The following is a 72,089-nucleotide window of genomic DNA, read 5'->3' on the forward strand; positions in this document are numbered from 1 at the left end:
ACAAATACAAAAATAACTAAAACAGACTGATTACAAATTTTGTAGTGAAATATATACACCCCAAACTTATGGATTAAGAAATAAACCACAAAGAAGTAATAACTATGTAAAGTATAAGTAACCAAAAGAAATATTATTTAAGAAAATCTAATAGAAAGAAACCATATTTAGATGAAAAAAGACATGTTAGAGAATTCAAACCAGAAAGAAATTATAAAAACAAACTTAGTTGTTTTGTTTGTAATAGTACCGAACATCTAGCTAGAACTTGTCCAAAAAGACAAAATAATCATGAGAAAAATAGTATACTAATAGAATGTGTAAATGAAGATTTGATACATGTAGATGAAAGTATTAGTGATAATGAATCAATTTATAGTATAGTCTCAATAGATGAAACCATTCCGATACAAAAGAAGAATACAAGATGTAATACCATTAAAGAATTAAAAAAAAAAATATATAGAATATGAAGATTCAACCAGTGAAGAAGGATATGAATTAATGAATATAGAAGAATGCAATCATAATTGGCAAAAGAGTTTAGGATCAGATAATATCTCATGTGTTTATTTGTAAATTTTATTCTCATAAAAATCTAAGAGCCCGATGTGAAACATGTTTTTTAGAAGCAAGTATAAACTATTTAGAAACAAAAATTTTTATTAAGACATAAGAGAAAATTGAAAAACCAATTTTTATAGAATTTGAAAAACAAGAAATAAAACTTTTAAGAAAAAGAATAGAAGTTATAGAAGATACTTTAAATGTGTTTGAAAACGATATTAAAGGAAAAAATATTTTTCAAGAAAACATACTTGTAGAACAAAACTATACAATACCTTTTTATACACAAGCTATATGTAATACTGATAATTAAACTTCTTTAAAAGTAAAATGTAAAATAAGAATTAATACACATATAATAGAATGTTTAGCTTTTGTAGATACAGGATGTACTAATTGCATTATAGATGAAGCTTTAGTACCAAAAAGTTATGTTACACAAATTAATGATCCTATTTTAGCCCAACAAATAGATGGAGGAATACATATTTATCAAAATATATTAAAACCTATATCTAAAATATGTTTTGATACAAATTGTGGTTATGGTAAAGAATATACTTTACCACCAAAGACATGGGTTATAAACTAAACCTAAGAAACATTGATTTTAGTATTGGTTTAAGATTTGTTTTGAAAGACCATGGTGCTCTAACAATTTCAAAAGATTATCTTCTTTTTCAAAAACATTCTCTTCTTGCCCCTGTTACAACTACATATTTTCCTCCACGAATTGAATATGGAGAGACTAGTAAAATAGAATCAACCTGTAAATGTAAAGAAGAAAATGAATGTCAGTAATTGAAGAAAGCAAAGATGTAATAGATATAGAAGAAGCATACAGTGAAATAGATAAGTTTATAGAAAATGATTATAATTTCATAAATACAGAACAAGTTTATAGAACTTTAGTAACTGAACAAGAAATAGATCAATTGATTTCAAAAGTAGAAAAAATGTAAATAATAGGAGAAAATGTTTTAAAATATTGGGAGAATGATAAAATAGTATGTTATTTAAAAATAAAAAACCCAGAATACATAATCAGAACTAAAAATATAGAACCAACTAACGAAGATATAGATGATTTCAAATTACATATTTCAGAATTATTAAAATTAAGAGTCATAAGAAAATCTCATAGTCCTCATAGATCTGCAACACTCATAGTAAGAAAACATTCAGAAATAGTAAAAGGAAAAAATAGAATGGTAATTAACTATAAAAGACTAAATGATAATACAATAGATGATTCTTATAACATACCAGACAAAAATGTTTTAATCAATATAATTCAAAATTGTAAAGTATTTAGCAAATTTGATTTAAAATCTGGTTTTTGGCTAGTCATGCCTTTTGGATTAAAAAAATACTCCTAGTATATTTCAAAAAAAAAATGGAAGATATATTTAATAAACATAAAATTTTTGCTATTGTATATATGGATGATATTTTAGTATTTAATAAAAATAGACAAGAACATAGAGGACACTTGCAAATCATATTCTCAGAATTTATTAAACATGGTCTAATCATAAGTAAAAAGAAGATGCAACTTTTTAAAAACTATATTGATTTTTTAGGAGTTAACATAGGAGAAGGAAAGATAAAATTACAACCTAATATAGACTAAAAGGCTTTAAATTTTCCTGATAAGTTAGAAGATTTAAAAATCGTTACAAAAGTTTTTGGGTTAATAAATTATGCTAGACCATTTATTAAAGATTTAGGAAAAATAGCTGTACCTTTATATTCTAAAACATCTATTACAAATCAAAGATATTTTAATCAAGAATATATAAAATTAGTACAAATATTAAAAGAAAAAAATAAAAAACTTCCCAAAATTAACACTTCCATTAGATACAAATTATTTGATAATAGAAACAAATGGATGTAGTCAAGGTTGGGGAGCAATTCTTTGTTGTAAACCAAACAAATTTAGTGAAAAAAGTTTGGAAAGAATTTGTAGATATAATAGTGGTAAATATAAAAAATGCAATATTAGTAGTATAGATGCAGAACTACTTGCCATCAATTATGCATTAGACAGTTTTGAATTATTTATCATTTCTAAAAAAGAAATAACTCTTAGAACTGATTGTGAAGCTATTATTTCTTTTTACAATAAAATGAATGGAGATAGTAAAAGAAGTAGTAGAAGGAGATGGTTAAATTTCTTAGATCAAATAAACAACATTAGATTAACTTTTAATATAGAACACATTAAAGGAAAAGATAATAAGGCAGCTGATATTTTATGTAGATTATTAGAAAATAAATTTATAAATAATTAAATATGTTTTTTCCATCTCAGATGTCTAGATCCAATTCAGGTAATCCTCGAGGTCATCCACCATTTCGTGGTATGGTAAGGCCAGAAGGAATTTCATCAATAAATTCTTTTGCACCAAGACCAATACAATCTTCAAACAGATACTATTATGATAATATTAGATTTGGTAATCAGACTATACAAGTTTTTCCAAATAGTAATACTCCCTCCGTCCCAAAATTATTGTCCACCTTACTATTTTAGTTTGTCCCAAAATTATTGTCCACTACCAAAAGTAGATATACATTTTTACCATATTACCTCTAACATTTAATAAAGTAAACTTGAATAATTACAAATGCACATTTCCCATTGGTTTTAGAAAAGGACAAGATGGTCATTTTACTCAAAAAGACAACTAATGATTGCTTTTCTTAATCTATATGTTTTTTGTCTGTTGACAATAATTTTGGGACGGAGGGAGTATTTCTTTTAAAGCTTTACCACATGTTTCTCTTGGTAAAGAAGAAAAATGTTTATTAGATAATTTATGGATAGCTTATGGACGGGATCCTAATGATAGAAAATATTTTATTGCATGTTTAAATGCTTTATCAGAACATTTTAACTAGACTCACAACCGTTTTAAGTTTTATGTTGTTTTGAAGGGTAGGAAGACAGGTTTCTTCCACACATGGATAGAAGTCGTTGAAGCCATACAAGGGTTTACTGATCCATTATATAAAGGGTTTAATGATTATCAACAAGCTTTAACAATAACAAGAATGCATTTAGGCATGAATTTTTATATATCAGACTCTCTTAAGCATTATGTAGAACCTCTAGTTACTTATTCAGTAACCAGAGATTCAAGTCAAATTTTGTTTTGTGATCACCTTGAAACTATAAAAAATAATTACAAACTTTTAAATGAAGAAATCTACAAGATTGGAAACGAAAACAAGATCTAATTAATAGAATTAGCAATTTACAAAAAAGTTTTCATTCTCAACAAACATAAGTAATAAATCTTTCTAGTGGTTCCTCTTCTGATCCCCAAAAGAAGAGTAAGATGGGTACTCACTCCCCAATGAGTGATACAGAAGGTACTAGTAAGCCAAAGAAGTTACTAGCTAGTACAGTGAGTCTGAAAACTGGTAAAGACTTATCAAATCCGGTTATAGCTATGGGATTGCTTCAATTCAAAGAGACACAAATGACTCCTGATTCCTCTACTGTAACATCCTGTTTAAAATAAAATAAGCAAATAAATTAATAAAGTATATATATATATATATATATATATATATATATATATATATATATATATATATATAAGTGGGGAATCATTAGGTTTTATTTTAAAGGGGGGTATTTATAAGATTAATACTTTGTATTGGTCAAGTAATTAATAAAGTAAATAAGTGAGATTTACTAATATCAATAAATAGTATATATATATATATATATATATATATATATATATATATATATATATATATATATATATATATATATATATATATATATATATATAAGTCCAGGGTCCACATAGTAATTATGAGAAACTTCTTTTAAAGAGGGAATCAAGCTTTGGGGAAAAGTTGTCATAGCGCCAAACCTCAAAGGTCACTTCTGCCAATTTTTGAAATTGGTTCCATGTTCCCCTTGATAGCCGACAAGCGTGAAACGGAGATTTGTTGAGGGCTTATTGTCCCGACCTGCACCAAAATTTGCTACCCTTCGATCGTGCACCATCCACCTTAAATAGAGCCCCAATTGTGATTGTGTGCATCGTTTATGTGTGTTTGTAGTAAGAGAGAGAGAGAGAGAGAGAGAGAGAGGAATTAGAATGAAGTTTTATGGTAATTTTTCCGATCATTAGCTCCGATAGCCGTGATCTATCAACGTGAAGGGAGCGATTGAAAGCAGTAGCCGTTCTATTCTTTCCAAATCGAGGGCTTAGAGTTGTTATAGCAATGTTCAGGAAGATTTCGAGTTCTGGTGAGGTTCTAGATCGAGCCTGGTTTCGGCGAGCTATATCACCGACGGCGGCGCTTAAAGCCATCAATGGCAATGACGAATAGCAGGGTCTTTGACCTTCGTTTTGCTCTTGAGGAAATCACTGTTGGCGCCTTCAAAGAATCAAGAAATAGGAGACGAATCAGATAGCCCCGTTCCTCTCCAAAGACGATGAGAGAGGCTGCTGAGTGCTTCCGACAAACAATTATTGTGTGCCGGAGACGGGAGCTTCGCTGGAGGTGAGGCTATCGTTGGAGTGGAAGTGTGGAATCAGTCAAGGAGGAAGGCACTGCTTGGCATCAAAATTGGAAGCAAAGAAGGTACCGACTCCTTTAAACTCCCCTGTTTGGATACTTAGGTTTGGTCAGTATTGGGCTAATGAATTGTTTTGGGCTGGTAAACCAATTGGACCAAAAGATGAGACTATCTAGTATTGGACTCAGAATTTGAATGCACCAGCAAAACTTTATTTGGGCTGATTATATATCATTTATCATATAATTAATTACTATGACAATTAGATGGACGATATTTAATTAATATGGTTAGCTGTAATTACTTATATGAACATGGTTATTCGATGTAGATCGAGTAATATTAGGTAATGACATTAAATATGAATTATAAAAGGGAGATGGCGAATTATAAGTAAGTGAGTTTATCTAAGAGCAAGTATATGGACTAGAATATTTGGATGGGCTTTAGGGTAAGGCCCATGCAAGGGGTTTAGGCCCAATTTGGAAATTTGGGCCATAGATGGGCCATAATTGGGCTCGATGATTATGAGATATTGGGCCATCGGAATGCCAAATGTTTGGACTAGAATAAATGGTTGGGCCTTAATGCAAGACCATGTAGAGGTTTGGGCCCAATTTGGAAAATTGGGCCATATGTTGGGCCTTGATTTATTATTTGGCTTTTGTGCCTCTAGAGTTTGAGTTTGGGCCTTGGATTTGGACCAAGCTAGGTTAGGGGTAAAATGGTCTTTTTACACCAAGTATGGACTTATGGTTGCGCATTGGAACTAGATTGTTAATTGGGTTTTGTTTTGACGATTGACAGTTCAGAGATCTGTCAGCCAGCAGCCAAAGATTTATTCGCGGGACTTCAACAGTGCGAGGTGAGTCTCCTTACTGTTTGTATGGGTCTAAGGCACCAATGCCGACCCATTTAGTTTATGTATGGTAGGAAGACCCAGGGGTTAGCCCTAGGCATTATGCATGAAAGACCAGGAGGCGGCTCCTGGCACACTATATGCTATTATGTATGGTAGGAAGACCCGGGGGTTAGCCCTAGGTAATATGTATGGAAGACCAGGAAGTGGCTCCTGGAACACTGTATGCTGATTAGCTAAGTATAGTCGTATGTATGCTAGTTGTCTTTGTGATGCTTGCATGGAAGACCATGAGGTGGCTCTTGGCACTTGTCTGTAAGACCCTGGGGGTGTCCCCGGGCTTGGCAAGATACACCACGTGGTGGCCCGTGGCATAATGGCAAAACTATGTTTTGGCACATGGCATTTTATTTGATTATGATATATGATTGTTTTGTATGGCTCATAGTTATGTATGGTAGTATCCGGTTGAAAGATACCGAATGGGTAGGCCAACACCTAGATATGCTAGGCAGCATGTTGATATGTATGGTATGTGGTATTTGGGGAACTCAATAAGCTTCGTGCTTACGGTTTTCACTTTTGGTTTCAGGTACTTCGTTTTTAAAGGAAAGGAGACGGCGATCGCAATGGACCACACTATGTTTTCCGCACATGAGATCTTTAGGATTACACTCTGATATTGTTTTATGATAACATGTTTTGATTATTGACACTTTGGTTTTGATATGGGATGTTTTTATGGATGTTTTTATACTGTTGATTTTATGAATTATGAAACTAAAAATGAAATTTTTGGTCTTAAATTTTAGGATGTTACAAGTTGGTATCAGAGCCTTGGTTTGAGGGATTCGGACACACTCTCGGGTGTGTCTGGACTCAAATCTAGGGGTTGAGAGATTTTTACAAGAAAAATAATTCTTTTCTAAATTTAAAATCAAGGGTTTTAATAAAGAACAAGGAGTGTGATGCGTGCAATCAGCCGAGCTCAAGTAAGCGGTTCCCAAAATACCAATACATGTTTGTTACGTGATATGATATGATTATGTGATTCGCTTTCTAGATTAGGGCTAAGGATCTAAGAAGGATTCCTTATATGGCTACTATATGTGTTTACTGAACTGCATGCTAGTACTAATTAGTCAGTGATATGATGGTCTGTTTAGGTTATGCCTGATTGTATAGGCCTTACAATTACATGCTAGTATAGACTCTTGACAGGAGGATAAAATGATTTGATTGGAGTATGTTGGTTAGATTTTCCATTGTCTGAATGCTGCTTGCTTAGTGCTTTGTGGGACTCTTATCAATGTGAGCTAGTTGCTAAGTGAATATGCTAAGTCACATGTGGCACAAGCTGGATAATTTCAGAGTGATGGATTTGACCCTATTGCGCAACTCTTGTCTGAGTCCAACCATTCTAGGGATGAGTCTTTTACTCGAAGTATTATCTGATCTCTGTTACATGTGGCTATATTCATGAGGTAGCTAGTTGACATTAATGGGAATCCTTCAGCAGCTGAGGACTGGGTGGGTTCGGGAACCTAGGGAAGCCTAGGAAATGCTTTAGTGGATTTGGTTGCGCTGTTAGCGAGCATTCAGGGTATCAGTTTGAGAGGGTGACTTGGAGGATTCGGGATGATTCTTGAGGAAGGTATGGATTGGTGTGGAAGGTAGTATTGGGCCTGTATTACTGAAAGCACAAGATCCATACTCGAATCCGGGGGGGGGGGGAGTCTTGGAGAATCTAGGAAGCCTGTAGGATGAGGATTCTTGGCTATATTCAGATCTCTTGAATGTCAGTTCGGTATGGTGTTGAGCACTCAAGAATGGGATTCAGATTCTGGTTCCGGTTCAAGAGCAGGGCCTGGGCCAATCGATGCGCGATCGCGGAAGTTCATCTCAGCGGAGATTACTCACAGAGTTTTGGAATGGACCTTGGTGGTATTTTGTTCATCCAAGGAAGGGATTTTGGGAACTCTCGATAGTCGTCTCGGGGCCTTTCGGGCTGAAGTTGTCGCAGAGCAGTTAGGGGCTCACCCGGAGCCCAAAGCTTGTGGATCCTTAGAATCCTTTAGGAAGGAGGATCTTATTGTTAGTTCCTGTCATCGGGATCGAAGGGACTTTTGCACCATGTTCTCAGGATGGTCGAGGTATCTCTGGAGAAGGTGATCAGGATTCCTTTAGATGTTGCGAGTATGTCATCTTTTTCTGCTATAAGGTGGATGTCGGGAAATTTTATCACTTTGGAATTTCTTATTGTGTTTGACTAAGTTAGATCTCGGGTCGGTTCTCTGCTATTGTCGGAGTGATCAAGGATTGTCATATGCCATTTTACATGCTGAGAAGTCCTTTGATGGGCCTACAGATGGACGTATGTTGCGGAGTGGGTTCCGCGTGTACCGTTATCGTTTCGGGTCCTTGTCGGGATCCGTTCAGGAGTATTGCTTGGAAGATCTTTGGTCAGGAATTAGCAGGGTAGTTCTCCAGTGAGGTCAGGGTTCAGCGGTTCTGTTATCTGTTCAGGAATGATCGACATCTGCATATGGAAGAAATTTGGAGTTCAAGGAACTATCGTGCTAGGAAAAGAATGGTAGCATGAAGATGGTGGTGTCAGTTGCGTGAGTTGTTTGATCATTGGATATGTCCAGGGAATGGTACCTTCGCTTGGACTGAAGTCGGTTAGAGTTCGATGATTCCTTGAGGATAGAAATTTGAGTAGAGATTCGTCAGTACATGACAAGAGTTATGGTTCTTAGTCGTCGACATAAGAACTCAAGGAATTTGTATGGTATCATGGAGGTGGTTTGGATTATCAGACTGGTTAAGGTCTCAAGTGTATTCTTCCAGATTCCAGGAGTTGGTAATTGTTGAGATTGGCTAGCAATGGATCGCTAGCATTAGTAAGCATCGGTCATCAGCAGATCGATAATTGGAAGGTAGGAAGGATCGGAAATCCTTCCATTTCTTCTATGCCGTAGAGACTTAGTCAGATTGAAGTGGGGAAGAACCGTTTAGGTACCCAGGATAAAAGCAAGCGTGAAATTGGGATTAGCTCGTATCCCCGTCAGGAAAGGAAAAGGTGGCCCAAGTGGCTGCCTGTATGGGGGTTAATGTGAATTGAAAGTTCGGGAAACTTCCCGACTTTAGGACCCCATCTGATTGATGTGTAGCAGACTATGGGGAACCAGGTTGAGGATCCCAGTCAGGAAATGAGTTCAGTGTGGGATGTTAGACCGCATGGGTGCTCGACCTCGAGTGTGTTCGGATTGGTAATCAGCGGTAAGACCTAGGTCAGCGGTTGAGTTAGCGTGGGAGGTGATGTAAGACTGCGGGATAACCGTAGCATTCACCAGCAGCCAGATAGCATGGAAGGTGTTGTAAGACTGCAGGATAGCCGTAGCATTCACCAGCGACTCGATAGCGTGGGGAATGTGGTAAGATTGCGGGGTGGCCCGTAGCAGTAGTCAGCAGACAGTGTAGAAAAGTTGTCAGACTGCGGGGTGACCCGAAGCATTCACTAGTTAGCAGGTAGTGTAGAAGTGTTGTAAGACTGCGGTGTGACCCGTAGCATTCACTAGTTGGAATATGAAGTAGAAACATTGTAAGACTGCGGGGTGGCCCGTAGCATTCGTTAGTTAGCCGTTAGTATAGTGGTATAGTAAGACTGCGGGGATGACCCGTAGCATTCACTAGTGGTCAGTTAGTATGGGAGTATTGTAAGACTGCGGGGTGGCCCCTAACATTCACCGGTCCCTATTCGACAGTGATAATGTAACAAATTTGTGATTCACTCATGGATTCCTTCAGATGATCTAGGCCAGGGCGGGTCAGCCACACGAATGTGAGTAGGCCACAATATGATTGGATTCGGGAAATGGTAGGTCGTTGGAGACCAGACGTAATGAAAGACTACAGTGGTTCTGGTAGCACTCACTTTTCTTATTAGATTCGATGGCGACAGGTAGTCGGACTGTTATGATCGGGAAGATCAGAAGGAATAATGGAGCCATGAGTGGCAATATGGTTAGGGCATATTTCGATAGCCGAAGTCCTCTTCGGAAGTTGCATGGGACGACTATGAGATTACTCTTGGCTCAACAACCGGATGAGAATTCAGTATTCCAGATAACTTGGGGACCAGGGAGGTCTCGACTGCCGTTGGAAAGCAGAGAGGAGGCAGCGTGATGCTTCAGACAATAGTAGTGATTTGGGGATTCATGTGTTTGGAGTAGCTTGTTGATCGGAAGTGCTAAGTCACTTGCAATTTGGCTTAAATAATCTCAGAGTAATTGATTTGAGCCTATTGCGCAGCTCTCGTCTGAGTCTAACCGTTGCAGGGATGAATCTTCTACTTGAAGGATTATCTGAGCCTTTTGTCAAGTATAAGTGTTCTTGATGGACATTTGATCTGTGACACTGATTTCTAGTTGGAACCTTGAGTTTTCAGAAGTCGAGTAGTCAGTTGGGAGCTAAGAGGATGAGATTCAACAATAATGATTCAGTATGAGCGGTCTGTCAGGGAGTCAGACCTTCTTGAGATTCCAGATTTCAGGATTGAGCAGTTGGGTTTTATTCACAAGGGATTATTGTCGGCTGGTGAAGGGAATTCGTTCATCTACAAATTGCAGAGCCCTGCGAGGGTCAGTTCCGGTTGCCTTGGGAAGGCTGGGGTATGCTTAGGGTTGTGACCACGTCACTCAAGTTGTTTGCCGTGACAGGAATGGTAAAGAATGATTTCGAGGATGAAATTTAATTTAAGTGGGGGAGAACTGTAACATCCTGTTTAAAATAAAATAAGCAAATAAATTAATAAAGTATATATATATATATATATATATATATATATATATATATATATATATATAAAATTGGCGAATCATTAGGTTTTATTTTAAAGGGGGGTATTTATAAGATTAATGCTTTGTATTGGTCAAGTAATTAATAAAGTAAATAAGTGAGATTTATTAATATCAATAAATGGTATATATATATATATATATATATATATATATATATATATATATATATATATATATATATATATATATATATATATCCAGGGTCCACATAGTAATTATCGGAAACTTCTTTTAAAAAGAGGGAATCAAGCTTTGGGGGAAAGTTGTCATAGCGCCAAACCTCATGGGTCACTTCTGCCAATTTTCGAAATTGGTTCCATGTTCCCCCTGATAGCCGACAAGTGTGAAACGAAGATTTGCTGAGGGCTTATTGTTGCGACATGCACAAGAATTTTCTACCCTTCGATCGTACACCATCCACCTTAAATAGATCCCCAATTATGATTGTGTGCGTCGTTTGTGTGTGTGTGTAGTAAGAGAGAGAGAGAGAGAAAGAGAGAGAGAGAGAGAGAGAGTGAGTGAGTGAGGAATTAGAATGGAGCTTTCTGGTAATTATTCCGATCATTAGCTCCGGTAGCCGTGATCTATCAACGTGAAGGGTGCGATTGAAAGTAGTAGCCGTTCTATTCTTTCCAAATCGAGGGCTTAGAGTTGTTATAACAATGTTCAGGAAGATTTCGATTTCTTGTGAGGTTCTAGATCGAGCCTGGTTCCGGCGAGCTATATCACTGACGGCGACGCTTAAAGCCATCAATGACAATGACGACTAGCAGGGTGTTTGACCTTCGTTTTGCTCTTGAGGAAATCACTGTTGGCGCCTTCAAAGAATCAAGAAATAGAAGACATATAAGATAGTCACGTTCCTCTCCAAAGACGATGAGAGAGGCTGCTGAGTGCTTCCGACAAACGATTATTGTGTGCCGGAGATGGAAGCTTCGCCGGAGGTGAGGCTATCGCTGGAGTGGAAGTGTGGAATCAGTCAAGGAGGAAGGCGCTGCTTGGCATCGAAACTGGAAGCAAAGAAGGTACCGACTCCTTTAAACTCCCCTGTTTGGATACTTAGGTTTGGTCACTATTGGCTAATGAATTGTTTTGGGCTGGTAAACCAATTGGACCAAAAGATGAGACCATTTAGTATTGGACTCGGAATTTGAATGCACTAGCAAAACTGTATTTGGGCTGATTATATATTATTTATCATATGATTAATTACTATGACAATTAGATGGACCATATTTAATTAAATATGGTTAGCCGTAATTACTTATATGAACATGGTTATTCGATGTAGATCGGGTAATATCAGGTAATGGCATTAAATATGAATTATGATGGGGAGATGGCGAATTATAAGTAAGTGAGTTTATCTGAGAACAAGTATATGGACTAGAATATTTGGATGGGCTTTAGGGTAAGGCCCATGTGAGGGGTTTAGGCCCAATTTGGAAATTTGGGCCATAGATGGGCCATAATTGGGCCTCGATGATTATGAGATATTGGGCCATCGGAATGCCAAATGTTTGGACAAGAATAACTGGTTGGGCCTTAATGTAAGAACATGTAGAGGTTTGGGACCAATTTGGAAAATTGGGCCATATGTTGGGCCTTGATTTATTATTTGGGTTTTGGGCCTCCAGAGTTTGAGTTTGCGCCTTGGCTTTGGACCAAGCTAGGTTAGGGGTAAAATGGTCTTTTTACCCCAAGTATGGACTTATGGTTGCGCATTGGAACCCAATTGTTAATTGGGTTTTGTTTTGACGATTGACAGTTCAGAGATCTGTCAGCCAACAACCAGAGATTTATTCGCGGGACTTCAGCAGTGCGAGGTGAGTCTCCTCATTGTTTGTATGGGTCTAAGGCACCAATGCCGGCCCATTTAGTTTATGTATGGTAGGAAGACCCGAGGGTTAGCCCTAGGCATTATGTATGAAAGACCAGGAGGCAGCTCCTGGCACACTATATGCTATTATGTATGGTAGGAAGACCCGGGGGTTAGCCCTAGGCAATATGTATGGAGGACCAGGAGGTGGCTCATGGCACACTATATGCTGATTAGCTAAGTATAGTAGTATGTATGCTAGTTTTCTTTGTGATGCTTGCATGGAAGACCAGGAGGTGGCTCTTGGCACTTGTCTGTAAGACCCAGGGGTGGCCCCCGGCTTGGCAAGAAAGACCACGTGGTGTCCCGTGGCATAATGGCAAGACTATGTTTTGGCACATAGTATTTTATTTGATTATGATATATGATTGTTTTGTATGGCTCACAGTTATGGTAGTATCCGGTTGAAAGAGACCGAATGGGTAGGCCAGCACCCATATATGCTAGGTATCATGTTGATATGTATGGTATGTGGTATTTGGGGAGCTCACTAAGCTTCGTGCTTACGGTTTTCAGTTTTGGTTTCACGTACTTCGTTTTCAAAGGAAAGGAGCCGACGATCGCAGCGCATCACACTATGTTTTCCGTATATCAGATCTTTGGTATTGCACTCTGATATTGTTTTATGATAACATGTTTTGATTATTGACAATTTCGTTTTGACATGGGATGTTTTTATGGATGTTTTTATACTGTTGATTTTATGAATTATTGAACTAAAAATGAAATTTTTGGTCTTAAATTTTTGGATGTTACATCTACAAACAAAAATAAGGAGACGCAGGGGACTCCAATTTCCTCTACAAATAAACAAACAATAGAAATTTGGGACTCACTTGGAGAACCCGAAAAACACGGAGATTTTTTAGTCAAATGTAGTCCTACACGCAGTCCAAGTAATCCAGAATTTCCCTCTTTCACCTTAATTCCAGAAAACCCATATTCCTCTATTTTTAAAGATGCCCAAAATCCAAATTATTCTCAAGAAAGCCTCTAAAATATTACAGATCAGATAGAAGACCATAAAAAATATTCTGAAATCTCTTCCTCCAGAAAAAATCCAAAAAAGAAAAAAATTTAATGAAGAAAATCTCCATGAAGTAGTTAATAAAACGGTTCAAGAAATATTGAAGACTATGATTCCACATTTAGATGATAATTTAGAAAAAACTATTTTCGAAGATAAATCAAGGAAAGACCGTCCTTTGCCAACTTATTTGTCATGCTCAAATTATAACGTCTCTAACGAAGAAGGTGGAAGCAATAATTCATAAAATCAATTTGATCCAGATGAAGACAACAATCAATCAGATGTTGCATTTTCTTTTGATTCGATTGCCTGACACAATCTCGACACTTGAAGATTTTTTATTATTGAAGATTCTCTAGAAGATAAAAAAAGAAAAAAAGAAACAACTTTAGTCAATTATGATAGACAAGACTATTACAAGATTCCATTTCAAAATAGACGGCAACTTCCATTATGAAGCATTAATAATAAATACTTCCACCACAAATTTCCACCGTCTAATTTATGGAGACAACTTTATGAAGAAGGACACTTGTGCATTTTTTCAATAGTTTCGGTGATATTTTCCCTTTCAAATTCCCTATATAAAGAAGCATTTGTTTAGAAGTTAAACACAACTACCAAGAAGCAAAAAACCTCTCCCTCTCACCTTCTCTCAACCCATTCACTTAAAAGTTCTTGAGCTCTTCTTCAACTTTGTTGTATAAACGTTGTAAGATATCCAAGTTTGCATGTAAGTTTATTTCCTTTATTTACTTTTAGTTTTTTTAGGGATTTTCCCGAAAGGGAAAACCTTAAGTCCTTTAATATCATGTAGTTTTAGTTCGAAGTTCCCATATGTTTGTATGATATTTTAATTTTCATTTGTAAGTTTATTGTAAAATATATTTTAAGATAAAATAAAGTTTGTTTAATAAAAATATTGTCTATAATAATATTTGTTAATATCACATCTTAATAGTGTTTATAATCTTTATTTCTTACTAAGTGACCCACATATTGGACATACGAAGGGCCGGAGTGAGCCTATTATGGCGGGGAAAGGTGTTTAATAGAGATTATACACAACACACAAAAATAAATATAAAGATAGAAAATAAAAAACGATAAAAAAATTTATAGGGAACAAGAGTAAAATTACATTGATATTTAGGAACCAACTTAAGGGAATTCCTAATGAAAAATAATTAGTACTAGCCTCTTCTGTATCTATATTTGCTAATTCTTTTTGATTACTTATTTCTGAAATATTTGATATATTATCAGAAAATATTAATTCTTCTTTTATTATATTATTTTCTTTTAAAACAATGTTTCCTATATTACCATATTCTAAATATTCATTTTCACTTATTTGTTTATTTAAAAACATTTGATCTTCTATCTCAAGAAGTTCTTCTTTGTTTAATTTAATTTTTAATTCTTTTGGGAATATAATTTTTTCTTTATTTTTTGGTATTTCTATATTGACAAAATTACTTTCTGTTTCTGTTTCCGTTTCTTCAATTTCTTGATTAGGGATAGAGTTCTAATTGGAAAATTTTAAACTTGTTTTTTCCCAACCTATTTTATATGTTACTGCTTCATCTGGTACTATAGTAGGTGAAGTATCAGGAACAAATTTACTAATATCCCATTCTAATCCAGCAAGAGTTTCTATGGAAAATTGTTTAGGTTTTACCATTTTAATTTATTTACTACTTATTAAATTACTACATTGTCTTTAAAGATTTTGTATTTTGTGGTTGACGTAGATGAACATCTTCCTAAAATTCATAAAGTTATTAGTAAATTATCTCAAAATTCAACTTCTTTGTATCCTTTTGTTTGGATTCCTAATTTTATATATTTATAAAAATCTTTGATATTTATTAAAAAATCTAGGTTACAATATATTATTCCTCTATTACTATTCATATCTACTTCTGTGCTAGCAATCATACTTTTCGTTATATCTTTATTTCTGTTGTCAAATAAGGCAATAAGAACTTTACAACCTAAATTTTTTCTCATTAATCCTTTAATTCCTATAACTATTATTCCTAAATGGATAAATTTAAAATTTCTTTGTTTTAAATTATTTTCTCCTTCATTGGAGATTATATTTAATATTTTAACTTGGTCTTTTATGCACTGAATAGTGGTTTCATAACTATTTCTATAAAATTAGGTAGTATTTTCAAAATATCTTTTATTATATAATATTTCTGGTTTTAATAATTGTAAACCATGAGTTTTAAATCTATTATAATATTGTTTAGGATCAATTAATTCTTCTAGATTAGCATCGTATTCTTCACGTTTACTTGATATTCTACTTATAATATTTTTAGGAGTTATGCTTAAACTTTTACTAGATGATTATGCCATTAATCTTTTATTGTAATATCAAAACTAAAAGGTTGTGTTTTTTTCTGTTTTAATAGTTTTTCTTGTTATTTTTTCAAATATTGTTGGTTTTAGTGACAAATATTGTATTTGTTCTGTTAATATTTTAATATCGTCTTTTATTTCACTTGATTCTTTTTATGGATATTTTTTGTTTTTCTAATTTTTCTACTAAACTATTTATAGTTTTTTTTTAAAATGTTATCTTCGATTTTACACATAATTGTTTTATCTATTATAGTTTTATTTTGATCTTTAATATAATCTAATTTTTTTTATCTAAAATGTTGACGTCTTTATAAAGTAAAGCTAAAGTATTTTGAATTTTTTCAATTTTATTTTCTAGATTATCTGCTATATTAATAAGTAGTTCTATAATTGTATTTAAACAAGGGTCTGCAGAATTAAAATTATGTTAATGATCTTTATCAAAATTACACTTAATTTTATTTTTATCAGTAAGGACTAATGATCTTTTTATATAAGTTGTAAGTTCTAATCATAAATAATCTAATCTTTTATTTTCCAGGTTATCTATGCTCTGATATGTAAGTTCTAATCCTAAAAATATAATCTTTAGTTTCCAGGTTATCTATGCTCTGATACCAAATATATGGCCAACAATGACCATTTTCAACTAAGTTTTATACCTTTATGCCATCGTCAATATTCCCAAGTATCTAATATTTTTATAGATTCATATAAAACCTATTATAAGTCATAAGCAAGATGGAGACTCAAGGATATGGTTCTTATACAGTTTTGCTAAACAACATATAGAAAAGCAAATTTACTATGTTTTTGTATTTTGCAAAACATATATATCTAGCATACATTTTCACGATGTTAGTAATACACATCAATGTACCAACTCTTCGTCACTCTAGTTACAAAAGAGTGTACAAGTTGAGATGCTACATATGTACTTTTTTTTTTTACCTTTTGCAACAACGTACTTTCACTTTTTACCGTCATAGACATAAGTGGAATTAGGTGTTAGCTTGGGAGTAGATTAGATTTGTTGTTAAAATATAGTAAGTAAATATATATTACTATTATCGACAAAGAAATGTATGCATGTTGCTATTTTGAGTTAAGAATTGTAAGTACATTGCTACTATGTGTACAAAATGTAAGTGCGTTGCTATAATAAGTTAAATATTGCTACTATCTGAAATAAATGTAAGTATATTACTATTATGGGTAATAAATATAAGTATGTTGATATTATGAATAAAAATAAAGTATATTTCCTATATTAGTAATAAGAGTAAAGTATGTTGCGAATTCTATCAATTTGGCCATATATATATATATATATATATATATATATATATATATATGTATGAGTATATATACTCATACATATATATATATATATATATATATATATATATATATATATATATATATATATATATATATATACTCATACATAGACAAAGACACACACAAACATACATACACATACACAAATACACACACATACAAATACATATACACAAGTACATACATACACATATATGTATGTACGTACATACGTACATACATACATATATACATCCATACATATACATACTTCGAACTCCTCTTTTATTTCTCTAATTCCAAAAGCCCGAGACCTTTTATCATTGAAGGATTATAGGCAAGATAAACTTTGTTGGTTTCTTATACAAGGTGCTTTTACTTAATGAAATGTTCTCTTGGTCTAAGAATATGAAGAAAAAAACATTAATTTTCAAGGTGGACTTTGAAAAATCATTTGAGAATTTAAGTTGGGAATTTTTAGACTTTATTATTAAGAAAATAGAGTTTGGGTGGAAGTGGAGAAGTTGTGCTATTGGCTGTCTTTCCTCTAGTTGAGCCTTCTTCTTGGTCAAGGGATCTTCGACTAAGCAGGTTTACAACAAAAGGGGTGTGAGACAAAGTGACCCCATTGATCCATTTCATTTTATCATCACTATGGAACGTGCACACTTGTCTATGGAGGCGACTTATGACCTTTACTACTTTATAGGTCTATCTTTTCCTCGTAATGGTATGACAATTTCTCATCTTATATATGTAGATTATGTAACTTTTATTGATTAGTGGTCAAAACTTGATTTTGTTAACCTCAACAGATTACTTTGTTGTTTTTACCTTGCATCGGGTTTAAAGGTGAATTTGCATAAAAGCAAAGTTTATGGTGTTGGTGTTAACAATGTGGAGATTGATAGATTTGATAGTATTTTGAAATATGATCCCACATATTTCCCTTTCATTTATCTTGGTTTACCAGTGGGGGTTAGTATGAAACTTGCTAGGCATTGGGCTTCGGTGGTGGACAAATTTAAGGGTAGTCTTTCAAATTGGAAATCGAAGTCTTTATTGTTTGGTGGCACCTCACACTTGTGAAGTTTGTTCTTAAGATTCTTCCTATTTACTATTTCTCTTTGTTTTGTGCTCCTAGGAAGATAATCAATCTTGATAGTATTAGAATGCGGTTCTTATGGGAAGGTAATGATGAAAAAATAATAATTTGGGTTGCTTGGGATGTGGTTATTAAACCGAGAGAGATGGGTGATCTTGGTGTTGATTATCTTGATTCCTCCAATGATGGTGGAAATAGATTCCTTTTGTTTCTCGTGTATAAAATCCATCCATATTCTAAAGCTCATTGAAGGGAAGCCTATAGCTAAAAGCTCTATAAATGGCGTTTGGTTCAATATAGTAAGTGGATATGGATATTGCAAACAAGGGTCTTACATTAAGTAACTTGTTTAAGAGGGTGGTGGGTATTGGAGATAAGACACACTTTTGGAAAGACATTTAGTGTTGCGATTTATCTTTGAAAGATCTTTGTCCCAATTTGTATGATTTGGAGAGAAACACATATTTTTTGGTTATGTAAAGGGTGGTTTTAAAAGTTGGAATGGAATCATAGTGGATTTAATTGGGAGTGGTGTAAACAGTTGAAAATGGGAAGGGAGGCTTATTAACTCACGATTCTGGTTGACTTGGTGAGTGATTCCAGTTCAACAAGGGCTATGCCAAATGTCAGTGGGAGGGTGACAACTCTATGTATTGAGACTCATGTAAATATGGTTAGTCACATATACAAAAAACTCATCAACAAAAAAGGCTATTGAAGCGCAACACCCCATTTAACTTCTCATTATATTTGCTACATGGTTTAGTTATACTATCAATCACCCCATTCATTCTTATCATTCATCACATGGTTTAGTTATACTATCAATCACCATAATTACTAATCACATAATGAATTCAATTCTTCTATTAATTTCTCACGCATCTTTAGTTGACTTCTTAAGTCAATTTCACAACCTCTTTGATTGGATTTGTTGTAATGTGTGTGTGTATATATACACACACACACACACACACATATATATATATACATATATATATATATATATATATATATATATGGTGTTATTACATCATATAAACATTTGTCTATATCATATATAAGTTTATTATTTACCGATTTTAACATTCTTCACTAAAGCTTCAAACCTTGATTTTCACCAAATCACATAATAAAGAACAAGAAAGCGAATACCTCTTATTGATGTCATGTAATGATCAAAGCTTGATACAAGATATTTAAAGCTCTCAAATTTGGTATATTATCACATTAAATCATATCTTAAAACCTCATTTACATCGTGGAAAAGAATGGATATAAATTGATGACTTGAGCTTTTTTTATGATTGAAACAACACCACATATTGTTAAGTCAACTATGGCAGCACAGACAACCCAAAAGAGCCTAGCAGTAGTGTGGAGCGTGCTATAAAACCCAAAAAAACAACTCAATTATTAATTCTTGCTATGTGTTGGGTGTGGGGGGCTACTCAGGCCGTACAAATGGCCAACAATGGCCATTTTCAACAAATTTTTATACATTTATGCTATCACCAATATTCCCAAGTATCTAATAATTTGATAGACTCATATAACGCCTATTACAAGTCATAAACAAGATGGATACACAAGGATATGCTTCTTATATAGTTTTGATAAACAACATATAGAAATGCCATTTGACTATGTTTTTGTATTTTGCAAAACATATATATCTAGCATACTTTCTCACGAGGTTAGTAATTGTAACATCCCAAAAATCAAGGTAAAATTTTTCATTTTTGAAACCAATCCAAAACCATAAGCGTTTACAAATCATAGTTTCCAAAAGTCATAAATATGAATCAGAGTATCCCAAAATCATAATCTCATAAAAATCCAGGATCATGTGCATGATCAAGCCTTCGCCTTGCCCCAATCATCTAAAGTACATGAAACATAAAACTGAAACTGTAAGACAAAGCTTAGTGAGTTTCCCAAAGTACCACCACACAACATATAACATATACAATCATGCATGCTGGGTCCAATCAATCATCAGAATGGAATACCCTCGAGTCCACAACCATCGGGCTGGATTACCCCTAACCCAATCAGTCATCAGAATGGAATGCTAATATACAACATGTCCAATCAATCATCAGACTGGAATACCCTTGGGGTACACAACCATTGGGATGGATTACCTCTGAGCCCACATCATGAGTCTGGCTTTCCTTTCTGGCCTACAACTCATGTCTGTATTGCTCCCGAGTTTGTTAGCCTCCGCACAGAGTAGTATTGCCTCAACCCAACCACACTATGTCGACATATGCAATAGATTATGTATAACTAGCAAAGAAATAATAATACATATCACTACAGCATAACAACATCCTATATACCAGGATAAATAACCAAATGGGCCGGCAGTTGTGCCTTCGACCCACGAGTACAGTAAGGAAACTCACATCACAATCTGAAAGATAGCAAAAAGTTAATGCTGCTCCAAATTCCAACTCTACAGGTCACCTATACAACAAACAATGACCTAACCTCAAACTACTACTCAAAATACCCAAAATGCCCCTAAGTCAAACTTGGTCAAATTCCTTGTCAAAGAGTCAAAAAGTCAAAGGAGGTAAACACAGGCTGAGTACGCCCAACGTACTCAGTCGCTACGCTCAGCGTAGTAGATCCCTTCCTGGTTACAGGGATCCAGACTGGTACACTCAACGTACTACCACGTACGCCCAACGTACTCGTCCAGTTCCATTTTCCTTCATTAAGTGTTTATTCCATTATGATCTCACATCCAAAGCTCACATCTAGTCCCAAATAATATTATAAGTCATAAAGTTTCCAATTTTATGACTTTCCATGGCTAAAAGTAGTCCACACACCAAAACCCTAACTTAATAAACGAACCAAAGCATCATAACTCTTGCATAGAGGGAAGAAAGGGACCAAGATCATGTTTTTATGGTTCCACATAGCTCCATAATGGATAAAGTTTCCAACTTTATCCATTAGGATGGTCCAAATAACCAAGATCTAGTCTTTAAGTCTCAAAGGGACTAAAATGCATCTTTCTCAACTTAATCCATTAAGTCCAAGTCTACAACCTTCAGATTTGAATCAATATGATGTTTAGATGGATAAAGTTTCCAACTTTATCCATAACAAGGTCACAAACTTTCAAGATCTGAACTTTATGCACTAAAATGACCAAAAAGTGAAAAATATGAAAATTAGCAAGATCTATGAAACTAATGAGAAATTTTTAAGCTTTTTACTCACAAAGGTCCAAAAATGATGTAATCTTGCTGGATCTATGCTTGAATCCTTCTTCCATACATTTTGCCACCACCTTGTTCTTGAAGATCCCATTTTTTAATGGAGAAATAAGCTCATAAATGATGCCAAGGATCAAAATAAGTTAGAGGAGGCTATCATTTTGAGTTATAGGCTCAAGAGGGTGAAGTATCATGATAGGAAGGACCCCCAAGGGTCACTTTAGTGACCTAAAAACACGTTTTTTTAGCCTAGTACGCCCAACGTACTAGCTAGTGTATGCCCATCGTGCTGCTAGACTCCCTTTGCCTAACTTCAAACAACCATAACTTCTTCGTTTCAACTCCGTTTTCGGCGTTCTTTATATGTACGAAAAGGTATTGAAGAGCCCCATAATCCTATCAAATTAATTTTAAATTAAAACATACCGAACTAAAATCCTTATTCCAGGAAAAAAGTCCAAAACATCACTTTCCCGTTTTACCCATTGACTCCAAAACATAAACCAAGGGCTTGGATCACACAACCAATATTATCAACCTCCAATAGGGTCTAAAACCTATTCCCTTGAAGCCCAAGGCCTTTACTTGATCCATTTATTGTCCACAATCCCGAAATAAGAAAGTTCTCGAAACAAGATGTTACAACTCTCCCTCACTTAAATTACATTCCGTCTTGAAAATCATTCATTACTACTTCCTCTGCCATGCTAATCGATCCTGCCCGAACTTACTAAATTCCGTTTAAGACTGAACATTCATCCCATACTGACGACCGCCTCCCAACCCTACCATCCAAACCCCATCTTAGCAGTTTTCACTTATCCCATTGAAAGAATGAACCTTAACACTCTGCCCTCAGCCAATTAAAGAAACCCAACTGCTCTGCCTGAGAACTGAATCATCTACCTTACTCTTCCTAACTGGAAGACCTCAAATCACAGCGACCACCAATCAAAGCAGGAAACTTCTCGAAAACTGGAACCCATGAATTTAAACCCCATAAATTATTCCTTAGGACTGTTGATCATTCATTCTTCGTACCTTCCCCTAGTCCCTGACTAGGAACACCACTCAACCATGCATAAGGAATACTCAAAATACACCGATCGTGAATTTCACCCAACTCTAATACGAAGATTGTGCCGAACAACCTTAAATATGACTTGACTTCTTGGCAAGTCATCACCAACCCGTTAATCCCACGGGCATAAGGATGGTCAATATAAGAACTCTCACGTTGCATCCAAATCCCTTATCAGCTAAGGTGTACCTCCACCTGACAAACCACTCGAGATATTCACAATGAACTTAATGACTCGAGATTCCATAACTGATACCCAACATTAGTAGCCGACTGCTGATAAACAGCCCGCAAGAAAACAGGGTTCATAATGCAAACACTCTGCAAGAGACTTCTGATGCACAACTGTTACTCCCAACAACCTTTAACTGCCCACATGATCTAAACCAGTTGGTCACCGAGTCTCCCAAACTCCTACAATGCACTAACACCCAAATATGCCAAGAAAACTAACGATCTGAGGCCTAAGAGTCTTAATCAAAAGACTACCGAGTCCCACCCATATGAATCATACATCGACTGGTTCAAGATACATCATCCCATTATCCCATCAATGGCCTGAAGAGTCATGACCAATACCATAGGGCTTAAAGATACCCAACCATCAATCCACCGACTTGTAGGAACCCAATCAATATCCCTCTCAATGTTAACCGAATACAAATACAGGTCATACCCTTCTATCATGCACAATTCCTTTCACAGTACAAGCGGCTACCAATGCAAAATTTAGGCGGAAACATGGTCGCACATGACCATAGAATAAGATAGGATGTTGCACTTTTGTTCCAATTTAAGAGCTACAATCCAATTAAGAACCATGCCAATAACTTGAGCCAAGTGTTATCATGCTATCTTATTTAACCTACATACATCCCCAAGGGAAAACACATAACCCCCTACATCTACCGCACTCCTTATTCCTCACAACACTTACCTATTGGGTGTGCTACCGGTAGATCCGACTGAAATAACGAACCCCAACCGCTAACAGAAAAATCCTCATGAATGGTCTAAGACTAAGATGCTACACCTTGATTGAAATCAAACAGATCCCACCAATACGCAAATAGGTCGATACAATTTCCAGGGCCATCGGAAATGTTGTCAAAACCCTGGTCAGGTCAATCCAGATACCAACCTTGCCGACGAGACATTCAAAAATTAGATTCTGCCCAGATCCAAAGCCATAGCTAAAAAACTAAACAAAACTGTCCCAACATTCAAACTTCCAACAACAAAGGACATCTGCCGAACTCGATCCTGCTATGAACAATAATTTCACAACCAACCATTGAGGGTACCTATACCCAAAAACCAAAATGTACAATGTACAAATTTGACAATAGGTTGACGCATCCATTAAACTCTAACTGAGACAACTATAAACTTCCGAAGAACCTCTGATATTAATGATGAATGAATAGACTAACGATCGAGAGTGAATTGACAACTAATCCATCGATCTAATACACTACTGGACAAAGATTAATAAGGACTAAACATACCAAACTCTGAAACTGACTGGCTGATCAACAACTGCCCAACGTAGACTATAGATCTCAATCTATACGAAAAGCTGAAAAATCCTTCAATAATCGATACTTAACCTGGGCGACCCAACCGCCTCTTGACCTATTCCTCGACGTTCTCGAAAGGAATCCCTTGCTACAACGAGCTCCTTGGACAACAACTTCTTTCCGCGAAGACGAATCCTGTATTCCTGAACACATACATCTGATGGTAACTTGCTCTACACCCTCGTCTTGACCAAATCCTGAACCAAAGTTTTGCATAGCCGAACCGCAAATCCCTATGACCCATTTTTATTTTTATGAAACCATAACTCAAATAGATTTCTGATCCTCTATGCAAAATATCCAGCTCTCCCCCACTTAGGGTTCCAACCATCACCAACTGACATTGCAAACAGATCAAAACTCAAACTGGCTCACCCAAATGCATAACATCCCTGACCCTTGGGATATATATATCACAACACAAGATGATCTTCTAGATATATACCAAGAAAGCTCAAAGAGATTTTGAATCTCAAATGGAGACCTCTGAAACTCCACAATCATAACTGCCTCTAACATCAAGAATCCAATGTAGATGCACAAGCAATACTTCTGACAGTCCATTCATAACACCGATTCTATATCTAGAAAAAAAGAACTACCACACACCTCGCATGAAAATCCCAACCGTCAATTCATCAGAAGAATTATTCATAAATACAAAAGGCATCATTCTCATAGTCGGAATACATCAAAGACAAAAAAAGTATCGCTCCCGATTCACTTCCCTGATCACTTGCAACCATCAACTAGCACCTGACCTACCTATACCCCAAGAAAGCAGAACCTTGATCTCATCTCAAGGCAATCATACCACAAAAATCCTCTTTTTCATTCCCATACTGCCATTTTGCCGCCAAAGACCGCAACCATCTAGCCCCATGTCGGTTTACATATCGACTCTGAAAATCACATGTCTGCCCTTTCTCTCCTCTGAACGTGGAAAGATGGAAGAACATAGCCTCTTTGCCAAAGATAGTGACATTCCAATCCATCTACCAATCACTTAGCCTCCAACTGCAATCCTCGAGCCCATCATAGAAATCGCTTCTTTCTTGAGTCCCGCAACTCAACTGGCACTACCATCGAGTAAGGCCCTCGAGAGCTCATTATAAACTAACTCACCTAGGTCTGCACCATTCAAACTCAAACTGACATGGCCACTAAAGCCCAAGCAATCACTACACTCATCCTCAGCCTGAACAACCATAACCATAAGATCGACAGATACAGAGACACTGTCACGAATCATGGTACCAAACATGCCATCTACCATAAACTAACTCCTTGGAATCCTCGTGACTTCCCTCGATTCGAGTATGGATCCTATGCTTCCAGTAGTACGGGCCCAATACTACCTTCCACACCTATCCATAATTTCCTCAAGAATCATCCCAAATCCTCTAAGTTACATCTTCATAATGATACTACCAAAATTCGCTAAACATCGTAGCTCCCGCACTAAAACACTTCCTAGACTCTCCTAGGATCCCCACCTCACCCCGCCATCAGCTGCTGAAAAACCCCTATTAATGTCAGCTAACTATTTCCTGAATACAATTACATGGAACAAAACTTAAATAATCTTTCGACTAAAAGACCCAACCCTACAACGGTTAGACTCAAACGAGAGCTGCGCAATAGGGCCGAATCAATCATTATAAAATTATTTAACCTTTATAGCATGTAACTTAACATATTAATTTAATAGCTAACTCACATCAATATGGGTCCTACAAAGCACAAAGCAAGCAACACCCGAGCAGTAAAGTCGACTGGCACTAAGACACCATAAAAAACTGGTAGATCCTTACACGCAATTCCTGACCACTAGGCCCAAGAATCCAGGACATATATATATATATATATATATATATATATATATATATATATATATATATATATATATATATCCTATATCTACTCTCTCAAAAGTGACTAATCATTCCTCATGCTGGCCCACTATGAACTTTACTCACTTATGAAACTTCCACCAACCCTACAACCACTTGTTCATGCTAATCATACATAATGTTGGATCCCATAGACAGTCGAATACTTGATTCTACCCTAAGCCCTTCATCAGACAAGAACAGGAAATAAGACTAAATCAAACATTCTCAGAATAAAATATATTAGTTATGTACAACTATGATGCACACACTAAGCAACTACAATAATGATGTTGATTTCATCTAGTATAGAAGAGATTCTCCTAGACTATCAGGCATCACACATCAGACAATTATATCATGCAATTCCTGAGGATCCCTAGCCTAAAAATTAGCATGAAATTCTATCATAATCATCATAAGCAAATAACATTGTGGGTATCTTGGGGTATACTTTCTTGCTCTAGATGATCGTACACATCTCATCTTTCTTTAGTTACCTTTGGAAAGAATTTTGAAAACTTTTATAGATCCTTAGTTTGAGTCTAGATTCACACGAATTCTCATCCAATTCACTCAAACCATGAATCTGATACCAACTTGTAACATCCAAAAATCAAGGTAAAATTTTTCATTTTTGAAACCAACCCAAAACCATAAGCATTTACAAATCATAGCTTCCAAAAGTCATAAACATGAATCAGAGTATCCTAAAATCACAATCTCATAAAAATCTAGGATTATGTGCACGATCATATGAAGTACATGAAACATAAAACTGAAACTGTGAGACAAAGCTTAGCGACTTCCCTAAAGTACCACCACACAACATATAACATATACAATCATGCATGTTGGGTCCAATCAGTCATCGAACTGGAATACCCTCAGGTCGACAACCATCGGGTTGGATTAAGCCCGACCCAATCAACCATCAAACTGGAATGACAATATACAACGGGTCCAATCAGTCATCGGACTGTAAGACCCTCGGGTCCACAACCATCGGGCTGGATTACCCCTGAGCCCACAACATGAGTCTGGTTCTCCTTTCTGCCCCACAAACAGGGCCGGTCCAGACGGTGGGCAACCCGGGCGACCGCCTAGGGCCCACGTCTCCGGGGGGCCCAAAATTTCTGGGCTATGTAGTGTATATATATAAAAAAGTTATTACCTAAATGATTTTTAGGGCCAAAAGTTGGTTCAAACTCAAAATAGCTCAAAAGATAAACAATTTGACTTGTGTGTTATTGCTAATTGAACCAAAGAATAAATTATATATTTTTTAATATTTATTATATTTGTCTTTGAGAGGCCCTCTTTTTCTTTTCGCTCCGGGTCCTATATACGTTTGGACCGGCCCAGCACAACTCATGTCTGGATTTCTTCCGGGTTTGTTGGCCTCCACATAGAGTAGTATTGCATCAACCCAACTACACTATGTCGACATATTCAACAGATAAACGTATAACCAGCAAACATATAATCATACAGATCTAAAAGATCACTACAACATAACTGTTAGGTTTTGGTATACTACAACATCCTATGGTGCACATACAACCCTAAATACCTTGGATCTATGTTTTCACTAATTATACATGCAATGATGTTTCCAAGGTATTAAGCCTATAACTATCATGCAATTGTCATATAGCATACGAGATACTAGTTAGGGTAACATACCTTTTGTGTAGCTTGAAGTCTTGATGTATTTGGACTTAAGAGCTTAGCACCAAAAGTATGAATGCCTCAAATGGATCACAACTCACCTAGGACAAAGGTGACTCTTGAGAGAGAATCTCCATGCACCAAAAACCTCCATGAACTCCAAGTACATGTGTGTAGGCATTTTTTTGGCTAAGGAGTACATATTTCTATGTTGGATTCCAAAGGTCATGGGTATAACCCAAATCCATACCCATGGGTTTTATGATCCATGGTTCATGTGGCCCAACTCTTTATGTATCCATACATAAACTTGGTCCAACATGGATCATAAGCCCAACACATATAAATATAACTAATTATCATAACTAGTCCCCATAGATTTAATTAGTCTCTTTTGATCACTAAATTAATTCCAAATTAATTCTTGATCAATACTAATTAAAACATATGATTTCATATTAATATATTAGAACTTATAATATATTAATAAATCATATATAACCTTCTCTCAAGAGTCCATCCTAACAAATTGTCCTGGTGTTATGCAACCCAAATGGACCATGCTACTCTCGGGTCGAGTGCATACTAGTAATAGTTATGGGCTTAGACATCTAATCCAACAGTCTCCCACTTGGATAAGTCTAAAACTATTATTTCAAGTATGACTCCAAAACCCGACTAGCAATCGTAGCTCTTAAAACCATTGTCGAACTATGACCTAGTCAATGACGTGTCCATTAGATAAGGGATCATATATTCTTCCATTCTAGATATCATATGGACTGAGACATGGATTATAATCATTCTCTCTGTCCATCTGTTGTTTCCTGATTTCCGATTTATGACGACTGACTAATTGAACAAATCAAATCAGTCTAGGCCCGGCCGAGCACTTGCGTTTGTCATCACTAAATCATCGAGGGGCCCACATATATCGCTTTTATCCCGCCAAGGGTAAAAGGAATGGATAAACTTCGACTCATATGCTTGCTCTATCTACTCATCAAATCACACACAACAATGCGTTTTATAACACCAAGTTACTGGTGCCTTTTCACATTATCAATGTGCAACCGACTTGTAGACTGCAACTCATATCTCTCCGTTTGAAGAATATAAGATATTATCGTCTCATGATCACTCGTGATAAAATCCATGAAGTGATTCAAATGAGCGTGGGTTTAATCCAATACTCGAATCTTATTCCAGGAGCACTCATGAATACTGCAGCTATGTCTAAAACATCTAGACATACTACATATCCATTCATGACAGTCTTGCCTCAATACCTACTTCCAAAGTATGATCGACTGTAGACGGTTTGAATAACCTAGTTATTCGGGAAGTCAAAACATGCAAAGTGAAACACAAGAATAATACTAATCCTATATGGCCCCAAAACTTTTGAGTCATATTGATTACTCATTATTCATTGTATAATGTTTCAAATAATCAACTTAATACTTGAACTAAAACAATAGTCGTCCCATGCTACAAGCATGCATACTATGTTTACCTATGGTCCTTTCTTTGTGGAATAGATCAATTGAAAACATTTCAATGATGCTCATTTCACATTTCCAAATCCTTATGACAAATGTAAGAGTACAAGATTCTTTGCCAATCTGTTATATTCTAAACTAATATGCAATGATCCTATTGTAATGACTATGCACAAAAGTCACAAAGACTTGGCAACAGACATTACAAAGTATTCCAATGGAAAGCAATTCCATGGAAACGAAGTCTCACATTCAAAGTACATTCCTTTGAACATCCTTCTTGCATTAAGTTTTCTAATCTTACACAGATTTAAAGAATAAATTCCACTTATGGAAACATTTCCATATTCCCATTTTGACTATCACTTCTGAACAAGAGTTGCCTCTTTTCAGAATATGTCAATATGGTCCTTCCAAAATTAACACTATACTTCCAACTGTCCATGAGTAACCAATCTTTGGTAAGCCTCAAATTGTCCTCGACAATTGCTTAATCATTTTAGTCATGTACAGTTCTGGTCCTTTTTCCTCTTAATGCCCTAGGCATTTGGAAAATGCAGAACACATAGAAATATTATAGCATATGCAATCGATCCTATACCCAAAGAATATGGGATACGATTCATAATGTCTCACATAAAGACATGATCCTAGACCAGTCTTTTGCTATAATGTTTCCTATTAGCAATGTTCTCAAAATTTGGACTATGAAGAGGGATGCCGTAATCATCATTGAATATTGAGAACACAATTAATATTTCCATATATAGAATTTCCTTATGTTGAACCATTCCAACATAACATTCATATATATATACTTGACTAAATTTGATTAAAATCTCAATTTAAGCTTTTAGAATTGGAATGAAGTATAATTTCCTCTCCCTTAATTATAACAAAACAACTTTTCAAACCCTGCAACTTTGCAAATTGAAACTTTTGTTTTCTATAATTAACATTGCTAACTTGCAACACTTAACATAATAATCATGCTCCCACTAACATGATAATTATCTTCTTATCAACATAACACTTATGCTCCCACTAGCTTTGACATGTATCCAAAAATCAACTGGACTTCTAGAAATCAATATTTTATTGACTTTATTACCAAAGTTCAGGTTTCTGATACAAGATGCTTCGATAAGATTGTATCTAATCTTCCCAAAATCATACACCTTTCCTTAGATAGCTCACATGTGTGTCTAAACAATTTTCGAACTATGAAAAGGGATGTCATAATCATAGTCTCAAATGTTTAGAACTTTGCCATTGCTCACAATTCGAATTATGAAAATGGATGCTGTAATCATAATTGAATTTGAAAATGCAAATATCACAATTTCTATCTGCTTAAATTCTACTTAGTGAAAGCGTTTCCTCACCATCATTTTCATGAATCGAAGAGAAACCTTATGACACTTACATTTTATGGTGTATGTGTTCCTATCCATGCGAATTTGTCAAAAACATAACCACAAGAGGAGGTTAGTGACAAATCCAAACTCATATGGACTGAACTTGTTCAATCTTAACTTCTTGCCACATGGCAGTACAAGGGCCTACCATTGCTTCCAAGTAGTTATGCAAACAACTGAGAACTCATAGAACTCACATGCATAGTCAACTTTAACTGGAATGGGCACAGACACAAGAATATGTCAACACGATAGGTTATAAACCTCAAGTCGTGTGCTAGTGATAAACAACAGGTTTTATTCTTGATTAGTTCTTGAGACCCTTTTCAAGATAATTAAGACTCCCACTGACCTCTTGAAATATAAGATTCTCTTGTCAAGAACCATTCCTTGACAAAGCAAATATTCAACAGTTAGTGCGGATTCTTATCAAGACAAACACTTCACACAATTGGCCTTAGTTGGTCTTTGTTTTATCCCAAACATTACAACTCACCAATTTAAAATGTACAAGAGTAGAAAACATTTTACTCTACATTTGATAAGTGTTTTAAACCTTCTTAACATTATGTCAGTCGAGTTACAATCTTGGAGTATGACTCTAAGATTTGTTTTGGAATGAAGTATGACTCATCTTCTTGATTTAACCATTTCAAAAATTCACGATTCCTCTTCTTAGCCAAACAAATGCACCAAGATGTCCTCAGAGGATCAATTGTGATATGGTTTTTCATAATCATTAAGATGATCATAAAACATGATATTGAAGCACTCTCCCATCTTTTCAGATTGGAGAAACTTTTACCTTCCTGCCTGATTTGATTCTTCTCATTCGTCCTGCCATACATTGAAACTTTTCCAATGTTTCAGAATTACACTTAAACTTGTAAGCACAACCATATTTACTAAACTATAGTAAATCATGATGAATAGCCTTATCGTTCTTTGTGGTGGACCTGATCAACGCACAACCAAGTGTACTCGATCTCCTAGTCCTTCACTTGACTCACATATACATGTGAACAAGGAATTAGTCTTAATTTCCCAAAGATGAAAAATCTCATTCATCATACAATACAAGTTTCATGATTCTAAGTTTCTATCCAACTGAAACTTGGGTGATGAAAATCTTTCCTTATTTGGTAAATTGTGACACTACCACAAACGAAAGAATCAAATCCATTTTCCAATATTGCTATCAATGGAATCATATAAACAACAATTTTCACAAATGCCATTGTAAGGATACATAAAATAAATAAAATCAAAAATTTTCTTTTATTTAAAAATTGCGGAAAACTTATCCTTACAATGCAAACACATATGAGAACTATGTTGTTATCTATTCCTAAGCAATCTATCATAACTCTTAAGCAGCATCTCAAAATTCTGATCTTCGAATCATGCGATCGAAATCCATCTTCACGATTAGAATCAACTTACTCTTCCTTTAAGCTTCCTCTCTTTTTCCGATTCTACAAAACATCAAAATGCAACCTATTCACATCATGTAATAAGAATCTCGAAATAGGAACTTAATAGAGTTATATAGTGGACTTTACCTGAAGCATAGTCAAATTTATTGACTTTTACCATCCTAGTGAACTTTCAGGTAAATAGGGCAGCCTCGCAACCAATGCCCCTTCTTTTGGAAATAGAAACTTATGGACTCTTTAGTAATGGTACATGGGACTATCTCAGACTTATCCTTTCTCTTTACCATTTGGTCAACCGGGTTGACTATGGCCGATCCCTTTCCATTGGGAAGAGAAGACTTTTCTGGACTTCCAAAGTTTCCATTGTCAATGTCCATGTAAGTTTGGGAAGTAGATCTTCCAATAAAATTTGCTCTACCAGTGCCCCAAATCATTGCTGACTCAGCAACAACAAGCAAATAGGTAAGATCATTAAGGGTCATGTCGTGATCTGTCACATAGTAGTCCTTAATGAAATCACCATATGACTCGGAAAGTGATTGAAGAACCCATTCAACAGTCAACTTCCTTGTGACTTCGATACCCAACTCTCCCAGCTTGTCAATATGTGACTTCATCTCTAAGATGTGAGCACATATAGACATTGCTTGCCAATAGGGATTGAGTGACTTTGAACTATTCAAGAGCTTGTAGGTTAGGGAGAACAATTGGAGGAGGTAGAGGAAGTGAAGTATGATTTCCAGTCCCATTAATGCACAACAAAGGGATTAATCTTTCACTTTGATCGCCATTTGGGATATCATCTTCATTAGGAAAGCTTTATCCAAAAGGATAAGGAAGACGATAGTTGTCATAACTAGACATCTATGAGGGAGAAATTCAAGTTTAGTTGATTTAAGTCCTTAATATAACACCCAATATGGAATATTAAGGCTTGGACCCAACACAATATTTTATAACTTGGAAGAGGGATGCTGTAATCCAAGCTACAAAATATTTGAAGGTAGATAAATGACGATTTACCAATTTCCACCATGAAAAATAAAATTTAACATTAGGTTTTAAATGAATTGAAACTCCTAGATCTTTTGAGATTCATTGAACTATTCAATGGCACATTTAAATCTCGATTGTGCCCTTCAAGTTTGTGACTGGGATGCCGAGGATCACAAACAAGGAGTGAATAACCATGCAAATTAACTTGGTACACTCAATGTTACAACCAACTAATCAATGTGCCGGTTAACCACACACGCTCCATTGATCTATGATTAACATCAAGCTACCCTTTGCCACACATTGTTAGTCCCAGATTAGTGTGTCGGTTAACCACACACGCTCCACTAACGACTTAACAAGGTGCAAAGTGCAATTTCATGGGTTAGCACCAAATTCACATTTTCCTAAGTACCTAAGATTGGGAATTTATAAGAGTTTAGTTACTTAGTATTTATCATTATACTTTTAATGAAGGGAGAATTAATGTCCTGTCCTACCCGTTCGGCTAATGACCCTCCACCAGTCAAGGAAGCGGTGGGTGAGAGTGGACACCCATTAAACTGCCATTTTATAGGCAGTAACCTTATACCCCCTTATAGACCGGCTTCGTGGATGAGGCCTACTAACGGTAAGACTGACTTACTCTTATACATATATATAAATATTAAACCTATAATATTATAATAGTATAAGCGTTGAATTTTAAACTTTTAAAATTCTATGGGTTGGAATTAAAGTATACATTGGGGGTAACTTTACAAATTCCAAAACTTGAGGGAAAGTTTTGAACAATTCAAAAACTTTTGGTTTCCATAACTTATGAGTTTAAAGTAGTTTATTGGAAAAGCTCTTCAAGTTCCATAACTTGAGGACAAATTATGGAAGACTTTAAAATCATTTAAAAAAATGAGACTCTTCATTTTCATAACTTATGGAAATTTTATGAGTTTTAAAATTCATAAATGATACTTTTCATATAACTTGAGGACAAGTTAAAAAACACATATTATGAACAACTTTTAGATCAATTTGGATTGAAAACAATTATCACATAATTTTTCTATTAATCTAAACTAACTCATAAGAACAAGATAATTCATATCATCAATCTTCAAGAAATTAGCATAAACATATAAACTAATACAAATCTTGAAATTATGACGATTATCTTTATTTTGGATGATAATAAACATTACCATAACATCAAAATCAAATTTTATGAACAAAAATACTTTGTGGTAATGATTCTAATCCAAAACAGGCCAAAAAAATCGAATATATGCTGTCAGGGGCTCCAACTCGCCGAGTGCAAGAACCAACTCGAAGAGTTGGAAGAGTTTACACATGGACTCGTCGAGTCCCCTGTCCAGACAGCAAAAAATTTGATTTTTTCAGCTTTTTTCAGCAAGTAGCATCAAGTATAATTTGAAAACAACCCATGTCTCTGATACCACTGTTGGGTTTTAGTATAATACAACATCCTATGGTGCACATACAAACCTAAATATCTTGGATCTATGTTTTCACTAATTATACATACAATGATGTTTCCAAGGTATTAAGCCTATAACTAGCATGCAATTGTCATATACCATACAAGATACTAGTTAGGGTAACATACCTTTTGTGTAGCTTGAAGTCTTGATGTATTTGGCCTTAAGAGCTTAGCACCAAAAGTATGAATGCCTCAAATGGCTCACAACTCACCTAGGACAAAGGTGACTCTTGAGAGATAATCTCCATGCACCAAAAACCTCCATGAACTCCAAGTACATGTGTGTAGGCGTTTTTTTGGCTAAGGAGTACATATTTATATGTTGGATTCCAAAGGTCATGGGTATAACCCAAATCCATACCCATGGGTTTTATGATCCATGGTTCATGTGGCCCAACTCTTTATGTGTCCATACATAAACTTGGTCCAACATGGATCATAAGCCCAACACATATAAATATAACTAATTATCATAATTAGTCCCCATAGATTTAATTAGTCTCTTTTGATCACTAAATTAGTTCCAAATTAATTATTGATCAATACTAATTAAAACATATGATTTCATATTAATATATTAGAACTTATAATATATTAATAAATCATATATAACCTTCTCTCAAGAGTCCATCCTAACAAATTGTCCTGGTGTTATGCAACCCAAATGGACCATGCTACTCTCGGGTCGAGTACATACCAATAATAGTTATGGGCTTAGACATCTAATCCAACAATAACAACATCCTATATACTAGAATACATAACCGAATGGGCTGATGTTGGTGCCTTTGACCCACGAGTATAGTGAGGAAACTCACCTTACAGTCTGAAAAAATAGTAGCAATGATTGCTGCTCCAAATGCCAACTCCACAGGTCAACTATACAAAAAACAGTCACCTAACCTTAAAATACTGCTCAAAATACAAAAAATGCCCATAAGTCAAACTTGGTCAAAATTCCTTGTCAAAGAGTCAAAAAGTCAAAGGAGGTCAACACAGACTGAGTACCCCCAACGTACCCAGTCACTACACTTAGCGTAGTAGATCCCTTCCTGGTTACGAGGTTCCAGCCTGGTTCGCTCATCATACCACCAGGTACGCCCAACGTACTCGTCCAGTTCCATTTTCCTTCATTAAGTGCTTATTCCATTAAGATCTCATGTCCAAAGCTCAAATCTAGTCCCATATAATATTCAAAGTGATAAAGTTGGAGTCTATACACCAAAAAACCCTAACTTTACATGGCTAGAAGGAGTCCATACACCAAAAACCCTAACTTAATACACGAACCAAAGCATCATAACTCTTGCATAGAGGGAAGAAAGGGACAAGGATCACATTTTTATGGTTCCACATAGCTCCATAATGGATAAAGTTTCCAACTTTATCCATTAAGATGGTCCAAATAACCAAGATCTAGTCTTTAAGTCTCAAAGGGACTAAAAATGCATCTTTCTCAACTTAATTCATTAAGTCCAAGTCTCCAACCTTCATATCTGAATCAATATGATGTTTAGATGGATAAAGATTCCAACTTTATCCATAACAAGGTCACAAACTTTTAAGATCTAAACTTTATGCACTAAACTGACTAAAAAGTGACAAATATGAAAATTTGCAAGATCTATGAAACTAATGATCAAGTTTGAAGCTTTTTATTCACAAAGATATAGAAATGATGTAATCTTGCAAGATCTATGCTTGAATCCTTCTTCCATACACTTTGCCACCACCTTGTTCTTCAAGATCCCACCTTATAATGGATAAATAAGATTATAAATCATGCCAAGGCTTAACATAAGTGAGAGGAGGGTAGGGTTTCCAGTTATAGGATCAAGAGGGTGGAGGCTCATGATAGGAAGGACCCCAAGGGGTTAGAGATCTTAAATAAGGCTTAAAACCATGAAAGTAGGGTTTTTACTCTGCGACGGTATGCCCAACATACCTAAAATTACACCTAATGTAATGCCATAAAAAGGCGTTTCTTTATCCTAGTACGCTCAGGGTACTAGCTAGTTTACGCCTAGCATACTGCCAGACTCCCTTTGCCTACCTTCAAACAGCCATAACTTTGTCATTTCAACTCCGTTTTCGACGTTCTTTATATGAATGGAAATGTATGAAAGAGCCCCACAATACTATCTAATTAATTTTAACTTAAAACATACCGAACTAAAATCCTTATTCCAAGAAAGAAGTCCGAAACATCACTTTTCCCGATTTACCCTTTGGCTCCAAAACATAAACCAAGGGCTTGGATCATATAAACAATATTATCAACCTACAATATGGTCTAAACCCTATTCCCTTGAATCCCAAAGCCTTTACTTGATCCATTTATTGTGTACAATCCCGAAATAAGAAATTTCTCGAAACAGGATGTTATAGTAATAGAGACCAATGTACTAACACTTCATCACTCAATTTAAAAAAGATTCTACAAGTTGGGATGCTAAATATGTACTTTTTTTTTTACCTTTAACAACAATGTACTTTCACTTTTTACTATCATAGACACAGGTGAAATTAAGTGTTAGCTTAGGAGTAGATTAGATTTGTCGGTCAAATAAATAAATAAATAAATATATTATCGAGAAAAAAATGTATGCATGCTGCTATTTTGAGCGAAGAATTGTAAGTACATTGATACTATGTGTAAAAAATGTATGTGCATTGCTATAATAAGTTAAATATTGCTACTATCGGAAACAAATGTAAGTATATTACTATTATGGGTAATAAATATAAGTATTGTAACGCCCACAAATTTGGGCTATACATTTTAAGGAATTATAAATCAAATAAAATATTTTTATACTGTGTATATGCTTTATTGGCAAATATTACGGGATTATAATACTTGAATAAAAAAGTATTATTATAAAATTAACAAATTACGTTAAATAAGCGTCTAAAAGTAAAAGACTATTTAGGATAAATAGTCTTGATGAAAGTTGTGGGCTGTGAATATAACATCGTGGATATAAAGAACGCCCAAATATGAATTCGTATGAGGAAGTTATGATTTATCTAAGTTTCGCGTTCATACCGATACGACAATGTGCATCTTAAAAAGTGAACCGGAGATAGATTGTTTTTTAGCCAAAGTAATTAAAATGAAAGTCGAAGTGCTCATCAAAAAAACGTGTCAATATAAAGAACGCCAAAATGTGACTTTGTATGAGAAAGTTATGATTTTTTAAAGTTTCGAGTGCGACATAGTACAACAATGTGCAACACAAAAATCGAAATCAAAATCAGTTGATTGTTAACCGAAACAATCTAAATAAAAGTTGTAGTACTCTTCAATATGAATGCGGCTATATAAATAACAGAAATAAAGCTCATATGAAGAAGTTATGATTTTCGCAGCGTTATTTCCCGTCCAAGCCTTCTCGAACAGAAAAATGTAAAATAAATTGAAATTTAGCCGACAAAGTCCAAATAAAAGTTTTAGTACTAGTTGATAGCTATGCATGGGTATAAAACCATCGAAAATGGAGTTCGTATGCAGAAGTTATGATTTTTAGAAAAGTAATTATTTCCGACCGACGAGAGTACGACATGTGGCACCACCCGGAGTGCGACAAGTGTCACCATCTTAAGCATCCTTCCTCCCCACGAAAATGAGCCAGATCACAACATGTGGCATAGGATGCGACGCGCCCTATAAATTGCCTATATAATGTAACGTTCAATATTTTCCAAGGTATTTATTTAAATTTTGGCTATTTAGTTATTAAAGAGTTGGGCCTTGAAGTCATTGGACCTTTTCATGTTGGGCTTAGGGTGTGTAGTATGCGGGGAGTACCACCCTATGTACGCTAGGCGTACTGTTGAGGAATGGACGCGATGCCAGGCACGTACGCGCTGCGTATAAAGGAGTATGCGCAACGTACGTGACCAGACCCCAAAAACCTAATATTTAGGGTTTGAGTACCATTTAAAGAATATTATGCCTTAAGGATCTTCTTTATCAGCCTCATTCTTATCCCCTAACAGCCTCCACGAAACCCTAACCCCATTGTTGAGTGTTCTTAAGCTTGGAAGTTCTTTTGAGTGCATTTTGGTATATGTTGTCCCATTTTCAAGGAAGAGAAGGTTGGAGAAAGGTGGTGGTTCAAGGAGAAGCTTGTAAATCCGGATTATCTGCTCCATTTCTAGCTTGGGCAACGTATAAAGTCTTGATCTTGATCTTTAGAAGCTTAGATCTCCATGTTTTAGCTTTTGGACCCTTTTTGGTCCCATAGATCAACTCCTGTGGATTATTTTCATTTCTGAAGCTCAGAGTTGCTACTCTTGGTGTTGTTTGGGTCCTAGAGTCTTAAAGTTGCCACCTTTGAAGCTTTAATCCAACCATGCATGAGTAATGGCCATTTTTGTGGAAGTAGAATGTTATATTTCGAGTTTGGGCCCATGTGGGGCATTCGAAGCCACCAAGTTGACGACTTTATGGTTTAAGACGCTACATATGACTCAGATATATGTTTGGGACTCTTGGACATAAGTAGTTAAGAGCTTATTGGAGAAATGGCTGATTGGGTGAGTACGCTAGGCGTACAAGCTCGTACGCGCAGCGTACAAGCCATGCAGTGTGTACACTCAACGTACATCTGAGTACGCCCCGTGTACTCAGGCAATTTGGGCTTGGCGTTGTTTGGGCCTCGGATTGGGCCACTTTATGGACTTTGTTGCTTTGGACCTTTTGGGCCATCTGGAATTAAGCTTTTGGATTAAGGATTCTTAGTGGGCTTTAGGGTATGGCCCATTTGGGGGTTTGGGCCCAATTTGGAAAATTAGGCCATAAGTGGGCCTTTGTGGATCCTTTGGTTTTGGGCCTTTGTTTTGGATTAAGCTAGGCCAGGGGAAAAATGGTCATTTTACCCCAAGTATGGGTTATTGATTACAGTTTGGAACCCAAGTGTTGATTTGGTCTTATTTTGTACTGGTAGCTCGAGGAGTCGTCAGGGCAGCAGCTAGGGATTTCTTTCGGTGAGATTCAACATTCGACCTGAGTTTCCTCACTGGGTTTAGCGGGTCTAAGGCACCAATACCGGCCGTTATTGATTATCTTAGGGAGCTAGGAGTCTGCGTGACCCTTGCATGTGTTATGTACTGCTATGTATACCGGGTGGGGCCTGATGCCAGGCGAGACCTAAGGACTGGAATATATGCTAGTGTTTATGATTATTATATGTGTTAGCATGATTATGTTATATTTATTGTATGTGTATAGCGGGCGAGGCCCAGTGACAAACGAGGCCTGAGAATAACATATCTGTATACCGAGTGGGGCTCGATGCCGGGTGGGACCTGATGCCGAGCGAGGCCCGATGTCGGGCGGGGACCCAACATATGATTTATTATGTATGGTAAGGGGTAGTTTAGGGAGCTCACTAAGCTTTGTGCTTATGGTTTTCAGTTTATATTTCAGGTACTTCTAGTGGCAAGGGGAAGAGCTCGGGCTGACTGCATCACAAACACCATATGGATTCTGTTTATGGGACACACTTTGATTTTCTTGATGTTTGACATACTAATTTTATTTGGGTTGTATGAACAATGATTTGAAATATTGTTTTCACTTGAATGAAAAATGAAATTTTTGGTTCGTATTTTTGGGATGTTTCAAGTTGGTATCAGAGCCTTGGTTTGAGAGATTTGGGCACACTCTTGGGTGTGTATAAACTCAAACTGAGGATTTAAAGTTTTTCCAAAAGAACAATATTTCTAAGAAAAAGGGTTTTCTAAAATAAGAAACAGTGTGGTGCATGAAATCAACTGATGTCAAGTAAGTTTTCCCAAATTACCCATACATGTTAATTGATATGCTTTGATCTGTGAATCTGTGAATCGCATGCTAGTTAGAGCTAAGGATCTGCTCAGTTTTTTGCATGATAGAATGCTAGGATAGATGCCTTTGTATGCCTGTTGCATGAGCTTGTAAACTTGCATGTTAGTACTGATCAGCCAGAGATAGGATGGACTGATTAGGTTATGCTTGGTTCTGATACTTGATGCTCGAATGCTGCTTGCTTTGTGCTTTTAGGAGTTCTAACCAGCTTTAGCTAACTAGTAAACGAATATTATAAGTTACATTTTATGGGAAATGAATAATTTTAGAAGGTTAGGTTTTAACTCTATTGCGCAACTCTTGTTTGAGTCCAACCGTTGTAGTGTGAGACCTCTCATTCGAAGAGTTATCTAATTTTAGTGATCTGTGATGGTATTCATGAGCTAGTTAGAGGGAGATAACGGGGGTTCCTTTTGCAGCTGATGACGGAGAGTGGTATGGAGTTGCCATAGGAAAACCTAGGAAGAGATCTAGTTCTGGGAGCCTTATCTACGAGGGATGGTTAGATGGATTTAAAGTGACATGGCTAAGTCAAAGAAATTCTTGAGGAAAGTACAGATACATTTGGAAGGTAGTATGGGCCTGTACTACTGGAAGCAGAGGATCCGTACTCGATTCGAGGAAGGTTGCGATAAAATTAGGAAGCTTGTTGGGTTGTGATTTTGCGGTATGTTTCGATGCGTATTCTGATAGTTTTTATGGTCTTTTTTAATATGGTAGTATTGCGGGGCATACCAGTTGGCAGTTCAGGTGCCGGGGAGGGTTCAGGATCAAGATCTGGAGCCGGGAAGCTCGATGAGTAGACTAGAGAGTTTTTCTCGTTAGTGGTTACTCGATGCACTCTAGATCAGACTCCTGTGATCTTCAGCTCGGTTAAGGAGGGAATCCTAGAGGTTTTGGAGGAGTGATTGAGCTCATTTCATTATGAGATGATGGCTATAGTAGGAGCTCGATCTTTGACATTCAAGGAGTTCCGTGCTTATGTGTAACACTCCGGTTTTCAGGAATTTTCAAAATTATCCCTTGGTTTTAAAGTATGTCATTTTGGTCCTTGTTTTGGAAGGAAGTGGTCGCAAGAAGCCCTCGTGGAAAGATCGTAATTTTGGGAGAAGGAGTGGTACGCTAAGCGTATATGTGAGTACGCTAAGCGTACTAAGGTGTGCCTTTGTATGCTGGGCGTACACTTATGTATGCTGGGCGTACTCTTGTCCGAAAGAAACCCGAAGTTTTAGGGTTTGTGGGGTATTTAAGCACCTTTATGGATCATTTAGCCTCATCTTTTCAGCCTCCAAGCCCTTGAGTCGTTTTTGGCAAACCCTAACCCCATAAGAGAGTATTTTTGAGCTTAAATTGTGTTCTTTGTGTGCTTAAGGAAGAAGGAGTTACATGAAGGAAATTATTAGTTGAAGCAAGCTTGTGGATCTTGGATCATCAGATTCTTGGGAAGCTCCAGAAGGTAAAAAGTTGCTACCTTTATGCTTTGTTTTCTTGGATCTCATTTTGGTGGCTTTATGATGTTCTTTTTGTTGCAAAAGTCCCTTTGTTATGCATGTTTGGTTTTGGTCGTTTTGGGTTGTCCTTTCAGACCCTAAGAACGGTTCTAAGCCATAAAAATGAGGTCCCTTTAACTAGTTTGGCTCTATACTGCTTGTAGAAGGTCTTAAAGGATTAAGACCTTGCATTAAGGACTTTTTGGACGTGGAAAGTCATAAAGTTGGGAACTTTATAACCCTAGTATGCCTCAGGGCCTTGGATCTGAAGTATGAGCTCAAGTGCTAAAGCCATTAAGCACTTATGAAGAAAATGGGATTTGCGAGGGTACGCCCCGCATACCCTATCTTCCACCTCGATGGTGGATTCTACGCAGCCTCGTGTACGCTGAGCGTACCTCTAGAGTATGCCCCGTGTACACGACGGTATTGGGCCTCTTCGTTTTGGGCTTCGGTTTTGGGCTCGGATTGTCTTGGGCCATGTTGGGCCATCTGGATTTTATGGATCAGGCTTTTGTTTTGATGGAATTTCTTGGGTGAAGGCCCACGAAAAGAATTAGGCCCAATTTAGAAAATTGGGCCATATTTGGGCCTTAGATGTTTATTTTGGATTTTGGGCATTTGGTCATCTAGTTTGGGCCAAGCTTGAGAAGGGTAAAAAAGTCTTTTACACTAGTTTGGACTCATAGTGTGAGTCAGGGGCTAGATGTTGATGAGTTGTTATTGTGGTAATTGTTAGCGCAAGGATTTTAGCGTTTCCATAGTGTGTTCTTTGTGTACTTAAGGTGTGCTCTTTGTGTCGTTTTTGGCAAACCGTAACCCCATAAGAGAGTGTTTTGAGATTAAAGTGTGTTCTTTGTATGCTTGAAGAAGAAGGAGTTAAATCAAGGAGATTAGTAGTTGAAGCAAGCTTGTGGATCTTGGATCATTACCTTCTTGGGAAGCTCCAGAAGGTAAAAAGTTGCTACCTTTATGCTTTGTTTGCTTGGATCTCATTTTGGTAGCTTTATGATGTTCTTTTTGTCCCAAAAGTCCCTTTGTTATGCATGTTTGGTTTTGGTCGTTTTGGGCTGTCCTTTCAGACCCTAAGAAGGGTTCCAAGCCATAAAAATGAGGTCCCTTTAGCTAGTTTGGCTCCATACTTCTTGTAGAAGGTCCTAATGGATTAAGACCTTGCATTAAGGACTTTTTGGACGTGGAAAGTCATAAAGTTAGGAACTTTATGACCCTAGTATTCCTCTGGATCTTGGATCTGAAGTATGAGCTCAAGTGCTAAAGCCATTAAGCACTTATGAAGAAAATGGGATTTACGAGGGTACGCCCCGTGTAGGGAGGTGTACGCCACGCGTACCCAATCAGACACTCCGATGTTGGATTCTATGCAGCCTCGTGTACGCTGAGCGTACCTCCAGAGTACGCCTCGCGCACGCGGCAGTATTGGGCCTCTTCGTTTTAGGCTTCGGTTTTGGGCTCGGATTGTCTTGGGCGATGTTGGGCAATCTGGATTTTATGGTTGGGGTTTTTGTTTTGATGGACTTTCTTGGGTGAAGGCCACTAAACGAATTGGGCCCAATTTGGAAAATTGGGCCATATTTCGGACTTAGATGTTTAATTTGGATTTTGGGCCTTTGGTCATGTAGTTTGGGCCTTGGCTTTGGGCCAAGCTTGAGAAGGGTAAAAAGGTCTTTTACCCTAATTTGGACTCGTAGTGTGAGTCAGGGGCTAGATGTTGATGAGTTGTCATTGTGGTAATTGTTAGCGCATGGATTTTAGCATTTCTACAATCAGAGATTATTCGTGGGATCAACGGTAGATGGGATGTTGTTTTGATATTGGCGGTTTGGGAATTTGTCAGCCAGCGGACAAGGATCATCTATATGATTCGGCAGTGCGAGGTGAGTTTTTCTCACTATACTTATGGGTCGAAGGCACCAAGGCCGACCCTTTGGATTATTATCCTGGTTATCGTATGATTGAGTATTGTAGTGATCTGTTAGATTTGTATCCTGGTAGATAGGATGATGCTATGCTTAGTCATCTGTAAGATCTGCCTGATTGTCTGTTGACTGGTTATATGTTGCCGTGATGTGGGTGGGTTGAGACTGTACTGCTTTGTGCCGTTAGTCAACAAACCCGATAATGTTTATATCGATCAGTTGGGCTTATATGTGTTTTGGATGTGTATATGTTGACATGTCGTGTGTGGTTGGGTTGAGGCGGTCCTGCTATGTGTTGAAGGCCAACAGACTTAGGGCATCCCGGATGGACTGAAGGCCAGTAGGGCGTACCAGTCAGGCCGAAGGCCCGGAGAACGTTCTAGATAGGCTGAAGGCCCGGTGAGACGTACCAGTAATGCTGAAGGCTGTGTGAGCTTATCAGATAGAATTTAGGTTGGTGGGGCGTTCCAGTCAGATTGAAGGCTCTGTGGGTGTACCAGATAGATTGTAGGCCGGTGGGACGTTCCAGTCATGCTGGAGGCCCTGTTTGTATGCTGTTTGTAGTATATGTTATTTGTTGTGTGTTGGTACTTTGGGGGAACTCACTAAGATTTGTACTTATAGTTTTTGGTTTATGGTTTCAGGTATTTCAGTGAATCGTGGCAAGGCGGAGGAGTAACCGTACACATCCTGAATTTTATGTCATTGATCTTGGGGGGCATTGATCTTTTAATAATTTTTTGAGAACACTAATTTTGTAAACATCTTTATTAGTAAAAGGGTCATTTTGAAAAGTTTAAAATTGTTATCATTTTTGGGATGTTACAAGTTGGTATGAGATCCTTGGTTTTAGTGAATTGGAGGAACACTCGTGTGTATCCAGTCTCAAACTAAGGAAAAAGATTTTAAAAGTGCTTTTCAAATTGTTTTCAAAATAACCAAGGGGGATGCGATGTGTACGATCAGCCGAAGCCAGTAAGTTGACCACAAATTACCACACTGTTCTTTGATATTGTGATATGTTAGAACAACATGCTAGTGATAGGCTAGGGATCTTCAGGAATTGCATGATAGAATTGCCTGATTATATGATGACTGATAGTCTAGGGTTCTTCTATATATGAAGTTGACATCATTACTGTAGTTGCTTAGTGTATGCATCATAGTTGTACATAAATAAGATTCAATTGCCTGAGAATGTTTGGTTTGGCCTTATTTCCTATTCTTGTTGGATGAAGGGCTTAGGGTAGGATTAGGTATTCGACTGTGTATAGGATCCAGTGTTATGTATGGCTAGCATACACGAGTGCTAAAGGGTTGGTGGAAGTTTTATGTGTGGGTGAGGTGTATAGCGGGTCAGCGCGAGGAAAGATTAGCCACTCTGGGGAGAGTGAGAGCAGGGCGAAGGTGCACCCATGGGGAGTTGAAGATCGAGGATTTCGTATGAGGATCTATATGATTTTATTGCGTTTTAGTGCCAGTCGGATTCTCAGCTCGAATGGTGCTTGCTTTGTGCTTTTTGGGACCCATGTTGATGAGAGTTAACCATCAAATGAATACAATACATTACATGCTATGAAGGTTAAATAATCTTAGAATGAAGGACTCGGACGTATTGCACAGCTCTCGTTTGAGTCCAACCGTTGTAGGGATGAGCCCTTCAGTCGAAGGATTATTTAAGCTTGGTTGCATTTAATTGTATTCATGAAGTGGTTAGCTGACGTTAGTAGGGGTCCTTCAGCAGTTGATGGCAGAGGGGGTGTGGATGAGTCCTAGGATAGCCTAGGGAGTATTTTAGTGCGTTTGCTTCGCTGTTGAGCAAGATTCATGAGTATTCTATGACTAGGACTTAGAGGACCCGAGATGACCCTTGAGGAAAGTATGGATAGGTGTGGAAGGTAGTATTGGGCCCGTACTACTCGAAGCACAGGATCCGTACTCGAATCAAGGAAGATTTCTGGGATTCTAAGGGCTGGTCGGGGAAGATAGCATGGTTGGATACCATGATGCGCGACAATGTTTCTGGTCCTGTTGATTTTTTTTGGTTGTGACTGCTCGGGCAGGAGGATGGTCCTGGTAATTGCTTTGCGCCCAAGTGGTGTTATCGGTTTGGGATGCTTGGTGCAGACCCAATGGGCTTATTGGTTTGAGGCCGCAGAGGTTTTTCTCGAGGCCGGGTATTTGAGTCGCGGGACTCAAGAAGGGGGCGATGATTATGATCGGTGTGGGTTTTGCAGCTGAAAGTGGGATGGTTGATTGATGGATTAGATGTCGTTGTCTGTGGCTAGGGTTATGCCCTTTCTGTTTTCCCAATTCGGAGAAGGTGTGGGCAGGCTCGTGACTTCCAGAGTTAGGAAGGGTAGTTCACGTTCCAACCGGTTGAGTTGTGATTTGGCTTCATCGCTAGTAGGTGGTAGTTCAAACCTTAAGTGGCGGAGAACTGGGATTCTCAGGTCGAGTATTTTATCCATTGAGGGATTTTCCAGTTCGTTGTTGGATTGCTATTTTCGGATTAGTTGGGCAGATGTTGATCGGTGGATCTTTTCCAGAAGCGGGTATGTTCAGTTCCATGTGAGTCTTGGTTCTCTGGATTAAGTGTCTAAGTGTTCTTGACCACTGGTCGTGGGGTTCATCATTCAGCGGAGGTTCTTTCGAAAGTTTAGTTGTGTCAGCTGAGATTCAGTGCTCGGGGTAATCCGTCATCAAGTTCAGTATGCTCTATGTTCCTTTGGTCTTCGGGTATGTTTACCCTCAATGGTGGAGTGAGAACTTGGTTCATAGCAGACTCAGGTTTTGGTAACCTTCGGGATCACCTTGGAAGTTTTCTCGAGATAGATGCGAAGTGGTGGAATCCGTTCAGTCACAATCAAGTATGGGATCTTGTTTTGGTTGCTCGTGAGGATGTTTTATGTTATTGATTGAGGTGTTATTTCGATTATCTCTGGTATTTCTTCCCTCTTTGGATGAGATTATGGGTTCCCTAAGTATGTGTATGGGGTATTTCATGTGAGCTGGGCAAGATAGCACTGGAGCACTTGGTTCGAGTTATGTGCATGGTTCTTTTAGGTTATAGCTTTCAAATTGGACCAAGAGCGCAACCGTTATCCTATTCGCGGGTTGCGTGCGACCATGTTTTGTAAGGTTTGCTTTGGTAGCAGCTTTGTGGTGCTCAGTTGGCATTGTGAGGGAATTGATTAGGTCCCTTCAAGGCAATGGGCTGAGGGTCAGGGAGGCCATTCCAGATTCATGTTGTGGGCTCGGAGGCAATCCAGACCTATGTTAAGGACCTTGTAGGGGTATTCCAGTCATAGGCTGAGGACCTAGTGAATAGGGTTGTTCATTTCTTCTGCTTGTGGTGCTTTCGGTGTCGATGCGCTGATGGGAGTCGGGCGAGTCACAAATCTGTTGGTTGGAAAAAGGGAGCAATAAGGGTTGTGGGGAATATCAGTCACGTATCAGAAAGCCTTTGTGGGATGTATGCATTATATTTCTAGTTGTTCGCAAGCTGTTGTTAGGGTTTTAATTTTCAAGGTTGGGAACTGCTTATGAGGTCGCAAGCCATAAAGTTCTTTATGAATGTATCGAGTGGTTGTCCAGGTGGGGGTACACCTGAGCTGATAGGAGTTGGATGTAATGCGGAAATTTTGGTTTGATCTTCTTTGCTCGGCGAAGCAGTGGTTAGTTATGGCATAGCAGAGAGTCAAGGGTTATTAATGTTTTGGTACATCATATGGTTTGGTTTTGGTTGAAGATCGCAGTCGATATGTTTTGAGGATCATTTCTGCATGTTTCTGTTAGTGTCTCCAGCCAGGGACTAGGGGCATATTCATAATTGGATGCTCATCAGTGTAAGGGAAGGGTCTTCGAGAATAATATGAATGGCCATTTTCGAGTAGGGTTTTAGCGGGAACTCATGTTGGGAATCGCAAGTGTATCCGTGCAAGGTATGTACTTGGAAAGATATGGATCAAGAAATTTGTATGTCAAAGACCTCAACTGGAGGGTTTAGGATTTAGCTCATGTGTCTGTGCTCTGGTATGGTTCTACTTGTGTAAAGGTCGGGAAAGTGATGAGGTTTCAGCATTTTAGCAGCAGCGTGTCAGTTCGTCAGTTAAGGAAATTAGTATTTCGTAGCCCATTGTGTTCATGGAAATTGTTATCATCAGGATTGGACTTCTCTCGAAGGAATATCTAATCCCTTTTGGTCGAGCGGAGGGTTGTCGGCATCAACAGTTAGTCTGCGATTCTGTTTTCTAGTAGGAATCGCAGGTAAGCAGGAGTCGAGTAGATAGTTCGATGGATAAGTGTTATGGTTTTAGCATTGGTTCATTATGGGTGGTCTGTCAGGGAGTCAGACCAGTTCAAGACTTCAGGCTTCAGATAAAGTAGATTGGGTTTCTTCATGGGATTGTGGAATTGCCTTCTTCAAGTGGAAAATTCTGTTGGGTTCAGTTGCCTTGGGAATGTAATTGTATGATCAAGGTTGTGGTTGTGACCCTCAAGCTGTCGGGCATGACGGGGATGATAAGGAATGATTTTGAGGACATAATCGAATTTAAGTGGGGGAGAGTTGTAACATACCGGTTTTCAGGCATTTTCAAATTCATCACTTGAGTTTAAAGTATGTCATTTTGGTCCTTGTTTTGGAAGGAAGTGGTCGCAAGAAGACCTAGTGGCAAGATCGTAATTTTGGGAGAAGGAGTGGTATGTGAGTACGCTAAGCGTACTATGTGTGCCCTAATACGCTGGGCGTACACATATGTACGCTGGGCGTACTCTTGTCCGAAAGAAACCCTAAGTTTTAGGGTTTATGGGGTATTTAAGCACCTTTATGGATCATTTAGCCTCATATTTTCAGCCTCCAAGCCCTTGAGTTGTTTTTGGCAAACCCTAATCCCATAAGAGAGTGTTTTGAGCTTAAAGTGTGTTCTTTGTGTGCTTAAGGAAGAAGGAGTTGCATCAAGGAGATTAGTAGTTGAAGCAAGCTTGTGGATCTTGGATCATCACCTTCTTCGGAAGTTCCAAAAGGTAAAAAGTTGCTACCTTTATGCTTTGTTTGCTTGGATCTCATTTTGCTAGCTTTATGATGTTCTTTTTGTCCCCAAAGTCCCTTTGTTTTGCATGTTTGGTTTTGGTCGTTTTGGGCTGTCCTTTCAGACCCTAAGAAGGGTTCCAAGCCATAAAAATGAGGTCCCTTTAGTTAGTTTGGCTCCATACTTCTTGTAGAAGGTCTTAATGGATTAAGACCTTGCATTAAGGACTTTTTGGACGTGGAAAGTCATAAAGTTGGGAACTTTATGACCCTAGTATTCCTCTGGACCTTGGATCTGAAGTATAAGCTCAAGTGCTAAATCCATTAAGCACTTATGAAGAATATGGGATTTACGAGGGTACGCCCCGCGTAGGGAGGTGTACGCCCCGCGTACCCAATCTGCCACCCCCAATGGTGGATTCTGTGCAGCCTCATGTACGCTGAGCGTACCTCTGGAGTACGCCCCGCGTACGCGGCAGTATTGGGCCTCTTCGTTTTAGGCTTCGATTTTGGGCTTGGATTGTCTTGGGCAATCTGGATTTTATGGTTGGGGCTTTTTGTTTTGATGGACTTTCTTGGGTGAAGGTCCACGAAAGGAATTGGGCCCAATTTGGAAAATTGGGCCGTATTTCGGCCTTAGATGTTTATTTTGGATTTTGGGCCTTGGCTTTAGGCCAAGCTTGAGAAGGGTAAAAAGGTCTTTTACCCTAATTTGGACTCCTAGTGTGAGTCAGGGGCTAGATGTTGATGAATTATCATTGTGGTAACTGTTAGCACATGGATTTTAGCGTTTCTGCAGTTAGAGATTATTCGTGGGATCAACGGTCGATGGGATGTTGTTTTGATATTGGCGGTTCGGGAATCTGTTAGCCAGCGGCCAGGGATCGTCTATATGTTTCGGCAATGTGAGGTGAGTTTTCCTCATTGTACTTACGGTTCGAAGGCACCAAGGCCGTCCCTTTGGATTATTGTCCTGGTTATGTTGATTGAGTATTGTAGTGATCTGTTAGACCTGTATCCTGGTAGATAGGATGATGCCATGCTTAGTTGTCTGTAAGATCTGCCTGATTGTCTGTTGACTGGTTATATGTTGTAGTGATGTGGGTGGGTTGAAACTGTACTGCTTTGTGCCGTCAGTCAACAAACCCGGTAATGTTCATATCGATATGTTGAGCTTATATGTGTTTTGGATGTGTATATGTTGACATGTTGTGTGTGGTTGGGTTGAGGCGGTCCTGCTATGTGCTGAAGGCCAACAGACCTAGGGCGTCCCTGATGGACTAAAGGCCAGTAGGGCGTACCAGTCAGGCCGAAGGCCCGGAGAACGTTCCATATAGGCTGAAGACCCGGTGAGGCGTACTAGTCATGCTGAAGGTTCTGTGAGCGTACCAGATAGACTGTAGGCATGTGGGGTGTTCCAGTCAGAATGAAGGCTCTGTGGGCGTACCAGATAGATTGTAGGCCGGTGGGGCGTTCCAGTCATGCTGAAGGCCCTGTTTGTATTCTGTTTGTGGTATATGTTATCTGCTGTGTGTTGGTACTTTGGGAGAACTCACTATGCTTTGTGCTTACAATTTTTGGTTTATGGTTTCAGGTATTTCAGAGAATCGTGACAAGGCAAAGGCGTGACCATACACATCCTGATTTTTATGTCATTGATCTTGGGATGCACTGATCTTTTAATAATGTTTTGAGAACACTAATTTTGTAAACATATTTATTTGTAAAAGGGTCATTTTGAAAAGTTTAAAATTGTTGAAAATTTTGGGATGTGACATTGTGGAGCTCCAGATTATCTTGGGGTGAAGGACCCCATTGCGAGCAAACGTTGGTTAGCAGATGTTGCTAAAGCTTTCCGCACCAGTCGTTTTGCCGAGGGGGACAAGGTCAGATTATCCTCCTGACCTTTGATGGACAGGGCACGAGACTGGTGGGAGGAGGTTGGTATTGTTGTGGGTGATGATGCTGTTGATGGGATGACATGGGATGATTTTTCGACCCGATTCCGAGCTGAGTTTGCGCTGATTATTTAGGTGCAGCAGTTGGCACGAGAGTTCTAGGATCTCCGCCAAACTACTGAGACGGTGGCTGAGATCACCGCTATGTTTAGGGAGAGGGCACTTCAGGTTCCACAGTATGTGGCAGATGAGGAGATGAAGAAGGCCCGATATCATGAGATGCTGAGGAGCGACATTCGGCAGTTTGTGAGCCGATCCAACTACAAGACGCTGGAGGATATGATAACTCGATCCAGGGAGAGGGATATTGACCTGGAGATGGAGAGGAAGAGGAAGCCAGATGAGGTTCATACATCAAGGGGTTCGAACAAGAGGCCCAAGGTATCAAATTCTAGATCGAGGGGCCATCAGGGCCGTAGCCGCTGTGGTAAGTGCGGCAGGACGCACGAGGGTTCGTGCAAGAGTGGTAGTGGTGGTGGTTCTGGCTGCTTCAAGTGTGGCCGGACTGGTCATTATAGTAGGTATTGTAATGCTACCACCACCCAGGGTTCATATCTGATTTGCTTTCATTGCAATCAGAGGGGCCATAAGAAGACCAAATGTCCGAGTTTTGCTGCAGCAGGACGGGTATCAGTACCCGCTCCTGCGAATCTTCGGATTACTGACGGCCGTCAGGGTCGGGCAGATTCGCATGCGGCGAAGAGCAGGGCTTTCCAGCTGTCGGCAGAGGAGGCACGTGCAGCTCCCGATGTTGTGACAGGTATGTATCTTTTCCTTATCTTTTTATTTATATTGAATTGCTTGCTTACGTTTATATGTTTCATTTTAGGATCGTTGCTGGTGAACGATATCTTTTCTTTGGTATTATTTGATTCGGGTGCTACACGATCTTTTGTATCGCTTGCAATTAGCAAGAGATTTGCTGGAGCTCTGGGGGAGCCGGATTGTCCTATTGATGTTGAGATTGTTGATGATAGGAAGCTTTGGGGTGCGAGGGTTCATTGGGGTTGTCCCTCCAAGTATTCAGCGAGCAGTACCCAGTCGATCTGGTTCCTATCCCTCAGTGCGAGAACAAGGTCATCGTGGGCGTGGATTGGTTGAGCTGTAATGGGACAGTAATCGACTGTGAGCAGCAGTTAGTTTAGATTCTGACCCCAAGTTGTGACATCCCCTAATTTCTCGGCCAGAAAAGACCGATTTATTTTATGCTTTTTAAAATAAAATCAGAGTAATCCTTTTAAAAGATGTTGCGGAATTTGTTCCCAAAACCAAACATGATAAAAATTTATCAAAACCTTTCTTTAAGAAATATATAATTTTATTTCATATCAAAACCTCGGGATGTCATGTTCTGATACAGATCAAAAGCATAGACAAGACATTATAAGCCTTACAACAGTTATTTACAACTACTGGCCTATAATCCAAAATCACTCATCATCATCATCCGACTATGCTCGGGGTCCACTACCTGTAATATAAAAAGCTGAGTGGATCAGGCTTGGAAGCCTGGTGAGCATATAGGGTTTTCAACCCACAATAAATAAATTTATTATGCTTAAACATCAATCAATCAACCAAATTACCCCAACCCCATTATCTTATTTACTTCTTAAGGATTTACCCTAAGATTCAACTATCACTCACTCCTAAGGATTCATCCTAAGGAATAGGCACGAAGTCACATCGTTGCCAGGGTTTATACAACAAGCACTAAATCCATAGCTGCCAGGGTTTATACAACAGGCACTAAGTCCATAGCTGCCAAGGTTTATACAACATGTGCTAAGTCCATAGCTCTTATTTATCGACAATATTATTCACAGGAATCTCCCTATCATACATGTCAATGGGTTTTTAGAGTACGACTGATGAACATATAGTTCACACACCCACAGGTTGCGAGCCTGCTAGTGTTCCACAGATCATCTAGAATAATCCATGGTTGTCATCCATACTCTGCTGAATGACGGGGGCCAACGTTTGGGTAAGGGATTTTCTCATATTTCACCACTCACCCTCAACTCATGATCTATATCACTGATCATCTCATTTATCCAACTGACCTTTCATCACACACCCACTATTTCATCTACCCATGTTTTACCCAACATTTTTGTAGATCAAAATACATATACCGTTTAAATTATTTAAAAACTTGTATAAATCATTCCTTCAACATCCATCTCAAATAAACAAACAATATATATTCACACAGCACGTATTTTATATAAAATACTTCATATCTATGTGTAAGGTGAAAGTAACTACACACTCACCTGATTTAATAATAATCGGGCAGCACTTCGTTTCCTAAAACGATCGTTTCTAATAAAACCAAGAGTTTTATTGAGAAACCGGGCTCTGCGAGGGTCGGATTTCAAAACCGAAAAGATAAATTTTCCGGCTCTTCGGGAACTTCGGGGTGTGTTCCGGGTGTTCTAATTGATACCGGGGCTTCGGGGGATGTCAAAATGGTGAAAATATTGAAAAAGGGGTGAAAAATGCCAAATCTTTAATTCTAGCCGGGAGATCTCGCAAGCCTTGTATTTATAGGCGAGGTCCGAAGGTCGGCCAAGATGGTGAGTCAGCAGCGAGGGCAGGTGGCATCAGGAGGCGAAGGCACGTGGTCGGATCCGGAGGAAGACACGCGTCGGACACGTGTCGCATGCGAGGCCACGCGTCCGAGTTCGGACCTACAGCTCGACGTCAGAAGCAGCTGCGCGTCGGATGGGGATTGGCTTCGGCTTCGGTCCAATCAGACAACGACAGGTATGCGACACGCGGCGGAGCCAGCTTCGGATGAGTCATGGATCGGACTTATCCATGCGAAATTTCTCGGATAATGGGATTTTTCTCGATTTTTGTGCCCCAAACTTCTAAAATCCATAACTTTCGCATACGGGCTTCGTTTTTGACATTCTTTATATGCACGCGTAGGTAAAATTACGCTCTACAACTTTTGTTTAGACTTCGTCAGCTAATTTTGACTTTAATTTTTATATTATTATTTTTAACAGACCGGGACAGGAAATCCGTTAAAAATTCATAACTTCTTCATTCGACGTCCGTTTTCGTCTGTCTTTTTACCGTTGTGCTACTATTGACGAGAACTTCGATTCTCGTTTAGGTCATGTCGGCTAAAAATCACTCGATCTAAGATTCAATTTTTTAGCTGTCTACTGCTAAGCTGAAATTTAGAAAAATCATAACTTCCTCATACGAAGTCAGATTTGAGCGTTCTTTTTATACATACTCTCGGTTTAACGAACACTACGACTTTCGTTTAGATCACTAAGGCTAAAAAGTAGTTTATGAAAAACTCACTTTTTACGACATTTGGCACCGTGCCGGTTTTGTCGCGAAACTTCGACAGGTCATAACTTCTTCGTTATAATTCGGATTTCGGCATTCTTTATATATCCGTAATCCTTGTCACGACCACTACAACTTTCTTAATAGATATCGGCTTTATCTAATATTTATTTTCGACGCTCATTTTTATTCTTAATTAATTAAACCCTAATAATTAAGCATAAAACACATAATATTCACATAATTCCTTTTCATTTCTTCAAAATGAGTCACAAAGGTTAACCTAGACTATCATGTCAATATTAATGCCTAGCCTAGAAACACGGGCGTTACACAAGTGGGGGAGAGTTGGTGATTCAGGGTGAGAGATTGTAGCGTGGGCCGGTTATGTGTTCTGCAGCGAGGGCCAAACACTATCTTCATCAGGGCCTATGTCATGGATACTCGGGATAAGGTTAAGGCGACCGTGGATGATGTGCCGATTGTGCGGGATTATCCGGATGTTTTCCCAGAGGATTTTCCTGGGGTACCTCTGCAGAGGCAGGTGGAGTTTAGGATTGATCTGGTTCCAGGTGCGGCTCCGATAGCCAAATCACCGTATCGGGTGGCTCCTCCCGAGATGCAGGAGCTGTTAGACAAGTGATTTATTAAACCGAGCAGTTCGCCTTGGGGAGCACCGATTCCGTTTGTGAAGAAGAAGGACAGGTCTCATTGCATGTGTATCGACTACCACGAGTTTCATAAGGGAACAGTGAAGAACTGTTATCCACTCCCGAGGTTTGATGATCAACGACCAACTTCAGGGTGCATCTTGGTTTTCCAAGATTGATTTGTGACCGGGTTATCATCTGATGTGGGTCAGGGATGAGGATGTACAGAAGACAGCTTTCCGGACTCGATATGGCCATTATGAGTTTGTGGTGATTCCTTTTGGGCTCACCAATGCTCCAGCCGCGTTCATGGATCTCATGAACCGCGTGTGCAGACCGATGCTGGATCGGTCTGTGATAGTACTTATTGATGATATCTTGGTTTATTCCACGACTCAGGAGGAGAATGAGGAGCACTTGAGGGAAATACTGGAGACTTTGAAGAGGGAGAGACTCTTCACAAAGTTCTCCAAGTGCAAGTTCTGGTTGCGCGAGGTGCAGTTTCTAGGGAACCTTGTAAACCAGAAGGGTATTCTGGTCGATCCGGCCAAGGTCGAGGCTGTGATGCAGTGGGAGGTTCCGAGGTCTCCATCTGAGATTTAGAGTTTTCTTGGTCTGGCTGGTTATTATCGGAGATTCATCCAGGATTTCTCCAAGATCACTGTTCCATTGACCCGACTGACTAAGCAGTCGGTGACATTTTGTTGTGGGCCTGAGCAACAGACAACTATTGAGACTCATAGACAACGGTTGTGTGAGGCGCCGATTCTGACCCTGCCTGAGGGTGTTAATGACTTTGTGGTTTATTGTGATGCTTCTATATCCGGTCTGGGGGCAATATTGATGCAGCGTGGTCGTGTTATTGCTTACGCTTCGGGGGAGCTAAAGCCTCACGAGGAAAATTATCCGAAGCATGATTTGGAGTTGGGGGCCGTAGTTTTCACCCTCAAGATTTGGTGGCATTACCTCTATGAGGTTCGTTGTACTATCTACACAGATCACAAGAGCTAGAGATATCTGATGGATCAGCCGAATCTGTACATGAGGCAGTGTCGATGGTTAGATGTGGTGAAGGATTATGATTGTGAGATCCTTTATCACCCTGGGAAAGCTAATGTGGTGGCCGATGCTCTCAACCGCAAGGTGGCCGCGGCTCCGATTAGAGAAATATGTTTGAGGATGACTGTGATTACTCCATTGTTGGAGTTGATCCGTGAGGCTCAGGCAGAGGCTATGAAGGAAGACCACCGGTAGAGTGAGTGCATTGTGGGTCAGGTGTCTTCCTTCGATTATGATAGCCGTGGATTGTTTACTCTGCCTCGGCGAGTCTGGGTTCTTTATTAGGGCGGTGTGCGCCAGGTTCTTATGGAGGAGGCCTACAAGTCGAGGTTCTCCATTCATCCCGGGGCGACGAAGATGTATAGGGATCTTCGTCCTGATTATTGGTGGCCCTGCATGAAGTGGGATGTGGCATGGTATGTCGAGCGATGTCTGACTTGCAGGAAAGTCAGGGCCAAGCATCAGCGTCCTCACAACAAGATGCAACCGTTGGAGATTCCCGTATGGAAATGGGAAGACATTACTATGGATTTTATCATGAAGCTTCCCAGAACTGCGCGTGGAGTGGATTCTATTTGGGTCATCGTGGATCGTTTGACCAAGAACAGACATTTTATTCCGATTCATGAAAGTATTTCTGCAGAGAAGTTGGTCGAGATTTATATTAGGGGGGTGGTAGCACGTCATGGGGTGCCGGTATCGGTGGTTTCGGACATAGATGTTCGCTTTACTTCTAGATTTTGGAAGTGGTTTCATGACGAGTTGGGCACTCATCTCCATTTTAGTACAACATTTCATCTGCAGACCGATGGTCAGAGTGAGCAGACTATTCAGACCCTTGAAGATATGCTGCGTGCATGCGTGTTGGATTTTGGTGGGAGTTGGGATACATATCTTCCGTTAGCAGAATTTTCGTATAACAATAGTAATCACGCTAACATTGATCGACCTTCCTTTAAGATGCTCTACGGGAGGAAATGTAGGACCCTAATTTGTTGGGGCGAGGTCGGTCAGTGGGTTATGGGGAGTATCGAGGTGGTACTCAAGACCACTGAGCTGATTCAACAGGTTCGGAGTAGGCTCCAAACAGCTCAAAGTCGGAAAAAGAGTTATGCTGATAGGCGCCAATCAGATTCGGAGTTTCAGGTGGGAGATATGGTTCTCCTGAAGGTGTCACCTTGGAAAGGTGTCATGTGATTCAGGAAGTGGGGTAATCTGGGCCCAAGGTATATTGGTCCCTTTAGGGTTTTGGCTTGGGTGGGCCGGGTTGCGTATCGTCTAGATCTTCCAGCCGAGCTCAGTCAGATTCATACACGTTTCATATCTCCCAGCTGCGGAAGTGTTTAGTGGATGATTCCTGCAGTTGTACTGTGACATCTCCAAATTCACGTTCATTTTAAAAAAATTATTTATGCTTATTTGAAAATCAGAGTATTCATTTTAAAGAGTAATATTGCGGAATTTGTTCCCAGAAAAACATGATAAATACGTTATCAAAGCATTTCCGAAGAAATGTATTTTTATTCCTTTTAAGACATTAGGATGTCATCGTCAATACAGAAATATAAACATAAACAGAACTTACATTCATTTACACTAGTGATCTACATCTCCTTAATCTCTCAGTGTAAGGTAGTTTCATATCAACACCTGTGATACAAATAAACTGAGTGGGTAAGGTTGGGAAACCTGGTGAGTACATAGGGTTTTCAACCCACCATAATAAAGTTATTATGTTTCATCATCAAACAATTAACCCATTTACCCATCCCTATTATCTTCTTTAGTTCTTACGGATCTGCCCTAAGAATCATCTATCATTCACTCATTTATTCCTAAGGATTCCCCTAAGAAATAGGCACAAGGTCCATCATTGCCAAGGTTTGCATAACATGCACTAAGTCCATAGCTGCCAGGGATTTTAGAGTATATCTGGTAAACACGTAGTTCAAAAACACCTAGTGAACACGTAGTTCAAAAACACCTGGTGAACACTTAGTTCAAAAATACCTAGTGAACACTTAGTTCAAAAACATCTATAGGTTACGAGCCTGCTAGCGTTCCACTGGACTGTCTAGAATAGTCCGTGGTCGTCATCTATACTCCGCTAGATGACTGGATCATCTTAAACATCGAGGCCTCTCATCATTTTATCACACATCAACTATTTCATCTACCCATGTTTTACCCAACATTTTCGTAGATATAAAATACATATACCATTTAAATCATTTAAAACATGTAAAAATCGTTCATCCAACATAGATATCAAGAACACAGATAATATGCACACATAGCACGTAATTTATATTAAATACTTCATATCTATGTGTAAGATGAAAGTAACTATGTACTCACTTGTTAAGGTGGTGATTCCAAACTCAGACAACGTTTCACTTCTATTAATTTACTTTCCTCTGACGAAACCTAGTATCATTACCACTAGATTTTAGTCTAATATTTACCGTGACTAATTATTAGTCTTAGTATTATTATTATTATATAAGCGTTAAACAATACTTTCCAATCACTATGTACAGTCAAGGGCTAGACATGAAACACCGGAGGGCATGACCATTTTAGCATTTAAGCCGTTCTGAAATCCAACAACCCTATGCGGCCCTTCATACCAGATTCCCCGTACCGCGAGTAGTTAAAAAGATATTATAACGACACTTATATAAGTCATAATATTAGCCCGAATATTTATTATAAGTTCATAATATCAATACTAATTTTAAATATAAGCTATATTTAAAGTAGGGTAAGCATATCTTACATACAAGGGGGTTTGGCTAGGAGCCGGGCTCTTCAGGGGCAGAACTTCGTCGCTGAATCTTTCTAAAAAAGATTCTTGCAGCGCTTCAGCGCTCACCTTACTATACTAAAACTACAGAAAGAGAAGTCGAATCATGAGGGACCGAAATGCTCGGGGGGATAAGAAGAGAAAGACTCTTGAATCAAGATAATGGTGCAAGAAATATGAGAGCCTAGAGGCTCTTATTTATAGTAATTGAATTTTCAAAAACTACCCTCTATAGTTACCTAATGACCTTATAGTTATCTAAACGACTAAACAGCCCTTTATAATACTATTTTAGATAGATTTAATGATATTTGTATTAAACTAATGTCGAAAATACTCAACACTGGTTTTATAATGACCGCATCGTTGATACATTTCTAAGGATATATATATATATATATATATATATATATATATATATATATACGTATATATGATTTATACTTTATATTAATACGTAAATATGCTATTAAAAATTATAAATCTCATACAAACTCCGTTTTTGGCATTCTTTTTCTCAAAATTCCTATTTTGAGGAGTACTGTGATTTTGTTTTGGTGGCATCAGCTAAAAGTCAACCATTCTCTTCGTAGATTTTTATGTCATACATTCGTTGTGTGCGGCTGATTTTTATATCTTATAAGAATCATATCTAATTCATACAGAGTCTGATTTCTACGAAATTTATATTTTCGGGATCGGGGAGACGTGTACTTTCTATATATATAATAATATATATGTTTAGGCGCACTTATTTTTACGATTTACGAATGATTCGGCTGATTTTTTCTATTTATATTATAATAATCATGAAACACATAATATTCACATAATTCTTCTTTATTACGTGAAATATGTTACAATTGTTGACCATAACTATTACTTTGGTTAAGATTATTTATCCTAGATAATAAAAAAAATCATTTTTAACGCTTATTATTGAGTAGCCCGAATCGGCGGGTGTTACATGTACCATTGGAGGATATTCAGGTGGATGACCGCCTGAACTATATTGAAAGGCCGGTAGCAATTTTAGATCGGCAAACAAAAACCTGGAGGAACAAGGTGGTAGAGCTGGTGAAGGTGCAGTGGCTGCACTGCAAGGGGTCAAAGTGGACTTGGGAACCCGAGGAGGAGATGAGGGAGCACTATCCGGTGTTGTTCGGGGCAGCGGACTTCAAGGACTAAGTCTAATTCAAGTGGGGGAGAATTGTAACGTCCGATATTTTCCATGGTATTTATTTAAATTTTGGCTATTTAATTATTAAAGAGTTGGGCCTTGAAGTCATTGGACCTTTTCATACAGGGCTTAGGGTGTGTAGTACGCAGGGCGTACCACCCTATGTTTGCTAGGCGTACTGTTGGGGAATAGATGCGAGTGCGATGCACGTACGCGCTGCATACAAAGGAGTACGCGCAACCTACGTGACCATACCCCAAAACCCTAATATTTCGGGCTTGAGCACTATTTAAGGAACAATATGCCCTAAGGATCTTCTTTATCAGCCTTCCTCTTGTCCCTTAACAGCCTCCATGAAACACTAACCCTATTGTTGAGTGTTCTTGAGCTTGGAAGGTCTTTTGAGTGCATTTTGGTGTGTTTTGTCTCATTTTCAAGGAAGAGAAGGTTGGAGCATGTGACAACCCGAAATTTCTATTATGTACAACCATTCACTTCAATAGAAGACATAACAGTTTCTGCTAACTTTTGAGCTGTGTAGAGTCAGTTTGAGTGTCCTAAAGCCTAGTACTTCAGGAGATAACAGGAGAGAGGATGACCTAGGGTTTATTATGTAGCAATAATGTCCCAAAACTCCAAGAGTTTGGAGTTTACGGCCTAAACAAGGTGTTTACGGCCGTAAACCCCAAGGGTATAAATATGGCACTTAGCCATTTTAATCACTTTTTCACTTTTCAAGATCCAAAACTCAAATCCTCTCAAATATCATCCGATCTTCCTTCTTGATCTTCAACTTTGTAAGTGTTTCTAGCCCTAATAAGTTGATATCTTACTTAATCTAGTGATCTTACATGATTCCATCCGTGAAATCATTCCAAATGTGTAGATCTTCAAGTTTCACCAAGAACACCAAGAACACACACTAGTGTTCTTGGACTTTTAGCACCTTTTCAAGCTTCTACATAGTAAGTACTCTTACTCTAGTGTGTTATAAGACTTGTTACACTTCCTATACATCTAGAAAACATAAGGAAACACAAGATCAAAGGTGTTTACGGTCCAAGATGTTCTTGGACCGTAAACCCTAATGAAGGGGCCAAAGTGTGCCCTAGTCCCTTACCAAGCCTTGTAAACTAGTCTAGATCCCATCCTTGATGTGCTTAGGACTTAAAACATCAAAAAGACCATAAACCATATGGGTTTACGGCCGTAAACACATGGAGAAATGGTCTATGGGCCGTAAACTCCATTTAGGAGTGAAATGATGCCACAAACACTTCCTAAGGCTTATACTTGAAGTAGGATGCTTCCTTATGACTTGAAAAGCTTCAAAACACAAAATGGTAGAAGTGCCATGAGTTTATGGCCGTAAACTCATGGGTTTACGACCGTAAACTCCAAAGGAGTTGGTCACAAAACCGTAAACTCCAATAGAGGGTCCCCTTGAACCCTAAACTCAATAGCCAAGTCCTACAACCCTTAGATGCAATCCTTAGGACTTATAGCACTTAAATCAAGTGTTTTACATGTCTTAAGATGTCTTAACTTGGTTAATTAGTTGTTTTATAACTAATTGGATACATATATGTGTCATTATATGTTAACTAGGATCCTTGTGTGTGCTCAAGTCTTCACTTGACACTTAGCATCCTATACAATCCATTCATCCAAACCACTCACTACAGGTGAGTTCATACCCCTTAATTAACCTTTTAAATGTTTTTAAATGCTTTTATGGGGGGGGGGGAGGGGAAAGTTGAACTATTATAGTTATTATATCAATCACATGTGATTAATAACTACCAAACAAATGGATTTCTTACTTTTCAAACTGTGTTACCAAACTATTTTACTTCAAACTGTTTTACAAACTCTTTTACATGTCAAATACTTTTACTTAAAATCTTTTACACTTATATTTTGTTAAATGTATATCTTTATAGATATAGTTATATAAGTAGGATTGAAAGGAATTAGGACTGATAACTCACCTTACCTCCTGTTCCTCGTTTGGTTGTGGACTTAGGGTATCAGTTATTTGTCCGAAGGTCGTTTGAATCCTAGTTATATATCATGTATATGTATATAGGTATAAAGGTTCCTTCTTTCATTCAGTTCAATACCTTTGGGTAGCAAGGGTATACACAAACATGTTCATACATTCAAACAACATTACTAGTAAACTATAATAGGTATAGTTTAGGGAGATACTAATACTATTACTAGAACAGGGAAACATACAATGAGTCAGTTCATACAAGAGTCAATAACAAACAAACAATAGATAATATGATGAGAAACAAACAATAGAATACTATGATGAGAAACAAACAATAGAATACTACGATGAGAAACAAACAATAGAATACTATGATGAGAAACAAACAATAGAATACTATGATGAGAAACAAACAATACATGCTAGACAGGGAGAGAACACACAATACAGCTAGCACATACATATACTAGAACATTATTACATTTATGTGAGCCACGTAACGGGGCATGGCACTACCTGTCATGACCGTTTTGTATCCAGAATCTCCTTAAGTGGGGAGCGTATGAGTTTGTGTATAGATCTATACTGGATTGACTATCCTACACCTTGCTGCTCGCTACAGTGGGACTTGCAAGTCTACGGGTGCCAAACGTCATTTCTTACGACGTCTTACATCGTCGTTTTTCTATAGAGTCGGTAGCAGGATACAGGCCGATCACATGGTACTTTAAATTACAATTGGTTTAAGGTAGTTAGTACAGCAGTAGTTACTTAATACAACACTACAGTACTATTTCATTTCCCCATTGCATTCACTTTGTGATTTTCACACAATGTACAGTAATGTAAAAACTATATTTTTGGATAATGATAGTCAGATTTGGGAAAATATATACTCTTACAAGAGACACACACACGACCACTAGATGCCTTGTAGAAGGCTACTTTTAGTAGGAAACATAGGGTTTTCTAGGAGAGTTCAAAACATCTTACAAAACATCTTACAAAAACATCTTACAAACACTTTCATACAAATACAGACACTAATATACTTATGATCTCACCAGCTTTAAAGCTAATACTCTCTTTCAAAATAACTTGTATCCTCAGGTCGCCAGTAGACAGGTACCGATGCCAGGTTTTGAGAAGATGGAGCTCGTTCAAGACTCATCTTTTATTTTGATTCATATTTTGGTGTCTATTTAACTTGACAGAACACACTTGTATTAAAATTATATTATTAATGCAATGGATGATGTTGTTGCTTGTTTAATACTTTGCATTGTTGTGATACTGTACATGACGTCTTCCACCCCCGAACGATTCCGCCGTTCCAATTTTGGGGTGTGACAGATCGGTATCATATCATTGTTTATAGTGAATTGAGTATATCAACCCATAAAAGATATACAGACTATAAATACAATGGGGTTAAAATACTCTGACCAAGAGTTTATACTCCTAAATAATAAAATATTTAAATAAGTATACATGCCTGCATTCATACTAAAATCAGTGTCACTAGGACAGAACAAAAGTATTACGATTATTGGGCAGCACAAGTAGACTTAGAGACATATAGTCAAAACTGGGAAGATATAGCCTGATCAACTATATTATCCGAGGAGTGACTAGCATGTGCCTAAGTGTGGTTGTGAGGTTGCAACAAGTCTAAAAGCTTACCAAAAATACCACAATGAAAACAATAGAACAGAACATAAACCTAAAATACTATAGGGGTATTTTGTGTTACTATAAACTACTTATGTGCTAGATTCTTATATCCCTTTTCTCGCATAGATAACATGGCTAGATTCCATCCCCACGTCAACTTGTACTTCCCTAACCAAGGTAATGATGGAGGGTTTGAAGCCGAGCCAGAAAATGATCACCCAATCCCTATGGACAGTCACCAGGCTGAAGGCTTTGCAGATGGTTCTGACTCCGAGCCTGAAGTTGAGAACCTACCCCCGATGGCTCTTGTTCCAAATCCTAACCCTCGTCCGGATTTTCAAGGCCCGACGCCTCCGTGGGTGGAAAGCTTGGAAACATAGAGCCAAGGGCAGGATCAGCCCATGCCATTCAATGGAGACCGAAGCTTTTATGACCTAAGCGAAGGGGGCCCGACAAACAGAGTCATGCCAATCCTGGTCCGCAGAGTAGCCAGAAATGAGATTCAAGGCAGGACAGCTCTCCATCGAATCACGGAAGTTGACGCCAATGCGAGAATGCATACAATCCGCACCATTCGTCTGGAAGATGCTCGTCACAGATCTAGAGTAGACCATGAGACCCTGCAGCAAGAGCTAGCTGAAACTCGAGCTGAAGTCATAGAGCTCCGGGTACGCCAAAGGGTGTACGAAAGGCACCTAATTGATATGGAGCGTCAACTGGCTGAACTAAGGGTTCACCCAAGGGATAACCGTCCCTAGTAGGAGATATCCTACCTTTCTTTCCCTGGTTGAAAGAGTAATCTTCCTAGCTATGCTCTAAGTACTACCTTTCTAAGTAACTAACTTTGTACTGTAAGTACCTTCTAGTTAGACCTGTTTGCCGTCAAAACTTTTGTTACTTCGGATATGATGTAAGACCTACTCCAAGGTCATTTTTCCCAAACATATTACATCTTAAATATCAATGATATTGAAAGTCAGCAAATTTTTAGGCCAATCATTGTTCAAATACTTCCGTTTTGCTATCATTAGAATTCTATCCGAAACGTACTCTAGTCAAGTTAATGAGCTATGGTAAGTTAGCTCAGAGATCATTTCCAATCCTTGTCAAAGGTTGGATAGCAATCTTCTTATAACCATTCTATGAACTTACTTCTACTCGTTACTAGGACTGCATCATAGGGATGTAGGTCAAACCCTCGAGAACTTACTCCTACTCTTTCCTAAATGGTCGAAATACTCCTAAGTTCAACCATAATCACTCACGAACTCATTTATCTTTTCCATAACAGAATCATGTCGTCACCCAGAAATAACCAGCCGAGCAACGAAACCACTATCCTTCATATCGACGTCGCTACTTTCCAAGCCGCGGTATCAGCTGCCGTGGCAGCTGTCCTTGCAAACCGCAGCACTAACAACACAAGCAAGGCTGATAAGGGGGTTGACGATTCCGATCGTTGTATCAATCCGGGAAACCAACAAATGATAACAGTCACAGACTTTCAAAGCCGTAAAACCGAGAAAAGAAAACGAAAGCGCCAAACCCAAAAGGAGCGAAAGCGATCCCAAAGACTTGCCATGCAACAGAAACAAGTGGCAACCCCTGCCATCCCAGTACCGATCAGACCATACGAGGGAAAACTTCCAAAGTGTGACAAGTGTAGCTTTCATCATAATGGGGCTTGCCATGAAATGCAATGCTGCAATTGCCACAAAATAGGGCACCATGCTCGTAGCTGTGGAGCACCTGCACGACCCATCACTCCAGTCCCTGACATCGGAGTCAGCCAGGCTTGCTATGGTGGCGGTGAAATCGGACACTTTAAGAGGAATTGTTCGAAAAGGAGGAGCAGCGAAAGCAACCGTGTCCACATAACTCTGTCCCGACACATTATTTCCACCACCGATGCGGGTGCTAGCCAGATGTGTCATTTATGTGGTGAGATAGGACATCTCAAGAAGGATTGTCCAATAACGAAGAACTCTGGCGCAGATGGGAAGATACTAAGGATCACAGCTGCAGGAGAAACTACTCCGGACCCACGTTGAAATATTAGGGCGTTTCGTTTTATTAGACTTATAAACTGTTAAAAACTAGTGCAAATCGAGTCTTATCGTTTTGGCGAGATCCCGTCAGTCAAGGGACTCTCGTGCTGCGTATACTTGCTTTTTGTGGTATACCCTGTTCGCAGCAATAGTCTTATAGATAAACCTAAAGTACTTAAACTCTGTAGAAGTTGCACTGTGATGTTTTGTAACACCTTTATGATCTAGTCTAATGCCTTTTATTCCGAGTAGTCCGACATTATCGTTTAACTTGAGTAAATGCGATCCTCACAATGCCAGTTTCATGTGTAAATTCTTTTCTCCGAAATTGCCTTTCTAGCGAAGCCGTCATTCCAGAACTCCAAGGTACTCATGCAGAGAGTACCTTATGTCTCGTATCCTTCCCGAAGACACTTCAGCAAAACTCCCCGGAGTACCACTCGTACAGTACGTCAAGTTCAACCCGAAGACCCATACGATTGATCTATCACTGGAGAAGGTATACGCGAGGGTGGTATATAATCAAGGTTCTAAAGGCTTAGAATTGATGATTCCGCTTTAACTTCTTTTCCTTGTTTGGATGTGAGCTTAAGGAAGAATCATTTATTCGACTACCTTTTCAGTCTTAATTATATACGACTCGTATACACGAAGCGGTGATTGATGAACCAAATATGACTTCTGATATGAACTTTAGGACGGAGACTGCCCAAGACTACGAGTGATCATACCGCCATGTGAAGAAACTTAGAATCCAATCAGATGCTTTTCCCACCAATCGAGGCAATAGATTCACATAGAACAAAAAACTCCCAGTATTACCTCCACAACGTCAAGTCGAGTTCAGAATCGACTTAGTTCCAGGGGCTACCCCAGTAGCCAAATCGCCCTATCGCCTAAAACCTGCAGAGATGCAAGGACTATCCTGTAAACTTAACGAACTGCTCAGCAAGGGCTTTATAAGACCAAGCTTCTCACCCTGGGGAGCTCCAGTCTTGTCCGTCAAGAAGACAGCCTTCCGAACTCGTTACGGACGCAACGAGTTTGTAGTAGTACCATTCAGATTGACATATGCACCCGAAGTATTCATGAAATTAATGAATAGGGTATGCCATCCTTACTTGGATCAGTAGTCATCGTCTTCTTAGATGACACACTTATCTACTCTCGTAGTAAGGAAGAGCATAGTAAGCATCTACGTCAGGATCAGATAAGATGTATCTAGGTCTTAAAAAGCTATACTGGTGGCCTATCATAAAAGTAGAGATGCTACCTTCATGAGTAAATGCCTTACTTGCGCCAAGGTCGAGGTCGAATACCAGAAACACTCAGGACTACTACAACAGCCGGAGATACCGGAATGGAAGTGAGAGCGGATCACTATGGATTTCATAACCAAGTTGCCCAATACAACGGGTGGACTTGATACCATATGGGTCATCATCGACAGATTGACCAAGTCCGCACACTTCCTGCCTATCAAAGAAACAGACAAGATGGAGAAGCTTACGAGAACTTACATACGGGAGATTGTACGACTGCACGGTATTCCCATATCCATTATCTCAGACAGAGATAGTAGGTTCACTTCGAGGTTCTGGAAGTCGCTACAAAGTTCCCTAGGATCTAGACTGGACATGAGTACGGCCTACCATCCACAGACCGACGGGCAAAGTAAGAGGACTATCCAAACATTGGAAGATATGTTGCGAGCCTGTGTGATCGACTTTGAGAAAGCATGGGATACTCATTTACCCCTTGTCGAATTTTCCCACAACAACAGTTATCACACGAGCGTAAATGCTGCTCCATTCGAGGCCCTCTATGGCCAAAAGTGCAGATCCCCTCTGTGCTGGGCTGAGGTGGGTGATACCCAGTTAGCTAAAGGACGAGTTCCTGAAAGTACTCTCACGGGTCCGGGAATCATTCGGGAAACGACATTGAAGATCGTTCAGATTTCTGAACGATTGAGAGCCTCTAGAGACCGACAGAAAAGCTACGTTGATAAACGAAGGAAACCGTTGGAATTCCAGGTGGGCGACCATGATATCGAAGGTCTTACCCTGGGAGGGCTTAATACGCTTCGGAAATCGTGGAAAGCTAAATCCAAGGTACATAGGGCCTTTCGAGATTCTTGCCAGAATCGGCCCTGTAGCTAACAAACTTAACTTACCACGCGAACTCAGTAACGTACATTCTACTTTCCACGTCTCGAACTTGAAAAAATGTCTGTCCGACGACACTCTTGTAATCCCACTCGACGAGATCAAGATCAACGAGAGCCTCAACTTCGTGGAAGAACCTGTAGAGATAATGGACCGGGAGGTCAAGCAAATAAAACAAAGCCGTATCCCGATAGTGAAGGTTCGCTGGAACGCCAAGCGAGGACTAGAATTCACTTGGGAGCGAGAGGATCAGATGAAACTGAAATATCCTCTTCTTCTACTTAGTTTCTTATAACTACTTATTTGCTTAAATTCTAATTTCGGGACGAAATTCCTTCTAACGGGGGGATGATGTGACAACCCGAAATTTCTATTCTGTACAACCATTCACTTCAATAGAAGACAGAACAGTTTCTGCTAACTTTTGAGTTGTGTAGAGTCAGTTTGAGTGTCCTAAAGCCTAGTACTTCAGGAGATAACAGGAGAGAGGATGCCCTCAGGTTTATTGTGTAGAAATAATGTCCAAAACTCCAAGATTTTGGAGTTTACGGCCTAAACAAGGTGTTTACGGCCGTAAACCCCAAGGGTATAAATATGGCACTTAGCCATTTTAATCACTTTTTCACTTTTCAAGATCCAAAACTCAAATCCTCTCAAGTATCATCCGATCTTCCTTCTTGATCTTCAACTTTGTAAGTGTTTCTAGCCCTAATAAGTTGATATCTTACTTAATCTAGTGATCTTACATGATTCCATCCGTGAAATCATTCCAAATGTGTAGATCTTCAAGTTTCACCAAGAACACCAAGAACACACACTAGTGTTCTTGGACTTTTAGCACCTTTTCAAGCTTCTACATAGTAAGTACTCTTACTCTAGTGTGTTATAAGACTTGTTACACTTCCTATACATCTAGAAAACATAAGGAAACACAAGATCAAAGGTATTTACGGTCCAAGATGTTCTTGGACCGTAAACCCTAATGAAGGGGCCAAAGTGTGCCCTAGTCCCTTACCAAGCCTTGTAAACTAGTCTAGATCCCATCCTTGATGTGCTTAGGACTTAAAACATCAAAAAGACCATAAACCATATGGGTTTACGGCCGTAAACACATGGAGAAATGGTCCATGGGCCGTAAACTCCATTTAGGAGTGAAATGATGCCACAAACACTTCCTAAGGCTTATACTTGAAGTAGGATGCTTCCTTATGACTTGAAAAGCTTCAAAACACAAAATGGTAGAAGTGCCATGAGTTTACGACCGTAAACTCCAAAGGAGTTGGTCACAAAACCGTAAACTCCAATAGAGGGTCCCCTTGAACCCTAAACTCAATAGCCAAGTCCTACAACCCTTAGATGCAATCCTTAGGACTTATAACACTTAAATCAAGTGTTTTACATGTCTTAGGATGTCTTAACTTGGTTAATTAGTTGTTTTATAACTAATTGGATACATATATGTGTCATTATATGTTAACTAGGATCCTTGTGTGTGCTCAAGTCTTCACTTGACACTTAGCATCCTATACAATCCGTTCATCCAAACCACTCACTACAGGTGAGTTCATACCCCTTAATTAACCTTTTAAATGTTTTTAAATGCTTTTATGGGGGGGGGGAAAGTTGAACTATTATAGTTATTATATCAATCACATGTGATTAATAACTACCAAACAAATGGATTTCTTACTTTTCAAACTGTGTTACCAAACTGTTTTACTTCAAACTGTTTTACAAACTCTTTTACATGTCAAATACTTTTACTTAAACTCTTTTACACTTATATTTTGTTAAATGTATATCTTTATAGATATAGTTATATAAGTAGGATTGAAAGGACTTAGGACTGATAACTCACCTTACCTCCTGTTCCTCGTTTGGTTGTGGACTTAGGGTATCAGTTATTTGTCCAAAGGTCGTTTGAATCCTAGTTATATATCATGTATATGTATATAGGTATAAAGGTTCCTTCTTTCATTCAGTTCAATACCTTTGGGTAGCAAGGGTATACACAAACATGTTCATACATTCAAACAACATTACTAGTAAACTATAATAGGTATAGTTTAGGGAGATACTAATACTATTACTAGAACAGGGAAACATACAATGAGTCAGTTCATATATGAGTCAATAACAAACAAACAATAGATACTATGATGAGAAACAAACAATAGAATACTATGATGAGAAACAAACAATAGAATACTATGATGAGAAACAAACAATAGAATACTATGATGAGAAACAAACAATACATGCTAGACAGGGAGAGAACACACAATACAGCTAGCACATACATATACTAGAACATTATTACATTTATGTGAGCCACGTAACGGGGCATGGCACTACCTGTCATGACCGTTTTGTATCCAGAATCTCCTTAAGTGGGGAGCGTATGAGTTTGTGTATAGATCTATACTGGATTGACTATCCTACACCTTGCTGCTCGCTACAGTGGGGCTGGCAAGTCTACGGGTGCCAAACGTCATTTCTTACGACGTCTTACATCGTCGTTTTTCTATAGAGTCGGTAGCAGGATACAGGCCGATCACATGGTACTTTAAATTACAATTGGTTTAAGGTAGTTAGTACAGCAGTAGTTACTTAATACAACACTACAGTACTATTTCATTTCCCCATTGCATTCACTTTGTGATTTTCACACAATGTACAGTAATGTAAAAACTATATTTTTGGATAATGATAGTCATATTTGGGAAAATACATACTCTTACAAGAGACACACACACGACCACTAGATGCCTTGGTAGAAGGCTACTTTTAGTAGGAAACATAGGGTTTTCTAGGAGAGTTCAAAACATCTTACAAAACATCTTACAAAAACATCTTACAAACACTTTTATACAAATACAGACACTAATATACTTATGATCTCACCAGCTTTAAAGTTGATACTCTCTTTCAAAATAACTTGTATCCTCAGGCCGCCAGTAGACAGGTACCGATGCCAGGTTTTGAGAAGATGGAGCTCGTTCAAGACTCATCTTTTATTTTGATTCATATTTTGGTGTCTATTTAACTTGACAGAACACACGTGTATTAAAATTATATTATTAATGCAATGGATGATGTTGTTGATTGTTTACTACTTTGCATTGTTGTGATACTGTACATGACGTCCTCCACCCCCGAACGATTCCGCCGTTCCGGTTTTGGGGTGTGACAGAGCAAGGTGGTGGTTCAAGGAGAAGCTTGTAGATCCGGATTATCTGCTCCATTTCTAGCTTGTGCAAGGTATAAAGTCTTGATCTTGATCTTTAGGAGCTTAGATCTCCATGTTTTAGCTTTTGGACCCTTTTTGGTCCCATAGATGAGCTATTGTGGATTATTTTCGTTTATGAAGCTTAGAGTTGCTACTCTTGGTGTTCTTTGGGTCCTAGAGTCTTAAATTTGCCACATTTGAATCTTAAATCCAACCATGCATGAGTAATGGACATTTTTGTGGAAGTAGAATGTTATATTTAAAGTTTTGGCCCATGTGGGGCATATAAAGCCATCAAGTTGACGACTTTATGGTTTAAGACGTTGTATATGAGTCAGATCTGTGTTTGGGACTCTTGGACTTAAGTGGTTAAGAGATTATTGGATAAATGGATTATTGGGTGAGTACGCTGGGCATACAAGCTCATACGTGCAACGTACAAGCCATGCAGTGTGTATGCTCAGCGTACAGCTGAGTACACCCCGCGTACTCAGGCAGTTTGGGTTTGGCGTTGTTTCGGCCTTGGATTGGGCCACTTTCTGCACTTTGTTGCTTTGGGCCTTTTGGCCATATGGAATTAAGATTTTGGATTAAGGAATCTTAGTGGGCTTTAGGGTAAGGCCCATTTCGGGTTTGAGCCCAATTTGGAAAATTGGGCCATAAGTGGGCCTTTGTGGATCCTTTGGTTTTGGGCATTAGTTTTGGATCAAGCTACGCCAGGGGTAAAATGGTCATTTTACCCCAAGTATGGATTATTGATTACAGTTTGGAACCCAAGTGTTGATTGGGTGTTATTTTGTACTGATAGCTCGGGGTAGGGATGAGCATGGGTC

The 72,089-nt window shown here is 38.4% G+C and overlaps 1 long non-coding RNA gene across 1 annotated transcript; it reads left to right on the top strand.

The window, feature by feature from the left end:
- Nucleotides 1-14,378: 14,378 nt before the first annotated feature.
- LOC145114075 (uncharacterized) lies at nt 14,379-40,475 on the top strand. Its single transcript, XR_013710917.1, has 2 exons — nt 14,379-14,482; nt 40,295-40,475. It is a non-coding gene; the product is annotated as an uncharacterized LOC145114075 (long non-coding RNA).
- Nucleotides 40,476-72,089: the final 31,614 nt, after the last annotated feature.

Source organism: Lactuca virosa, chromosome 5 (assembly GCF_052849685.1).
Source record: "Lactuca virosa cultivar CGN04683 chromosome 5, Lactuca_virosa_CGN04683_v6, whole genome shotgun sequence".
NCBI lineage: Eukaryota > Viridiplantae > Streptophyta > Magnoliopsida > Asterales > Asteraceae > Lactuca > Lactuca virosa.